The 68445-nt window shown below is 54.1% G+C and overlaps 4 protein-coding genes and 1 non-coding gene across 6 annotated transcripts in view; 3 read left to right on the top strand and 2 right to left on the bottom strand.

The window, feature by feature from the left end:
- The window catches only part of SLC27A1 (solute carrier family 27 member 1), a 23717-nt gene extending 6199 nt beyond the window's left edge, over positions 1 to 17518 (bottom strand). Inside the window, exons 1-7 of one of the 2 annotated variants that reach the window (XM_075548821.1) lie at positions 17416 to 17518; positions 16552 to 16719; positions 2240 to 2634; positions 1986 to 2150; positions 1414 to 1483; positions 774 to 865; positions 587 to 696 (exon numbers count right to left, since the gene is read on the bottom strand). In XM_075548821.1, the coding sequence (XP_075404936.1) occupies positions 587 to 696; positions 774 to 865; positions 1414 to 1483; positions 1986 to 2150; positions 2240 to 2634; positions 16552 to 16718 (999 nt within the window). In that variant the 5' untranslated portion in view covers position 16719; positions 17416 to 17518. The remainder of the gene's footprint in view (positions 1 to 586; positions 697 to 773; positions 866 to 1413; positions 1484 to 1985; positions 2151 to 2239; positions 2635 to 16551; positions 16720 to 17415) is intronic. The other variant, XM_075548824.1, reaches the window with a different exon arrangement.
- Positions 17519 to 28980: 11462 nt separating this feature from the next.
- NXNL1 (nucleoredoxin like 1) lies at positions 28981 to 37101 on the top strand. Its single transcript, XM_075556222.1, has 2 exons — positions 28981 to 29306; positions 36807 to 37101. Exons 1-2 carry the CDS (start codon positions 28981 to 28983, stop codon positions 37099 to 37101), a joined length of 621 nt encoding a protein of 206 aa, XP_075412337.1.
- A 784-nt stretch (positions 37102 to 37885) lies between these two features.
- On the top strand, positions 37886 to 37992 carry LOC142438142 (U6 spliceosomal RNA). Its single transcript, XR_012782572.1, has one exon. It is a non-coding gene; the product is annotated as a U6 spliceosomal RNA (small nuclear RNA).
- Positions 37993 to 44949: 6957 nt separating this feature from the next.
- TMEM221 (transmembrane protein 221) lies at positions 44950 to 55201 on the top strand. The gene is made up of 3 exons (XM_075548816.1): positions 44950 to 45392; positions 47081 to 47166; positions 54732 to 55201. Exons 1-3 carry the CDS (start codon positions 45073 to 45075, stop codon positions 55199 to 55201), a joined length of 876 nt encoding a protein of 291 aa, XP_075404931.1. The 5' UTR covers positions 44950 to 45072.
- Positions 55202 to 62266: 7065 nt separating this feature from the next.
- Positions 62267 to 67414, bottom strand: MVB12A (multivesicular body subunit 12A). The gene is made up of 9 exons (XM_075548809.1): positions 67214 to 67414; positions 67005 to 67103; positions 66795 to 66891; positions 64575 to 64701; positions 63616 to 63735; positions 63430 to 63536; positions 63179 to 63240; positions 62802 to 62858; positions 62267 to 62641 (listed from the first exon to the last, which is right to left on the bottom strand). The coding sequence occupies exons 1-9, from the start codon at positions 67301 to 67303 to the stop codon at positions 62579 to 62581; spliced, it is 822 nt and encodes a 273-aa protein (XP_075404924.1). The 5' UTR covers positions 67304 to 67414; the 3' UTR covers positions 62267 to 62578.
- Between the last annotated feature and the right edge of the window lie 1031 nt (positions 67415 to 68445).

Raw genomic sequence — 68445 nt, 5'->3', positions numbered from 1 at the left:
ATCCACTGGGCTCACAACAGGGTCAGGCGGATCCTCAGCCGAATCCCCGGGTTATGAAAGGACCAAGACAGAGGCAGAGACCTCCACCTTGTGCCAGCGGATGCAGGGATGCCCACGGCTTTCATAAAATCAGAACCCACATGGCCGTGCACCCACGCCGGCCTTCCTGCCTCCAGGACTCACGGACATGCTCGTACGGGTAGCACTCATGTGACCACGGCGCCAGGGAACGGCCCAGAGGGTGTAGTGACTCCAACCCACCCAGAGGCACCTCAGAAGAAAGGCCTGGAAGTCTGCGTCCCAACTGCCACAGCCTTGAGACTCCCACGGGGTCCCCAGGGGGCTGTGAGTTAGAGTCCACTCAGCGACACCTAACAACAACGAGGCAGCTAACAGGACAACTGAGGCACCAAGCCTTGGATTCCCCCCCTGCATCATGGGTCTGAGGTCTTTTCCCACACCCAAGCGATCAGGAGGAGCCAGCTGAGGGGTTAGCCTGGATTATATTCGTGACTGGCTGCTGTCCCCATCCCACAAATCCTGGAGCCCCAGGCGAGGGGGAGTGAGGAGCAGGAGCTGGGCTGACCGTGCACTTGTACTTGACGCAGTCGTCCCAGAAGCGGCTGGCCGAGAACTTCTTGCGGATGACAACAGTGAGCCCGTAGATGAGACACTGCCCCATGCCCATGATGTTCCCTGTAGGGGGTGGGTGGTGGTGAAGGTCCACCCCCCGCTGCTCCTGGCCCCAACCCAGCCCCTCAGCTCCGGACTACCTGCGGAGTGGTACAGTGGCAGGCAGTCATACAACACGTCCAGGGCTTCCATGCGGTAAGCATGGTGACCAAAGGCCGCGATGCGGTAGTACCTGCAAGGGACAAAGGTGGGTGGGGGCTGAGGGGACAGGGGGCATGCTGGATGCTGGGGCACAAGATATGGGGATGATTGCTAATCGGGGGCGCGGGAGCCAGCTGGGGCAAGCCCAGGGAAGGCACCCAGAAGTGACTGGCCACTAGCTAGTGACAGGCAGAGTGAGGAGCGAGTGGGTAACAGGAGAGGAGGCCTAAGGCATGGCATGCTGGGGCCAGAGGGCGATGTGAGTTCAGGAGGCAGCAGCGTGGATTTGACCTTGAGGTCTAGGACAGAGGAGGGATGAGGTCTGAACTAGAAACTGACATCCCTGGGGGCTACTGGGGGTATCAGGGGGCATGGGGACCCATGTGGGGTGGAAGGGCCTGGGTGGGGAGGAAAGGGGACAGTTCAGGACACCTTTAGAGACCTGGACAGGCCCTGCAGATGGGAGGAAGGGGGCTCAAGGCCTGGGGAGCAGATTCTGAGGGCTGGGGACTGAGGGCTTGGCCTGGCTGAGGCAGGGGCTGGCACCACAAGCCTAGGGGTGGCCAGCTGGGGGCTTACCTGCTGTGCACAACAATGGCAGCTTTGGGCAGCCCCGTGGTCCCCGACGTGTAGATATAGAACAGCCGGTCTGCAGGACGGGGTGGGGATGGGAGATACTGGGATGGCGAAGAGAGCGGCAGGCAGAGTTGAGGGCAGGTTGGGGGCTGGGGGTAGATGGATGGGCTGGGAGTCGAGGGTGGGACAATCAGGAGAGGAGAGCCAGTGAGCACAGGGAGAGGGGCAGAGCAGGCACGAGGCAGATGTCAAGGACTGAGTTGAGGTTGGGGATGGACAGATGGTGAAGGCAAGAAAGCCACAGTGTCTGGGTGGGCATCGGGAACTAGATGGTGCTGCGGACACAGTGACATTCTGGGGCATCCTTGCTGCAGGCACTGGGGACATGGGGACAGGCAGTGGAGATCAAGGGCCTGGGCTGGGCGTCAGGGTAGGGCAGCGTCAGGGATGGAGATGGGGACTTAGGCTGGGCAATGATGGTGAGGGGCTATGGTGTATACTGGGGACAAGGTCTTGGGCAGGTGCTGGGGATAGAGTAGGGGCGGGAGTGGTGGGGGACAGAGCTCCCAACTCACCATCCATGCCTTTGCCAGGGGGCTGCTCAAGGGGGGTGGTAGAGGCCTCTTGCAGCAGTGGGTCAAGAAGGTGGGTGTCGGCAGGCAGGACACACTCGGGCCCCAGGTCACCGGTGCAGAACTTGAGCAGACTCTTCCCCAACTGCCCGCTCACCTCTATCACAGCTGCGGCCGGACATAGGGGTACTGGTCAGCCCCAGATCCAGCGCCACCTTGCCCCTACCCTGTGTGCCCCAGCCCACACCCAGCCTCACCGGCTGTCAGCTCCCCTCCAAAGACCAGGGCCTTGGCACCCGACGTGCCCAGACAGAAGGCCAGGGGCTCACACCGCAGGTTGGTGTTGAGCAGCGCGGCCTCCACGCCGGCCTTGGCCAGGCCCAGCCACAGCCCCACGAACTCGGGCCGGCCCTCCAGGAAGAGCGCCACCACGTCCCCCTGTGCAAAGCCCAGCTGCAGGAACAGGTGCGCCACGGCGTTGGAGTAGGCGTCCAGCTGCCCGAAGGTCCAGCACACGCCACTGCCCGCATCCACCAGGGCCAGGCGCTCGGGCTGCCTCCGCGCTACCTCCTGGAATATGCTCGGGATGGTGTGGCCGGCACGTTGGTGGTGGTGCAGTTCACGTTGCACGCGGATCAGCACAGAGAGGCCGCTGCCAAGGAAGGGGCCAGTGTCACTGACAAGGAAAGGTGTGGCCGGTGGCCCTGCCTGACTGCTCAGGGGCTTATAGCTTTGGTCTAGCTGCCTGCGGGCTCGGGGTGCCTCCTGGAGCCTAGTACCCTCATCTAGAGCAGACCTCTTTCTTTGTCATGCATTGAGCTGTGTCCTCTGGCAAAATGTGTGTCAATGTGGATAGGTGGGAATTCTGAGTGGGTTAGCACTTAAGAAAGGTGGTCAATTTGTGTGGTGGGCACCACGGGAACGGGAAGAGAGTGTATGCAGATTAATTCTTTATTCTCATATTTTAAGAAGCCTGCCAGTTCAGGATTCTGGGGTGGAGGGAGGCCCTCACCCTGGTGGGGTGGAGATGAGTCCCCATCACATTCTCATATCCCCACAATAGCCTCCCATAATAGTGCTGCCTTACAGTGGCCTCTTACAAGCTCATGGCTGATGGCTTTATCTGTAGGAGCAGACATGCCCTCTCTGCTCAGGGGACAGTCACTTCCCCTTACCTGCCCCCAGCACTGGTGTTAGGTTACTTGTTCCTCCAGTGAACTCAGGACCTTTAGGGTTAAAGGCAAAGCCTATATTGCTCTGTATGTGGTTACCTGTAATTAGGGGGGCTGGCATGCCGAGAAGATATAAATTGATGTTGGGAATATATTATTTCTGTGTCGACCTAGCTCCTGAAGCCATGGCGGAAGTGAGCACCCCTAAACCTGTCTGTTTCTTAGTTTCTTCCCTTCAAATACACAACTGCCCTGCTCCTTAGTACCTATCCGGATGCGAGGCTGGATCTCACATACTGTAAATGCTAAAGTGTGGGATTGGGGTGGGGCGCATGTTGAGTCTCCAGATACCAAGAAGCACGTGAATCGGCATGGCTGAGACTCTGACTGCCAGCCTCCGGCGCTGTATTCCCTGTTCTCCCAGTTTGTCCACCTCTGGCATTTGTTACCGTGGCATGTGTAACCTCTTCTCCGGGCCAACCCTGTCCTCCTGGAGTCCACTTTGTTCCTTCTTGGGACATCCTGAGTGCCTGATTCTGACACCCCCCACCCCCACACACATACCTCCTGCCTGGCTCCCAGATGCCTCCCACTCTAGCCCAGGCCTGACCTGAGTCCCCTGATGACACTGGCTGTGTAGCAGGGACCCAGCTGGAACATCTAGCAGCATGTGGACCTCCCAGCCAGGGAGGGCTGACCCTACAGCCAGGGGAGGCCAGGAGCCGCGTGGTCAGGTAGCGTGAAGGGACTCAGGGTGTCTATCTGCCGAGCCCCGGTGTGGGTTTGCCTCTGCTCCTCCTTCCAAATACTGATCACCTACTGTGTGCAGGCTCCACTGGGTGTGAGCTCGGTGGCAGGCCCACTGGGGAACCCAGGCATGGGAGGAGGTGAGTCCAGGTTAAATAAATGTACAAGTCTAACAGTGATGGTGGGGAAGAGAGAGGGCACACTGAGAATGCACTACCTTGAACCCCACACTACGGGGCCTCTGTTCCCATCCCCAGTCTCCTCCCATCTTCTGCTACCTCTCCCTCCTCTTCCCCCTCCCCTTCTCCTCCCTCATCTCCCTCCTCTCTCCCTGCTTGTCCACTTCCCTCCTGCTACACTCTACCTCCTCTTTCTCCCCTTCCCCTGCCCTCCAGGTCTATTCCCCCACTTCCCACCTCCCATCTGCAGTCATACACTGTTACCTAAACCCACATGGACCCACCTCAGGGCCTTTGCACAGGCTGTGCCTTCTGCCTAGAACACTCTTCCTCCACATTCCCATAACCCTTCCAACATGTTCTGGCTCAGGTGTCCTCTCTTGGGGACATCCCATTCCCCACATGTCCCTCCTCATCTCCTTAGCACTGGTCACCTTTAAGCACCATCAGAGGGCACGAGGGGTCTGCCCTCAGCTGCTCTCCTCAAGGTTGGCAGCTCAAACCACCCCCAGGGGTGCCCTGGAAGAAAGGCCTAGCGATATGCTTCCATACACGGCCAAGAAGACCCTGCAGGCAGCGCCGCTCTATAGCGGATGCGGTCCTGTAAGTCAGAAACAACTTGTTGGCAATGGATTTTTGTTTGCTGGCCATTTATTTCAGGGTTGTGCTTGGCTGGCTAGCTCTCCCTGCCCCACGGAGAACTGTGTCTGGCTTATTCTGGGTGCTGGGGACACAACAGTGGAGACAAAGCAAGACCCTGCCCTCCTGGGGCAGCAGGGTACCTGCCCCAAAGATGCCCCCATGGGGCAGTCTTGGGGGAAGAAGGCTTCTGGAGTCCCAGGGCCAGGTCTGAGAAGCTTGGTCTTGGGGTGAGGTCACTCTACAGGTGGGCCTGGCATAGAGGGCAGGGTGGTGGAGTCCTGGGCCAGTGGGCCACCACCAGGTCCCTCTGGTGCCTGTCCTTTTGCTCTGAGGTGGCTGACAAGCTGATTAGCAAAGGCCCCTCCTTAGCAGCTGTATGAAGAGGAGTCAACTTTCTATGACGTAAACTAGGCCACACCATGATCACAGCTAACCCCTGATGAAACCTCTGTTAGGTGGGCATAAAGCAGATGGCCAGCCACACCCTTGGTAACACGTGGGACCACCCTGAGTCGGAATGGAGTCCCTGGGCACAGGTCAAGGATGGTATCTGAAGACGCCAAAGGCAAACAGTCCACAAACCCAGAGACTAAGGATCGCCTCCTTGGGCCTGAAAGAAAGAAAGGAAGGAGGCCGGGAGTTCTGGCCTCGCCCTTCCCTCCTTCGAGTGACCCCAGAGGATGGTTCGGTGCAGGCCAAGCGGTGCTTGCTGAATAGCAGCCAGGTGAAGGGGTGTGCACAGAACGAGAGGATTCTGTTTACTGAGATCGTGTTCTTTTAAACAATGTTTCACTGTTTAAGGCAGGGCTCCTCAAACTTTTTAAACGGGGCCAGTTCACTGTCCCTCAGACCCGTTGGAGGGCCGGACTATAGTTTATAACAAACTAGGAACAAATTCCTATGCACACTGTACATCTTATTTTGAAGTAAAAAATCAAACGGCAAAAACACCCGGTGGGCTGGATAAATGTCCTCGGCGGGCCGTATGTGGCCCGTGGGCCGTAGTTTGAGGACGCCTGGTTTAAGGGCCGCTCATGCTTTTTTTTTTCAACCACACACTATCCCTGTGGCCCATGAGGCCCTGTATCATTCTGCCAGCTCACCACCCTCCGCCCCTCGGCTCCCTCTGCTCCCCCTTCTTGCATTGCCATTTCCCTTGACTCCTGCTTCAGAGCCTTTGCACCTACAGTTCCCATGGCCTGTGGGGTGTGGGGGTGCTGCCTCACCCTGCACGTCCCAGCTCAGAGCTCCCCACCCCAGATGCAGCCTCTCTCGTTGTTAGAGTTGTCCTTGCGTTGCTTCCAACTCAGGGCGGCCCTGTGGACGACAGACCAGCGTGTGGTCCTGCCCTGCGCCAGCATCGTCCTATCTGAGTCCGCTCCATCTCATTAAGGGGTGCCCCCTTTCACCTCCCTGAGTCCCCAGAGCAGGATTTTGTTTGTTTGTTTAAGCGTGACCTACTCACTGCCACCGGGTCAATTCTGACTCACAGCAGCCCTACAGGGCGGGATAGGGCCGCTCCCTGTGAGTTTCTGAGACTGTAACTGTTTACGGGAGTACAAAGCCCCATCTGTCTCTCTCGGATTGGCTAGTGGTTACGAACTGCTGACCTTGGGATTAGCAGTCACCGATAGGGACCCACTGCACCACTGGGGCTCCTAGAACGTGACCTTCAGGGCCAGTGGAAATGACAGGAGAGACAAAACCACCCATTGTGGGGCACTGGCGAGCAGCCAGGAGAGAGGCCAGAGGCATCGGAGGTGGGAGAAAGCAGAGTCACACTGAACGACCAACCTGAAAAGGTTGCTGGTTCAAACCCACCCAGAGGCCGTGCAGAAGAAAGGCCTGGCGACCTGCTTCTGGGATGAGCATCACCAAGACAGCCCTAGGCAGTAACCTACTCTATAACACGTGGGGTCACTGGGATTCTAATGGACTCTGAGGCAGTGCAAGGAGCCCTGGGGGCCGAGTGGCTTATGAGGTGGGCAGCCAAGGTCAGCAGTTTGAAAACTCCAGTCACTCCCAGGGAGAAAGAGGAAGCTCTCTACTCCTGTAGAGCTTTGACCTCGAACAGTAATGAACTTCCCAATGCAGGAAGAAGCAAGCGAAGCTGAGTGCTTTTGTGCAGGAGGCTGCCTTGTGGAGTGGGCTGCCTCTGGGCACTTAATTGGGGAAGTTGGACTTCAGGTTGAGGCTGACAGCAGAGTGGCATGCCCCTTGGGCATTTATTAGCAGACCTGAAACTTTGTAACATGTTCTGGTGAACAACTACCCTAAGTACTTCTCACTGGCATTACAGCTTGCTAACTTCCCCAATAACCCCTTTAATCAAAACAAAGAGAGTTACAGCCCCAGAAACCCACAACGGCAGTTCTACTCTATCCTACAGGGTCCCTAGAAGTGGACATTGGCTCAAGAGCAGTGAATTTTTTGTTTTGTTTCCATAGCAACTGTTTTGGGTTTCCAGTATGGGGCTGCAGAGGGGAAAGGAGCTCCCTCACCACCAGCCAAAGGCTGGCGTTCCGTGCTCGGGAGGATGTTGGGTCGGGCACCTCCTTGCGGAGAGGAAGTGCAGTGGTCAGATGATTTTATGTCAAACTGACCCTCCTGGCTAGGGGTAGAGTCAACCCTGTCAGTCAAGTGGCAGCTTGATGACACCGCCTTGGGGGTGTAGGAGGGTGACTGACTCAGGACTCCCTCTCTGGGACGTCAGAGACTCCGTGTCTGTCTCCAGGGGATGGTGGCTCCTGCCATGTTTCCTCCGACTTCAGATCCACACAACTCTGCACCCACCTGCCTGTGATCTGTCTGGTTCCTGGTTCACCATCTGCATCCCTGGCATGCAGCTACGTGAGTCTGAAGAGGCACCTATGGGCTAGCATCAGATGGAGGGACTTGAATTTGGCTGGGCTGCCTTCTTGATATAATTACTTCTTGATATAAAGCCCTTACACCTAGGAGTGCCACTCAGTCTGTTTGTTTCTCTAGACAACCCACAGGCTGAACAGGATGTTAAGTAATGTTTACTCCCGCAGTGTCAGCCCCAGTCCTCCTTCCCCAGGGACTCCCGGAGAGCGAGCTGTTGGTCTGCCCCCTCTAGGTGGGAGCTGGAAGCTCACCAGTCCACGAGGAAAGATGTACAGGCGTGGTCAGGGGAGGTTTCCAGAAAAGGTCCTGGTCAGGTGATCCTAGCATGGAGCTCACTATTCACAAGGCCTTCCCACCACACACACATAGGTGCTGACAGCTCTAATTGGCTTCACACCAGGAAAAGCCCTGGGGATTTCCTCCAGAGGGATCATGGAGATGAAAACAAAACAAAGGAAGATGGGAAATCTTTGAGGAAACAGTGGATGTGCAAGGAGCAAAAACATAACCATAAAGGCGTTAATAGCCTGGGAGGGGGACGAGGCCCATTCCATCAGTGAAACAAGAACAGAAAGCTATCAAACAGGAGCTGTTCGGGGATGCCATCATCTTGCGTCTGTCCACTCTGGTCATTTGCCTGATGCCATGACGCCGGCAGCTATGTCACCGGCATTCTCAGATACAGCAGGATCGCTCACTGGGATGGTTAGGGAAGTCTGTCCACTGGACACGCCTGGGTAAGGGTAGGAGCAGGGCTCAACCTATCAACTATTAGCCACAGCCTGATGATGACACCTCCTTGTCATGAGCTTCGGGGATAAGAGACACGAGCAGACTCGAATCCCCTTTGGCCCTTCAGAGCTGGATCTGGTCTGGTTCCTCCCTCTCCCGTTGGGTTGTTTGCAGATCTAAGAGTCGTCAGATGGATTCAGACTTCAGACCTCTGCATTCACCAGCCTTGTGCCCCCTGCAGTCTCTGATTCGTCCATCATTGTGGTAGTTGAGTGATTTTATGTCAACTGGTCACTCCTGGCTAGGGGTGGGGCCACACCTGTCCATCAAGTGGTAGCCTGAGGGCACCTTTGGGGGGGGGTGTGGCCTTGTGTATGAGAAGGAGGGACTCTGGAGGCTGCGTCCCTCTCTGCACCTTCACCTTCCTCCTGGCTGGGACCTCACTGGGGCTCTGTCTGTCTCCAGGGGTGGGCCCATGTGCCCCCCAGCCTGAACCCTGAGTTGTCCGTGCCCTGCTGTTTCCACCAACCTTGGATCCACAGGACTCTGCACCCACCGGCCTGTGGGCTTCCTGCATGCTCCATCACTGCACGTGGCCAAGTGAGTCTGAAGAGGGACCCACAGACTAGCGATGAACTTACGGACGCGAGTTGGACTGATTCCATGAGATAATCATACATATCAAGAAGGCATAGCTCATGGTTGCTTGATGTAAACTTTCTTCTTCATTTAAAGGTCTCTCTTGCACACAGGTGAGTGTCACTGGATTTGTCTCTCTGGACAACCTGCCCTGACATGGGGACAGGACTGCACTTGTTTCAGCACCGGTGCCAGCCATTGCTTGAGGTCAATCTCTTTCTATGGACAACACACCCACGTCTCACTGGTTGCGTTTCTCAACGGAACTCCACCTAACACCCCCCCCCAGGGGGAGGTTGCAGTGGAGTTTTGAGGAAAGGCCTGGTGACCTACTTCTGAAAATTAGCCAACACAAACATTTTGATGGACAACAGAACACCGCTTAACGAGCTGGCTTGGGCCACGCCATCGGGAGGGATCCACCGGCAGAGGAGGGCATGCTTGGTGCGGAAGGAGGCCCTTGCTTGGAGAGGCTGCACCACCGGCCACATTTATTCTGTTGTGGTGGGGTCGCCATGAGCTGAGCTGGGCAGCCAGGACTGGAGAGAGGTTTCTGGCAAGTTAGAACGCCAGGCTCCGGTGTAAGGTGTGTCATGTCCAAGTCAACATGGCTGTCCACCACCTTCTCCACGTCCTTCTATGTTTCCATGCTGACGTTAAACATGGCTAAGGAGCTTCTCCTGTGACTGACAGGCTTCCCTGACTCACAGTTCCGGTTAGAGAGCCTCACAAAGGCACCTGGCCACTGCTAAGTTTATCTTAGGAAGCTGAGCTAGACGTACTCTGAAAGCGTCCCCAGGACTGTGGTGGACCTGGAGATCAGCATTCTCAGAACCTCGGCTCACCGCCATCCAGTCAGCTCTGACTCGGAGTGAACCCACGAGACAGGGCAGTGCTGTCCCTACGGGCTTCCGAGACCTGAACTCTTCATGGGAACAGAAAGCCTCATCTTTCTCCCGGGGGGGGGGGGGGCGGTGATTTCCAAGTGCTGCCTTTGAGAGCAGCAGGCCTGCATCCCCAGGCTCACTGAGATCACCAGAGGGATCACCAGAGGGACAGGGAGCACGCAGGAAGCCCTGAGTGGTGGGGTTAGAACCGAACAACTATCCCGGAAAGCAGAACACAAAGACATGAAAAAGCTGGGAGACTACAAGATCCGGCAAGGAGCGAGCTGGCCCAGGGGGTCTAACAGCCAAACTCACTCCACAAAGGAAGCCAGACACTTAATAGAAAGAGTTCCAAACAGAACAAAGGTGCAGTTGGGTTGGTGCCAACAAACCGCCACAGAAGGAACCGCTGTCATCGTCCTCCCTGTCAGTGCTGCGCCGGAGCTCACTGCGGCCGCCGCTGTGTGCACCCACCACTTGGCCGAGCACGGTGCCCTTCTGCAGGCACTGGGGCAGATAAGCAGGAAGCCCAGATAAGGGCAGACAGATGCCACTTGAAAATTGCCTGGAGCCAACCCTCCTCCAGAGCCCCCAGGGAGGGCCACTAGAGCTGGTGCCCCGAGCCAGACTTGCAGCCTCCTGAGCAGCGACAGGAGCCATTCTGGTGGCACTGGATCACCAAGCAAGGATGCTGGCGGTGCGCCCGTGGAGCATGTGACTACTGACAGTTTGAACCCAGCCAGTGACGCCGCGGGAAAATGACCTCGTGACTGCCCTAAAGGTGTCATCCTAGCAACCCCAAGAGGGCAGTTCCACTCTGTCATTGGGGGAGGGGGGGGACGAGGGAGTCGCTGTGAGTTAAAATCAGTGCGACACTATGGATCAACACTCCGTGTCCACAGGTGACCGGGCCTCGAAACTGGAAGTGAGCACCCAGCTGACCACGCACAGAGTGGATACAGGCGCCCGCCCGGGACCTCGCCACTTGTCCTGTCCTGCTCCTGGGCCCTCTCGAAGCTTCCAGCAGGAGTTCGCCCACCCAGCGGGGTTCGAGTGCCGGATGCCAGCCACATGCCGGGGCAGCCTGCCTGCCAGCGCTGCCAGCCACCCCCACCCTAGAGACAAAGAGACTACTGTCTGGTTCCAGGCCCTTCCGGGGGGGCCTCCTTCATGCCGCCGCTCCTCCAGCCCACTCTTGTCTCCCTCCAGCCCCTGGGCTCTGGGACAGGGAGGTGTTGCTGGGACAGACAGGACTGGATTCGTCAATGCTACAGGCATGCCATCTGGGAGAAGCCATGTGGGCTGCGAAAATATTTTCTGAGTTCAGGGTCTAAAGACAGCCTCCAGGATGCCCCTCCCAACATGACAGGGCAGCCAAGGGCGCTGATCCCAGAGTTCTGCTCCCCCTGGCTGTGTACCTCGCTTGGGGTCAAAGGCCTCAACCCTCTGAGCCTCAGTTCACCCACCTGAATTAGCAAGTGGGGTCCCACCCAGGAGGAGGCCTGGTGGTGCTGTTGGGTAAGCATGGACTGCTAGCCACAAGGCCTGCAGTTCAAACCCACCAGATGCTCCGTGAGAGGAAGATGAGACTGTCAGCTGGCAGAACGACGTATCCCCTCAGAAACCCTATCCACAACTCGGAACTGCTCTGAGTCAGAGGGGCGTGAAGGCAGTGGCTTTGGTGTTTGGGCTTTGGTCCCATCTGGAGTGGTGCAAATGGTTAACATCCTCCGCTGCGACCCAAAAGGTGGATATTTGAGTCTACCCTGAAGCCTCTCGGAAGAAAGGCCGGGTGACCTACACCCAAACAGCAGTGATGAAGCTGTGGGGCACAATTCTACTGTGACACACAGGGGTCGCAGAAGTTTGAGGTGACTAGATCACAGCTGGCTTGGTTTGAGCGTGGGAAGGTTTTCACGGGGCCTGGCTAGTTAGCTTACGTCGTGTGACAAATAACCAGCTGAAAACAACACGGGATTATAATGTCAAAGGTTTTGTGGGTTCGGGACCTGAGCGTTCAGCTGGGGGCTCTGGCCCTGAATCTAGCATGAGGCTGCAGACGAGGTGTGTCAGCCAGAACTGCCGGTATCTCCAGGTTTCACTGGGTGGATCCATCCTGCCCTCACTCTCATGAGCCCCTGCCTGGGGCTTCCTGCAGGTGTTAGCTCTCCAGTGCTACTAAGACTGCCCCTGCGTGGTGGGAAGCAAAAAAGCTCTTCTCTTGTTTAGGGGGTGAGAGGTGTAAAGTCAGGGTGCCAGCTCCAAGGGAAGGGTGAGGGGACTTGTCTCAACATCTGTAGGCCTACAATCCTTTGGAGAGCTCCATGTGTCTTGGCATCAATCTTCCCCTGGGTCTAGGAGATTCTTAGCGCAGGGACCCCAGGCCTGAAGTTCAAGGCTCCTTGCCCCAGAGGCTCTTCTTTCTTCAGGGAAAAGCCCCTTCCTTCGGATTAGGCCTTTGAGTGGAGTAGAGATGATCCATCCCAGCCTCGACCTCAACCTGCTTGCCTGATCCCATCAGATCAATGCATGGGGAAGGACTACATAACTGCCAAATGACATCACTATGTAACTGCCAAACAACATAATCATGGCCCAGCCAAGTTGACACACACTGGGGGAATGGAGAACCCAGAATGCACGTCAGTCTTTTTAAGGCCTGGTCCTAGAATTTCCCTGCCTTGACCTTTGCTGTGTGGTATTAGAAACAACTCCCCAGGCTCCTGCACACCCCACCCCCACATACATACACACAGACAGGGAGGGGGCTATGCAAGAATGTGGATTATAGTGGGTGGGATCATTGGAGGTCATCGCTAAGGCTGCCTTCTGCAGAAGAATCCTTTGCTAATGATGCATTCTTTGTTCCATCCCTGGGTGGTACACACTACAAACACACAAAGCTGCTGGCCAAAAGGCTGGAAGTTCAAGTCCACCCAGAGGCAACTTGGAATGACGTCCTGGTGATCTGCTTCCAAAAAATCAACCACGGAAAACCCTAGAATATGCAGTCCTCCTGGGACAACATGGGGTCACTGAGAGCTGGAACTGCATGAAGAACTGATAATGGTCACTGCGTGCAGCTCTATGTCGGGGACTCAGCATGAACCCAGTTTCTGGCCCAGGTCCCATGGGAGACAGCCTGGGCCCAGATTTACGGAGGCATAGAGAGCCCTGGGGCACAGTGGTTACAAGTTGTGCTGCTAACTGCAGGGTCAGTCATTTGGAACCACCAGCTACTCAGCAGGAGAAAGACCAGGCTTTCTATTCCTGTCAAGTGTTACCGTCTGAACTATGAGTTGGCGTGACTCGATGGCAGTGAGTTGAGTTACAGCGGTGGCACTGAGCAGAAGGGGTGACGGGGGCAGGCAGCCCAAGGAGGCAGTAAGACATCTCCATGTAATAAACACATCCTATGCTCCTGTTACAAGCAGCCCTGGTGGTGCGGTGGGTTACGTGCTGTGTTCCTCATCTCGGCAGTTCAAACCTCCGAGCTGCCTCCTCAGAAGAAAGACGAGGCTTTCTGCTTCCATAAAGAGTTACAGTCTTGAACACCCACAGGGCAGGTCTACCCTGGATCGACGCGATGGCAGTGAGTTGCTCCTGCTGGGTGCCTGCCTGGCGCTGGGCTACAGCGATGCCAAGACTAACACAGTCTCTGTCTGCACATGCAAAACCCAGAGGGGGAACCGGCCCCAAAACTGGACAAAAAAGAGACACAAAATGATCCCTCAAGTGATAAGTGTTACTAGTAGCTACAGGTCTAGCTTTAGGGCCATGCCGACTTGGTTCCACTCCTCCACCTGGGGCACCTTACACAAATGATAGAACCTGTGCTCACCTATGAACTGGAGACAAGTACCCACCTACCTGCCAGGAAACCTGCGCCTAGAAGGGGCCCTTTTGCATAGGTTCCTTGAGGAAATGGTTTCAGAGATTAGTCCCTTAAGCTATGAGGATCTACCTTTGGCCTAGTTTTCCCCACACAAAGGGTTTGTTGCTTTTTGTCCAGCTTGATTGACATTTGATACTTTTGCCTGGTCCTGGGCTACAGCCTGCTCCCTGATTGGGATCTGCCTTGCAAAGTATACTAAGGGATCTGCCTTGGTCAGCATACTAAGCAAATGAAGAAATGAAGTGACTTTACAGACATGCAAATATCACGACTCTCATCAGCCAGGAGGATTGGTCAGGTTGTGGCCCTGCTGGGAGGACCTGGTCTTGAAATCTACCAGGAGCTTATAGAGGCAGCCAGCGCTCTGCGGTTTCTGAAAGGCAGGACAAAAGAGAAGCAGCAGACAGAGGGGAGGGGAGGGGAAGGGAGGAACCGCGTAAAAGAGCTGTAACACAGGTCAAGAGCTAGAGCACTGGAACAGCGAGAGGACGGAAAGAGAGACTCTGCCACACAGCCAGCAGTGACAGCCTGGAAGGAGTCCTGTGGCAGAGTCGGTGGCGACAGTAAAAGCCTGCGGCTAGGAACAAAGCTGAGAGAGCTGAACAACTCTAAGCCGCCTATGAGCTGGGCCGGTGGGCAGTGGAGAGGCCTGCAGCCCAGAAAGGGTGTGCAGAAAGAAGGGAGAAAAATGCTCTCCACTCTGGGGGAGCCGTCCAGGCTTTGCCGCCGTGCCTCTGCTTCCCTAGTGAACCACTTCAAGTATGCGACTGCAATGAACGATCAGACCCAGCAGAGAAGTTGAGAGAGAGAGAGAGGGGGGGGGGGGGAGGATGGCCAGAGGCAGAAGTGGTAAAGAAGTTGGAGAGTAGGATAGGTCAGAGCTCCACCTCACAGGACCCAGTTTGACCCTGACCTTGGTTCTTATCCCTAAGGGATCTATGCAAAATTCTGGCACACCCTGGGGTTGGGTGGACTCAATTAGGTCCCTGACATGAAAACACTTAGAGGACACTTGACATGGAGGGAAGCTCTTGGCAGGTCATCCATTTAGTCAGGGAGTGGCAGGGGGAGGGTCTATAGAGGAGCCAGAGGATGGCTCTCTGGAGGTGCAGGTGGTAAAGCGATCCAGGTGGAGGCAAGAGTAGATGCAAAGGTCCTGAGGCAGGAACAGAGCTTATGTGTTTCAGGAACAATGAGGAAACTGGACGAGTGTGGAAGGGGAAGGGAGGGAGGCAAGTCTGAGGATGTAGTCAGAAGCCTCTTGAGTCATTGTAGGGACAGAGTGCAAAGGGAATGGAAAGGAATGTGGCAGAAGGGACCCAAGTGGGCATCACCAGGCAGAAAGAGGATCCGTGTGCCGGGCCAAGGAAACAGCCTGTGTTGACTTGGGGGTTGGATGGAAGTAGACTGGCAGGGGGTGAGATGAGGATGGCACATGGGCCAGCAGCACCCAGAGAACCAAGCTGAGCCCTCCTGCAGGAGATGGGGATCTATGGAGGGAGGAAAGCAGAAGGCAGGGTCAGATGCCAATGCAAAAAGACCCCAGGGGAGGGAGAGGAGAGGCTGGGGCTGTGGACATGGGGAAGCATGGGTTCCAGAAGGTTCAGCAGGGTCAACCTGCAGTAGGACTCTTCCTAATTCCACCTCCCTGAGACTCAGTTTCCCCAACCTTAAAGTACACTCAGCGCCTCCACTTTCCACTAGAGGAGGGTGCCCTGGAGGAAGCTGGGGGAGTGCTCATATTTGGAGGCCCCCTGTGATAAGGCTCCCAAGCAATACCTACTCCCCTCAAAGCTCTGCCCTCTGCAGGAAGACCCCAACAGCTCCTTTGAGAAAAGCCCTCAGACACCCCTAGAGACCTCCAAGGAAAGCAGCAGAGTGCCCCAGAGAGCCCCAAATAGGTCCTGGAATACTCCCAAAATGCCACACAGACTCTCCCCCTACCCCAAGCTCTCCAAGAGAGCAGGAGACATGCAAACTTGGGCAGGAAATACCAAAGCCAGTGCTGTCACGTGGGCTGGCAGCCCCGGGTACCACACAGAATTGTTCCAAGGAGTTCTCTGTGAGCTTCACTGAGGCACCGCCAGGTCTTTCTTCCATGTGCTGCTGGATGAGTTCAAACCACCGGCCTTACTGCCAACTCTGTGCGCGCCCAGGGACCAGCCCAAACCCAAGCCAAACCTGCTGTCATCGAGGTGACTGGGACTCGGCTGCCCCTCTAGGGCAGAGCAGAATTGCCCCGTGGGTTTCTCAGGCTGTCACTCTACAGCAGCAGGTGAAAGCAGGTCATCTTTCTGCGGAGCTGTGGGTGCGTTTGAACTGCTAACCTTTGCCGTTAACCCACTATGCCACCAGGGCTCTGGAGGGGGCAGCAGGCACCTATAAGTGTTCTGGAGGACACACACCCTTCCGAAACCCTAAAAGTCCTCAGACTTCCCGGGCAGCTCCTTTCTAGGAAGCCCTATATAAAGAATTCTTAGCTCTGAGACTAACTAGAGTCCCTTAAGTTCATGTCTCCAGTGGGTTCCCGAGGCCCCCATGATTTCCAAGTCCCACTCCCCGAATCCCCACCACCTGACCAAAGACCTCCAAACCCCCAAGCTGCCCTGTAGAGCTTGCTCCCCAAGCCCCCAAAGGTCTCCCAAAAAACCTCAACACCCAGGAATCCTAACCTCCCTCTAGAAACCCTCCCCCAAAGCCGCAAAGCTCCTCCCAGAGTCCCTAAGAACCCTACAAGTCCCGGTGCAGCCCCCCTCGGCCCGCCCCTAGCGCGCAGGGCCCCCCTCCGCCGGCCCGGGGCGCACTCACAAGAGGTCCCGCCTCGCGGTCTTGCAGACGATGCGCAGGTAACGCCAGCCGCCGCCGCCCACGTACACGCCGAGCGCCGCCGCCGCGCTCCAGGTCCACGGGAGCCCCAGCAGCCACAGCACCGCCAGCGAGGCCACGGAGGCCGTGCCCGCACCCGGAGCCCGCATCCTGCGGAGCAGACGAGCACTCAGGCCGCGGTCAAGTGGAACCCGGGGAACCCCCCGGCCCCGCCCCTAGCTAGGCTCCGCCCCTACAAGGCCCTACCTCCAGGCCTGACATTGGTCATGTCTTTGGGCGAGGCTCCACCCCCGGGGTCCAGCTCCTGACCCCGCCGAGCCGTTGGCTTGAACCAGTCCCCGCCCCCAGGCCTAGGACTGGCCACGTCCCCAGATGAGGACCCGCCCCCGGACCCAGATTCCCTCCCTTGTTTGGCTCTAGGCATCCGAGCTCCTGGCCAGGGCCACGCTCTACTGTCAATCACTGGGGCAGCCCCGCCCCACGCCTTACTCCCCGGCAGTGCCAGGACCCAAACCACAGCCTCTCGCCTTAGCTCCGCCTCCAGGAAACCAAGTTAGGCCAGTCCTTCCTATTTCAAGCCTGTCACCGGCCCTTCCCTTCCTCCACGCTTGGACTTCCTCGCCCCTTATTTCATACCACCTCTAGGTTCGGCTTCTGGCTCCGCCCACAAAGAAAGTCCCACCCTCTTCCCAGGCTCCGCCCCGAGATCGGACCCCGCCCAGCTGTCTTAAGCCCCGCCCCCACACCAGGCCCAGGCGGGGTCCCAGGCCCAGGTTCCACCCCATCCATGGCCCCGCCTTCCTGCTTCGGTCCGGTCACCACCCTCTGGGCCTCGAGCTGGCCCACCTGGCGGTTAGGCCCCGCCTGGCCTGCCTTAAGGCTCTCCTCCAACCTGTCTGGCTCTGGACTCCTCGGTCGCAGGTCGCATCGTTGGGGCCCACCCGCCTCTTTCCGGAGCCCGGACCATAGAGATTCCCCGGGGCCAGAGAGACGCCGGCCAACGAGACCGCGGGGGCTAGAACGGCTGACCTATAGAGGGAGGGGGGACCACCGCTCTCTCCGTGGCAACCAAGGTTCCCCGGCTCCAAAATCTAGCTATGTGTCCAGCACCTGGCGCGCCACGCCCTGCCCGGGTGCCGGATGTCACTGAAAAAAACCCTGCCCCGGGGATGAGGAATTTCGAGCTCTGACCCAGGACCCGCCTGAGCTGAATTATTGGCCCAGCCTGTCCCAATCCAAACCCCAAGCACGTCCCGTCTAAAAACACATTCCAGGTGCCCTGGGGCAGTGGCGTCCATACAGTTGGTTTTACCCCATGCCATAACTAATTAGTGTCTCTCCCAGGAATCTGCTCTCCAATCAGATCATACAGATATCTTAGGAATGAGTGCTACGAATTCTAATCATGGAGAACTAGGTAATCAAGCTGTAAATTGCTTAAATGTAATGTTTCTTAGGTTATCTACATACAACAAGTGTTGTGGTGTAGTGGCTACTCGTTGGCTGCTCACCATAAAGTCAGCAGTTCGAAACGACCAGTGCTTCGCAGAAGAAAGGGCTTTTTACTCTCATAAAGAATTACAGTCTCAGAATCCTTCAGAGACAATTCTACCCTGTCTTATAGTGTCGCTATAAATCGGCATAGAGTCGATGGCAGTGACTTTTTAAAAAAAAATAAACACTACAAAAGTGTTTAGAACAATCTATTCACTAATTCATAATAAGCTTTTTTTTAAATCTCTAGGTATATTAGTATTAACTGAACAGAAACTTAACAAAGTTTGTTTCCTTTCAATCTCAAAATAGTTCACTGATTTAGGTTCACAAATATTACTTACCATAATATCAAAACAACCAAACCCACCCCACAGATCCAGCCAACTCATCTCACTCAACTGCCATTGAGTGGATTCCCACTCAGAGTGACCCCACAGCACAGACTAGAGCAGAACTGCCTCTGTGGGGGTATGAGGCTGTAAATCTTTACACAGGAAGCCTCGTCAGTGGCCCAGCTCATAATTCTTATATAGAGGTTTCTGAGACTGTCAGTCTTCACGAGAGCAGACAGCCTCAGCTTTCTCCCACAGAGCTGCTGGTGGGTTTGAACCACTGGCCTTATTTACTATAACAGTGCAGCTATAACAGTGGAACTTTTGACGAAATTCAGTGACTATAAGAACACTGGCTTGTGCAAGCATCACTGTAACGGAGCAGTAGTGACAACTGATGGAACGCATGAAAAGGTGACAAAAGTAAGTGAACATATGCCAGCATATCGATACATGAAAGCTGGATAGATTCCAAAGATATGTCTGCTGTTATGAATAACTATAGGGATTTTATAATTTAAAACAATGAATCTCTGCTGTGCAAACATTTTAGTGTCACGCCCACTGATGTTGTCACTTGGTGCTGCTCATTCATGCCTCCCCATACCCCACCAGCCATGCCAAACCCAAACTCACTGCCATCAAGTCAATCCTGATTCACAGCGACCGCCTAGAGGACAGTAGAACTGCCCCAGTGGGCTTCCCAGACTGTAACTTTACGGGAGTGGAACCCAGGTGGTGTAGTGGTTACTTGTTGGGCTGCAATCCTCATGGTTGAGGGTACAAAACCACCAGCAGCTGCTCAGGAGAAAGACTAGGCTTTCTACTCCTGTTACAGTCTCGAAACCCAGAGCGGATCACTATGAGTCAGCACTGACTCCATGGCAGTGAGTTCTTCTAACTTTACAGGAGTAGAAAGCCTCGTCGTTCTCCCATGGAGCAGCTGGTGGTTTTGAACTGCTGACCTTGTGGTTAGCAGCCCAGCATGTAACCATTACACATGCTACGGGGGCTCCCACCAATGCCCCAAAGGTCCGAAGTTCCAACCCCAAAGCTTCCTCAGACCTGTCTTCTAGGAGGGTGGGCTATCTGCCACTTTCTATATTCAGGGGCCACTGCTAATCCTAAATCCATACCCCCAAATCTTGTCATTTAAATGTAAATGATAGATATACCCTGAGAGCCCAGAATCCACACACCATGTCCTGACTCTTAAATAAATGCCCAATTATTAGTTTCTTTGTATCCCATTGCCTTCAACTCTCACCCAGAGACTCTCAAAGCCCTAATCCAGACCCTGGGTTCAGCTCCCCAAGTCCCTGTTCCCTGGCTGACCTGAAACCGGGCACAGACCCTCTCGGGCTCCCAGAGGCTCAGGCAGGTGGCAGGCAAGGACTGCTTGGTCTGTCTGGGCCTCAGCAGCCAAGATCACAGCCCTCGGATCCAGCGGAGCAGTCAGGCTGCAGGCTGGCCGCCTTCAGAGGTGCCCTCTCCTCAGACTCCAGGGTCCTGCTCCCAGCAGTACCCACAAGCAACTCCTTCCCTCCTTGCAGCTCCCCTCCTCTGCCCCCTGCCCACCCCACCCCCACTTGTTTTTTGCCCTGCTTGGCTGACCATCCCAGCTCTCGCCTTGGGAGGCGGCCAGGGCCAGCTTCCAGCGGCCCTTGGAGCAAAAACCCCAGCCGGCACGAAGCCTTCACTGTGCCATTTGGCCTGTGGGCAGCCCAGGGAGGTGTCATGGGGGCCAGGCTTTCTGGACCAGGGGTTAGCCAAGTCAGCAGTGACCCCTAAGGACAGCTTCTGTCTCCTCCTGCCAGGTCCCCCAAGCAAGACCCCGGTTTACAGATAAAGACACCAAGGACCAGCTTGTGCTGCCTCCCCAGGGCACGGGGTGCTTTCCTTCACAAATGTCAGCTGATTGTCCCCCCTCCCTTCATTCCCCTCCTCCTCTTGCCCTCCTTTCCCTCCTGCTGTTCCTCCCCTCCAGTGGCCCTGCCTCCCCTCTGCCTTTGCCCTCCCCTTCCCCTCCATTTCTTAGCTTTCTTATCTCCTGTCTCTCATCCTTCCCTCCCTGTTTCCCACCCCTTTCTCCACCACCTCTTCTTTCTCATTTCCCTTTTCCCCTCTCTTTCCCCTTTTTCTACCCCTCTTCCTCCCTTTGTTACCCTCCCCTTCCTCCCCTCCTGACCCCCTTGGGCCTCACCACTGCTTCCTGACATTGGTGATTCCATCTTGCCAAAGGAGCTGCGGGAGAGAGGCTTGGCAATCGGTTTCGATGGAGACTGCAGCCAAGAAGGAGATGGCAGCTGTACTCTCTGGAGTCCAGTTCTGCTCTGTAACACACGGTCACCAACAGTAAGACTCCATGGGGCCCGCCAGCAGCAACAGCATCCCCCCTCCCCACTTTGCTACCCTCTCCCTCCCAGCCCCTCTAGCCCTACTCTCCACCCCCACCCCACTTCTCCCAATCCAAGAGTCCCTGACCAAGATTACCTCCTGACAGTCTCTTCCCCACCTCCACACAGTCCAGGGAAGTCCCACATCGGCAACTCCCAAATCCCAACGCTTCAGGAAACATGGCTTTTCCTAAATTGATTCTAGACCTCAAACAGAGGTCCCCGCACCCACTTGGCCAAGCTGTTCTCTGTTGTCACTTGTCCCTTTGATGACAGGGCCCCCCAGTGCCTTCCGTGGGAACAGGGCCTCCCCTATTCAGCAGCACTCACCTTTGACCACCTTCCTAAGAGATTCCTGGGTCTGCGCGCCATTCAAACCTGCCCAGCCAGATCACCCAGAGAGAAATCGACTCAACAGCAATGGGTTCTTGGTTTGGCCTTCCTAAGCCCTGAAAGAGTACAGATTTCCAAAGGTGACCCAGCCACCTTCCCACGAAGAATGGATGAGGTCTGAGGAGCTTTCCTGCCCCCACTGCACAGCACCAGACACTGAGGCCCAGGCAGGCAGATAAAACTCAGGTTTGATGGTTAGACCAAGCTCTGCTACTTCTTCTGCACCTTGGTTGGTGGCAAGACAGAGTGGTGGGCATGAGAAGTGTTTTGATTGCCCAACATGTACCAGAGCTGGGGCACAGAGAACCAGAGAGACCAGGCTGTCCCACTTGGAGTTCTCATTCCAAGAATGGACCTTGTGCCCGGAATGGGCTCAGAATGACCCAAGTGACTACAAGGGCTGCCAAGAGGACCTCCCCTCAGCAAAGGGAGCTCATGGAACTTTCCAGAAGAGAAGCTGAAGTGAAGCACACGTTGAAATAAAATGCTGGGAAAGTGTCGCAGGAGGAGTTCACCATAAGAAAAATAGGAGCATGTGACATGATCTTCAAAACAAACAAACAACCCCCCCACCCCACCCTGACTCACCGCCATCAAGCTGATTCTGAGCCAGAGAACACCAACCTGGGGTTTTTGAGGCTGTAAATCTTGACTCACAGAAGAAAGATGCAACATCAGTATCAGAAGAAGCCTATTAACCACCTGCCATATGCAGAGGACACAACCTTGAGTGCTGAAAGCGAGGAGGACTTGAAGCACTTGCTGATGAAGATCAAGGGTTGCAGCCTTCCATATGGATTGCAACTCAATGTCAAGAGGACCCAAATCCTCACCGCTGGGCCAGTCGGCAACATCATGATCAATGGAGACAAGACTGAAGTCAAGGATCCACAATCAGTGGTCGTGGAAGCAGCAGTCAAGCGATCAGACGACTAACTGCATTTGGGAAATCTGCTGCACAAGACCTCTCTCCAGTGTTGAAGAGGAAGGATGCTACTTTGAGGGCTAAGATGCGTCTGACCCATGCCATGCTGTTTCCAACCGCCTCGTATGCAGGTGAAAGATGGAATATCAATAAGGAAGATCAAAGAAGAATCAATGCTTTTGCATTAAGGTGTTGGCGGAGAATCTTGAAAGGACTACGGACAGCCAAAAGAACAAACAAATCTTTCTTGGAAGAAAAAGAGCCAGAATACTCCTTAGAGGCAAGACCTTCTCACTTACTTTGGATATGTTGTCAGGAGGTACCAGTCGCTGGACAGGACCTCAGGTTTGGTGAAGTAGAGGGGCAGCCAAAAAGAGTAGTCTCCAAGGAGATGGATTGCCACAGTGGCTGCAACACTGGGCTCACGCTTAAGCATAATTCTGAGGATGGCTCAGGAGCGGGCATTGTTTCATTCTGTTGTAAATCCAGTCGCTGTGAGTCTGACCCGGCTCAATAGCACCTAACCTCAGTAGGTGCCCAGAGGCATGCCACTCCCCTTAAGCCCAAAGGGGCTCAGCTCTCTCACTTCCTGGGGCAGAGTACTCATCTCCTAGTCTTCAAGTTCGGCCCCTGCTGCTACTTTTCCCTGTCATCAGTGTAAGAGCTCTGTCTCCTGAGTCTAGGAGGTTCTCAGCAGCAGAGACCCCGAGTCCATTTCCCTATCTTCTTGGTGGTGGCCAGGGCCCTCTCTCTAGGTGTGCTTCTTCCACTCTTTCTTGGATGACCCAAACACGGTGGGGACTTGAGTGTGACAACTAGAGATGGCTCCACCCCACCCTGAGGCTGCCTCATTAACATAAGGTGTAGCTTAATTCCCATGAACATAACACACTCCTGCCTCATTAACACAGAGGTCAGGATTTGCAAGACACACAATGGAGGATAACTATATTAAAAAAAATTTTTTTAATGGTGGATAACCACAGCACTAGGAATCACAGTCTAGCCAAGTTGACAGGCTCTGCATGAGCACAAGGAAGTGTTCTGGAATTCCCATCTCTCTCAAGGTTACCCATCGTTTGTAGGAGTCACCCAAAGCCTTTGCAGAGTCAGTAAAGCACAAATGGACATATTCCTGGTGTTCTTTCTTTTCAGCCTAGATCCCTCTGACATCAGCAACAGTATCCCTTGTTCCACATCCCCTTCTGAGTCTGACCTGGCCCTCTGGCAGCTCCCTGTCAATGTGTTCCTGCAACCATGGTTGGATGACCAGCAGTGAAATTTTAGTGGGGTGTGATATCAGTGATATTCTTCTATAATTGGGGCATTCTCTTGGGTCACCTTCCTTTGAAATGGGTACAACTCTGGATCTCTTGCAGTCAGTTGTCCAGGTAGCAGTCCTCCCAGTTTTCAAGCACAGATGGCTTAGTGTGGTTCCAGGGCCTCATCAGCTCGCCAGACCATCTCAGTGAGCATTCCATCAGCCCCTGGAGCCTCGTTGATGGCAAAGGCTTCAGCGCAGCTTGAACTTTTTCCTTCAGCACCATTGGTTCCTGCTTGTCTGCTGTCTCCTGAAGTGCACAGTGACGGTGGACTCGTTCCATCTTCTCTTGATGTTTCCTGCTTCATTCCGTATTTTGCACATAAATTCTTTCAACATTGCAACTCTGGCACACTGACAACACTCGGCTTCCATTCATTAGGCCTGAGTATCTGACGATATTTCAAGGCTACCCATGAGGTTTTCAGCGGCTAATTCCCCCAAAGGAGACAGTCTATTCGTTCTTCCTCGTCTTTTCTTAGTCTGGAAATTCTGCTGAAACCTGCTCACCCTGGGTGTCTCTGCTGGTACTTGAAATACCAGTGACATAGATTCTAGCAACACACAAGCCGTTCACAGACAAGTGTTGGTGGCACTTATTAGCAGAGTTAAATAGCTTCACAACTTGTCCCCAAGAAGGGCAGAGGTCAAGCGGTCTGAGGAGTTGAGGGTCCAAGAGCGGCCTCGCTGAGAAGAGAAGAGGCTAATCTTGATTGAACAACTGTATCCTAAATCATTTCTGGTCCTGAATTGTAACCTGTGACTTCCCTAACAGACACCGCCCCCTCCCCAGACCGTGAGTGTGGTCCGAGAGCTCTCTGCACCAGTGCAGTGAATTCTCTAACCCAACAGCAGTGGCGCAAACCGTGGGAGGGATGATTTGGGTCAGAATTGGTGAAAAGATTGAAGACCTCTGGCCCATAGGAATCGGCCTTGGCGGGTAACTCCGGTCTCTCTCGCTCTCTCATGATGCCAGAGGAGGCCAGACCCTTCCCCCATGCCATTTTACGTAGTGTCCTTGTGTCTCCGCACCTTCTGCTTCTGATAAGGACGCTGTCACTGGATTTATTAGATAATCCAGGATGATCTTCTCCTTTCAAGGTCCTTCAAATAATCACATCGACAAAGGCCTTGCTCACACGCACCGGTTCCAGGGATTGGGACGCGGACATGCTACTCTGAGGGGTCACCATTCATTCGTGGTGGTGCAGTGGTTAGACGCTTGCCCCTCAACTGAGGAGTCAGTGGTTTGAGCGCAGCAACTTGAACCCCCATGGAAGGAGGATATGACAGTCTGCTTCTGTCATGATGTATGGCCTGGGAAACCTGTGGTCGTTATATAATTTCACGTTAACTTGAAGGTCTAAACAAGTGTAGGGGTGGTAGTCAATCTGTCAATCAGGTCACAGCCTGATGGTGCCTCCTTGTGGGCGTGGACTTCTCATGAGGGTTCTGGGAACCTCCAGTCCCACCCTTCTCTCTGCCTTCACCTTCCTGCTGGCTGACCCTGGTTTCTGCCAGAGCCCTGCCAGGTTACCACCGCCATCAGACTCTGTACCCACTGGCCTGTGATCTTTACAAGAGAACCTCTTCTTTGTCCCGCAGAGCAGCTGATGGTTTCAAACTGCTGACCTTGTGGTTAGCAACCCTACTTGTCACCCACTACACCACCCCGGCTCCTTGGAAACATGACAGGGCAGTTCTATTCTCCTTACAGGGTTGCTGAGAGTGAGCCTTAACTCCACTGTGATGAGTTTCATTGGTATTGAATTCACTACAGGAGGAGAAAGAGTTAGGATACAGGTTCTAACAGGGCGATTCTGCCCCCCTCAAGGGACACTGGACAATGTCTAGGCTGTCTCAACCCAGACCAAGCCCATGATATCAAGTCAGTTCTGATTCATAATGACCTCGTGGAAGGCTTCAGAGACTGAATCTTTTGTTTTAATCGTTTTATTGGGGGCTCCTACAACTCTGATCACAATCCATACATCCATCCATTGTGTCACATTTGTAAATTTGTTGCCATCATCATTCTCAAGCCATTTGCTTTCTACTTGAGACCTTGGTAGCAGATCCTCATTTCCCCCGCCCTCCCTCGCAAACCCTTGATAATTTTACAAATTATTATTATGTTTTCATGTCTGACTCTTTAAAAAAGCAGACAGCCTCATCTTTCTCCCAGGCCCACCACGGTGGGTTTGAACCACAGATCTTGCAGTTAATAGCCTAACATTCAGCCCACTGCACCACCAGAGATAAATGGAGTATTGTAACTGGGAGGTGTTACTGGCATTGAACAGCTGGAATCAAGAGATGCCACTCAACACCCTGCAGTGCACAGGGTGGCCTCCTTCCAGAGAATGACCCAGCTCCCAGTGTTACCCGTGCCTCCTTGGGTAGTCCTCACATTAATTATTTGGGAATATATTGAGTTCAGTCCTTACCTCACAACATACACCAGAAAAAATTCTTACTGGCTTAGATGGTAGAGCAGGTGGTCTTCCAGCTCCTGTGACCTCCCTTTCTTTTCCACTCAGTGCGTGCACTTAAATATGTGTAATATCCTATGTAAACGATCCTAGGACTTCGGGTCAAACGACGGCATGGGGTCTCTTCTAGTGTTGGTCAGTGGGATCCCTTACCTCAGGGGTTTCCATGAGGCAATTTTGCCCCCCAGGAGCAATTGGTAATGTCTGGAGACATTTTTTGGGTGGGGAAGGACCACCCAGATTTGAACCGGGGTCTGGAGACATTGTTGATGGCCAGTGAGGGGAGTGAGGGAGGAGGTATTCTACTGAGTACAGGCCAGGGATGCAGCTCAGCAGCCCCTGCCATGCACAGGACAGCCCTGCAACAGAGCACGTTCTAGAACCAGATGCCAGTAGTGGTTCCAAGATAGGCAGAAACTCTGGTCAGGTTCAACTCAACTCTGCACCCCCAACAGACAGATGGCTTCTGTGGGGTGATCCGTCCACATGGATCTCTCTGAGGCAGGACTTCCCTATAGACTGGGTGGAGATTTCAGGCGTGGGAAGCTGCTGGGAGGATAGGAACCCGGGGCCTCACCAGCACTGACTCGGACTCTCACCATTGAGATCACTTTGCTCCGATTAGCTCCATGAATTCATAACAGGCTGGGGCGTGGCCAGGTTCTGATTTAGGAGCAGAATCCGCCCAGGATGCTGGTTGGGAACAAAACTGGGAGGGGGAGGGGAGGAGGCATGTCAGGAAAGTGTCCCTTTACCAGGTCTTACTGACGTAAGTGGAACGCCAGCGAGACTTAGCAGTTTGCCCTTCGTGGTTTTAAACCAGCACTCATAGCAGTACACACGTGGGTTGTGGCTGCTGACCACAAGGTCAGGGGTTCAAACCCACCAGCTGCTCCTTGGGAGAAAGATTGAGGCTGTCTGCTCTGGGCAGGATTGATAGCCTTGAAACGCCTATGTAGGATGGCTGAGTAGGAGTCGGCTTGAAGGCAGCGGGTTTGGCTGGGTGATCTCAATCGTGGCAAGGGTCATGCAAGACCTTGGATGTGTGGAACTAGTGGGTATATTCCTGATTGTGTTGTTCTGCTAAAGACTCCCGGTCAGGTGGTGTAACAGTCTTGACTTTTGGGCAAGTTTTACTTTCCCTTTTTTATTACTCCGCGACCAAAACAATGTTGTTTAATTCAAAACGGATACATCGTTTCTGATTTGTAACAGGATGCCTTGCTTCACCCTTTGCCCTAAGGCGGTTTAAGGGGGATCTGCCACAGGTGAAAATCCCTGACCTTTTTGGTTTTCATTCTACTGATCAGGCCTTGATAAGAGCTGATCTTTCTGTGTCTTCAGGGGTTAGAAGCCACACACATAGACATCTGCTAGGGAACATGTGAGAATGGTGACATCAGTCAGCCAGGGCTTGTATGTGCTACATGACAAAGCAAAACAGATGGCCTCAAGGCAGCCTCCTCCCTTCCTGGCCACTCCTTGAATACATCATAAAGTGGGCTGGCAGTGAGGGGGTTGCGGGGTGGAGGTGGAGGAGTTAGGGGGTGGGGGGTGGAGGTGGAGGAGTTAGGGGATGGGGTGGTGGGGGTGGGGGTGGAGGTGGAGGAGTTGGGGGTGGGGGGGAGGGGGTGGAGGGGGTGTGGTGGGGGTGGGGGATTGGAGGTGGGGGGTGGGGTGGGAGGGTGGATGGGGTGGGGGTGGTAGAGGGGGTGTGGTGGGGGTGGGGGTGGAGGTGGGGGATTGGGGGTGGGGTGGTGGGGGTGGAGGTGGTGGAGGGGGTGTGGTGGGGGTGTGGTGGGAGGGTGGAGGGGGTGGGGGTGGGGTGAAGGTGGGGTGGGGTGGTAGAGGGGGTGTGGTGGGGGTGGGGGTGGGGTGGGGGTGGGGGTGAAGGTGGGGTGGGGTGGTAGAGGGGGTGTGGTGGGGGTGGGGGTGGGGGTGGGGGTGGGGGTGAAGGTGGGGTGGGGGTGGGAGGGTGGAGGGGGTGGGGTGGGAGGGTGGAGGGGGTGGGGGTGGGGTGGGAGGGTGGAGGGGGTGGGGGTGGGGTGGGAGGGTGGAGGGGGTGGGGGTGGGGTGGGAGGGTGGAGGGGGTGGGGGTGGGGTGGGAGGGTGGAGGGGGTGGGGGTGGGGTGAAGGTGGGGTGGGGGTGGGGTGGGAAGGTGGATGGGGTGGGGGTGGTAGAGGGGGGGTGGGATGGGGGTGGGGGTGGGGGTGAAGGGGGGGTGGGGGTGGGGTGGGGTGTCGGTGGTGGAGGAAGTGGGGAGGTGGGGTGGTGGGTGGAGGTGGGGTGGCGAGTGTAATTAGCAGACTGCTAATCAGGATGGCTGACTGCAAGTGGAGAAGCACATCTATTTCCACATCAAAATGACAAAGATTGGGTGACTCCCCAAACTCTCCTGGGGAGTCTGTGGTGGCACTGCGCATCATACCCCGCAGTTGCTCCTGTGAAGACCGACAGCCTCGGACACCGGACCAGGCCCGCTATGATGTGTCCGAACGGATTTGAGGGCAGTGGGATTCGTGGGACTCTAGTGGCGCAGACAGTTCAGCGCTCAGTCCTTGATTTAAAAAGATCGCTGTTCAACAGAGGCCACCCGGTTCTGAAAGGTCCCCGGCCTGAAAGCCCTGTGGAGCAGACAGAACCATGGCTGTTCACCCGCTGCAAGGTGCCTGGTGGCGCAGTGGTTACGTGTTGGGCTGCTAACCGCAAGGTCAGCAGTTCAAAACCGCCAGCTGATGCATGGGAGAAAGAGGGGGCTTTCTACCGCTATAAGAGTTACGGTCTCAGAAACTCCCGGCCCGTTGTACCCTGGCAGACCTCACCGAACCCCTGTGGCTGTTTGTCTTAGGGCTGCTTGATTCCAGTTGGCAGCACACCTTTGAGAAGGGGAGGGGCTGCAGGGCCAGCCTGGGATGGGAGCTGCTGCCTCTTGTCCTTGGTGGCCCCGCAGGTCAGCATCTAAGCAGATTAGTGAGGTCCGAAGCCAGCCTTCGTCCCCTGAGAGGAGCCAACTGACCCGGGGCTGGAACAAGTCCTCCGGCTCCGCGCCCAGTCATGGCCTCCCTGTTCTCTGGCCGAGTCCTGATCCGCAACAACAGCGACCAGGACGAGCTGGACACCGAAGAGGAGCTCAGCCGGCGGCTGGACAACCGGCTGGTGCTGCTGTTCTTCGGCGCGGGGGGCTGCCCGCGCTGCCAGGCCTTTGCGCCGCTGCTCAGGGACTTCTTCGTGAAGCTGACTGATGAGTTCTACGTGCTGCGAGCCGCGCAGCTGGCGCTGGTGTACGTGTCCCAGGACCCCACGCAAGAGCAGCAGGACCAATTCCTCAGGGACATGCCCAAGAAGTGGCTCTTCCTACCCTTCCAGGATGACCTGAGGATGTGAGGCCATGGGGAGAAGGGTGGGGGGGCTGGGGAGCTTCCTGGGGGAGAGGGCAGGCCCAGAGAGTGGCCCTTCCTGGCTTTCTGGGATTGCTGGGTATCTTTTCTTTTAATACTTTTATTGGGGACTCCTACATCTCATCACACTCCATACCTCCCTCCAATGTGTCAAACACATTTGCACACGTGCCACCTTCATTTTCAAAGCATTCTTTTCCCACCTGAGCCCCTGATATCAGCTCCCCATTTCTTCCCCGTCCTTCCCCTACCCACCCTCCCTCATGAACCCTTGATAAGTTATAGATTATTATTTTCATATCTTATATTGTCCTCCATCGCCCCTCAACCACTTTTCCGTTATTCGTCCCCCTGGGAGGAGGTTCTAGGTTGATCCTTGTGATCAATTCCCCCTTTCTTCCTCCACCCTCCCCTAAACCTCCTGATCCCTCTACTCTCCTTGTTGGCCCTGAGGACTTTATCTCTCCTAGATTCCCTGTGTTTCAGACTCTTATCGGTAGCAGTGTGCATGCTCTGGTCTAAATCAATTTGTATGGTAGAATTGAGGTCATGATAGTGGGGTGAAGAAAGCACCAAAGAGCTGGAGGAAAGTTGTGTTTTTCATCGGTGCTATACTGCACCCTGACTGGCTCATCTCTTCCCTGTTACTCCTCTGTGAGGGGATGTCCAATTGTCTACAGATGGGCAGTGGTCTCCACTCCATGTCCCTGCCCTCCCCCATTCACCTTGGGTATTCACCTCATGATCACATTGGCTGGTGTGCTTTTTTTTCTTTTTCTTTCTGGTGTGCTTCTTCCATGTGGGCTTTGTTGCTTCTGAGCTAGATGGCCACTTGTTTATCTTCAAGCCTTTAAGACCCCAGATGCTATTTCTTTTGATAGCTGGGCACCATCAGCTTTCTTTACCACATTTGCTTATGCACACATTTTGTCTTCAGTGATTGTGTTGGGAAGGTGAGCATCACAGAGTGCTGGATTATTAGAACAAAGTGTTCTTGTGTTACGGGAGCACTTGAGTTGAAGCCCAATGTCCATCTGCAACCTTAATTCTTAACATATAGATATAAGTACATAGTTCTATTCCCCTCTTGTTATATATGTGTTTACATATGTATATGCCTGTATTTAGGCCTCTATAAATATCCTTTGCCTCCTGGTTCTTTCCTCTATCTCCTTTTTGCTTCCCTCTTGTCCCACCATCATGTTCAGCCTTCATTCTGGTTTAGTAATTTCTTGCTACTACATTGCCCTTGATTGAGCCCCACTAGGCATCCTAGGGCCTTCCTTCCATTGATCTTAGTTCACTTGTTGTTCCCTTGGCCAGGTATCTTAGTGCTGCTAGAACCCAAACGTGGGTGGCTTTAGCCCATCGAAATGGATTTTCTTCCTGTTCAGGGGTTTAGAAGTCCAAATTCAGCACACAGGCTGGAGGGGAGGCTGGCCCCTTCTATCCTGGGGGACAGCCCTTGTCTCAATGCCTTCAGTCAGCCATGTTCCTGTCTCCATTTCCTGCTAGCTTACTTCCAAAAACAAACAAGCAAACTACCAAAGTCACTGCCATCCGTCCACTCCGACCCACAGGGACCCTGTGGAACAGGGCAGAACTGCTCCTGCAGGTTTCTAAGACTGTAACTCTGTACGGGAGTAGAAAGCCCGTTTTTTCTCCTGCAGAGCAGCGGGTGGTTTCAAACTGCTGACCTTGCGGTTCACAGCCGAAGGCACAACTGCCGTGCCACCAGGGCTTCCTTGGGTGGCCAAATTACTCCTTTTCTGGCATCAACAAGAGCCTGGTTTGAGCCGCATCTGAAAGGGTGTGGCCTCATTCGGGGAAACAAAGAAAAGGCTGTTCCCAAACAAGATCACACCTACAGATACCCATATACCGGGCAGAAGAGCCTCCCAACACCTGCAAAATGCAGGGCGGGCACAAGTCACCTCCTTACACCTGGGTAGGTGAGGTGAGCAGGAAGTTCTGGAGGGCTTCCTGAAGGAGGAGCATCTCTGCGGAGCGTGAGATGTTATTTTGGTTTACAGTTTCTTCTGTTTTACCCCCAAGTTAACAAATATCCCGTGTGTGTGTGTGTGTGTGTGTGTGTGTGTCTACATACAGCTCGGGGAAGTGCAAATCTGCTTCTGTCGAAAACTCCCTGGGGAGCTTACACAAGGTGGTGCTAGACTCAACACCACCACCCCCAACAAACAAACAAACAAACCAAACTCACAGCCACCGAGCCTATTTTGACTCATAGCGCCCCTCTAGGACAGAGTAGACTGCCCCACTGGGTTTCCCAAACTACATCCTTACCAATAGAAAGTGTCCTCTTTCTTTTGCAGGACAGGGTAGGAGGTGGTTTTGAACTACTGACTTTGTGGTAAGGAACCCAATGCATAACCACTGTATTCCCAGGGCTCCTTAAGTTCTGTAGGTAAAGAATACCACATGGAACTATCATGGGAGACCTCAGTTGAGGTTAGGGGGTCAGGGGCCATTTCCCTGAGGACGTAGCTTTAAGCCAGCAGTTCTCAACCTGTGGGTCATGACCCCTTTGGGGCTGAACCACCCTTTCACAGGGGTCGCCCAATTCATCACAGTAGCAAAACGACAGTGATGAAGTAGCAATGAAAATCATGTTATGGTTGGGGGTCCCCACCACATGAGGAGCTGTATTAAAGGGTCGCAGCATTCGGAAGGTGGAGACCCGCTGCTTCAAGCAGAGACACCGGAAGGAGAAGGGAAGACAAAAAAGAAAGGGAAGAGGTTTCAGGCAAGGTCCTGCGTCCAGAGGAAGAACAGGCATTCTTGGTGTGAGCGTGTGGGCACCTCGCTCAGCCAGCATACACTTAAGCTGCAAGTCAATGGGGAGCTACGGAGGGTGGACATCATAGGGGTTGTGGGGGTTGGACTCCAACTTTACCCCCAAAGTGTCCAATCACCAGTATCTGTTTTAGCCTTCTAGAACTGTCACAACAAAAGGCCACTAGGTGGGTGATTTTAAAGAACGGACATTTCTTTTCTCACAGTTCAGAAACTAGACGTCCAAATGCAGGGTGCTGGCCCTAAGGGGAGTCTTTCTTGGCTCTTGGGTCTATTTCAGCTTCACAGTAGCTGCCAGAATTCCTGGGCTTTGGGGCGCATCTGTCACCATCATTTGTCTTCCTCTTTCTGTGTGTGTGTGTTTTGCTCTTTTTATAACTTAGCAAAACCAGACCCAAACTCATTACCATCAAGTGGATGCAACTCATAGTGACCCTCTAGGGCAGAGTAGAACGGCCCCTGTGGGGGTTTGAGACTGTAACTTCGTGGGAGTAGAGACCTCCCGTTTCTCCTGCAGAGCAGCTGGTGGTTTCTAACTACTGACCTTGTGGCTAGCAGCCCAACGTATTACCAGTGCACTATCAAGGTCCTCTTACAATGCAGAAGGGAATTAGATTCAAGATCCATTCTGCACTAGCAAAGTGGCTTACACATTGAGCTGCTAACCCCAAGGTCAACATTTCAAGCCCACCAACCACCCTGAAGGAGAAAGATGAGGCTTTCTGCTCCTTTACCACCGTGGAAACCCCCAAGGTACAGTTTTTCCCTGTTTCTCTGAGTTTCAATCAATTCAAGAACAGTGAGTGAGCAAGTGATAAACTCCCTAGTAGCACAGTTTGCGGTCTACTATTAACCTAAAGGTTGGTTGTTTGAAGCAACCTGTGGACACCACAGAAGACAGGCCTGGCAATCTGCAGCCTGAAATATTGTAACGAAGCAAAGCCCCAGGCGCAGTTACACTGGTAACACATGGACTGGCCGTGAGTTGGACGGAACTCGAGCAGCAGGTTTGGATTTCATCCACAGTAGTCTGACGGCCGAGGGAAAAAAGCCTGTTTCTCATCAGATCTTATTTATCGGTTCAGGGCTAAGTATTTCCACATGTATTCAATCCATGTCAGTCTCTCTTGGAACTTCAGACTCCTTTCTGTGTTGGCACCCCACACACAAACTACTGTAACTGACAACAAAAGACACCTCAGATGAATACTACAGTGGGGCCTTTGTGAGAGGAGGAAGCCAACCTAGAGGAAGACTGTGTGTCCACAAGAAAGGACTTCTGGCTTCAAAATAAAACAACAACAACAAAACAATGAGAAGTCCCAGTCTCCCTTTGTAGTTTGTGGGCCACAGTTTTGCGGGAGGATCGAAAAAGGAGGTCAGAGCTCCAGTGTATTGTTTCTGAGGAAATAGAGGCTGGGCCTGGGCAACCTGCAAGGTCTGTTTACAAGAGGAAGCAGGCCTGGCAGAGATGGCTCTCTCACCAAATAAGCATTTCCTTCTATGGGTCTCAGCCGTCGAGGTATAGGTCTTGGCGATGCCTAGCTGGTTCCCTGCAGCAATCTTGCCGCCCTCCCCAGGAATGCACAGCTGGCCTAGGCTGGTTGCCAAATCCTCAGGCTTCCGGGGCCTCCTAATAACCTCAAGATACAGGCCCTTCGGACCGTCCTTCGTTTCTTTTCTCCTGAAAAGTTTTGAATACAAGAAAAGCGGGACGAAGAGAAGGTGCTTAGCATCTTGCCCGATGTGTCTGACCCACAGGTGTCCTCCTTGCGGCCCCAGACTTGGCAGCCTTGGGTGGCTGTGGTTAAGCGGGTTACATAACAAGCGGGTCACCTCTTTGAATAATCCCTCCCTCCAGCTGTCCTCTGTAGCGGAGGGATCTCAAACGGAGACCCTATAGGATAGGGGGGCGGCTCTTAGGGGTTTCTGAGAGTAAATCTTCATGAGAAGAAAGTCTTCTTCTCAGGGGGGTTTGCTGGGGCTTCAAATGCTGGCTTTGCGGTGAGAAGCCAGGTTTGTAATCCACCCTACCAGCAGGGCTGTGCAGCTGAGGGAAGTCCCCCCACCCCCACCCCAAACAGGCACATTTCCCTCCCTCCCTGCGCATGTGCGCGCGCGCACACACACGCACACACGCACACACGCACACACACACACACACACACACTCCATGTAGCCTTTGCAGGCACCTGTGCAATCCAAATGCCTGCTAAACAACGAATCATTGCTTTTGTCTCTCCCCAGTACAGCATGGGATAGAGTCACATTCTACCGCCCATCTGTCAGTCTGTCCTACTGTGGTGGCTTTCTTCTTGCCGTGATGCTGCTCAGCCCGGGTGAACAGCTTTCAGCAGAGCTTCCAGAAGCTTCCAGACTTAAGAATAGAAAGACCCTGTGATCCACTTCTCAAAAGCAGCCGACAAATGCCCAGTGACTCACAACAGATTACTGCACTCTCTCGTGCTGGGAAACAAGCCCTGGGACAGAATTGACTGGGGCACCCGTGAAGCTGGGGCAGGACCTAAACTCTGCTGTAGGTGGGGTGCTGACTCGACAAGAATTCATGAATAACAGCACAAAACACCCCAAAATCCTCTGTGTGTGTGTGAGAGAGAACTGTACCCCTTAAGTTTTTGTTTTTCCGATTTTATTGAATTTTTGGTCAAAGTGTATACAACAAATTACCGTATATACTCCTGTATAAGCCGTTTTTTTTAAGCCGAGTTTTTCAGCACATTTTTAATGCATTTGTTGTGGTAAAATTAGGTGCCTCGGCTGGTATTTGAGTCGGCTTATACTCGAGTATATACGGTAGTTCGAATGTAATGATTTCTACCTATATTGTTCAGTGACGTTGGTTACTGTTTCCACATTGAATCAACATTCTTATTAAGTCAGTCCTTGGGTTTCTGTCTCCATTTTTCTTGCTTTCCTGGCTCTGAACGTCTCATCTCTGCTGTTAGGGTGACTTGACCGCCTGGTGTCACACAGATGGCTGCTTTGTTTTGGTATAAAAGGAGCACAGTCCTCAGGGTGGTATTTTGCGTGTGATGAGCCACCCTGTTATTTCGTTGAAAGGTGGCCGCTGGGAGTAGTTTCAGTTCCAAGTCTTAAGGGTCATTCAGCATGACAGTCTTAGGGGTCCCCCAGGTCTAGTAAGTCTGATCGTTGTGTTTTGTTTTTAAGATGTTGAGTTTTATGCTATGATTTAAACAAAAAAAACCATTCTATCTGAGACTATTTATTATGTTCCTGGCCTGAATAGCAGCAGCCAGGAGCTAGCTAATTCTTCCGGTCTCTGGACAAGTGGGGCTCTGGTTCGTGGAGGTAATGGGTCCCAAAGACCAGCCTGTTCCCTGAGCCTTTGATTTCCTTTCTATCTCTTTGGCTCCAAACCAAGAGTTGTATCTTAGACAACTGCTCCCAAACTTTTCAGACCTCCTGATACTACTTAACCAAGCATGAACGTGACAGACTCTGCTGTGCCAACTTGGGAAATGTCCCAGGAGGCGACGGTTCAGTAAATCAGTCCCATAAGGTGTCTGTTTAGCCCAGGGACTGTTTGCCCGGCATGGGCATGCCTTAGTTCCTTGGTACTGTTGTGCCCTCAAGTGGGCGTCCTTAGAAAGCAGAGATTTGTTTTCTCTCGGCTCCAGAGGTCAGAAGTCAGGACACAGGCTCCCGGAGCAGGTGCGTTCTGTAAGCCCTGGGTCAAGAGCCTGGTCTCCGACTTTGGTCACCTTGGCCATCTCAGTTCCTTGATTCTCTCCAGGAGGCCGCTGACTCTTCCTCCTCTGTGCTGGCTTTTCTCTCTCAAGGAACCCTTTGGGTTGCTAACCAAGGTCAGTGGTTGAAGCCCACCAGCTAGTCCTGGGGAAAAGATGCGGCTGTCTGTGCCTATAAAGATTTACAGCCCAGGGGAACCTAGGGAGCAGATACACTCTACCCTATAAGGGTCCCCATGCGCAGCGAGAGTGGACTTCTGGCAGGGAGTATCTCTCTCTGTGAAGAATCTGATCTTTCTACACCTCAGACACACCCTGCAGCAACTCCGCCTCATTCACATGAACAAAAACCCTCCTTCCAGACAGGGTCACCTTCTCAAGGACAACTGAATCATATGCCGGCTCACAGAGACCCTAGATAGGGCACGTGTGTGTGTGTGTGTGTGTGTGCGCACTTTGCAGCCTTAAGAAACTGGAAGGGACGGTTCTTCTCTATCCTAAAGGTTGGTTTGAGTCAGAACTGACTCAGTGACATTGTGGTTTTGTTGTTATTTTAAAACTCTGTGGCCCCCCTGTTCCGGGAGCAGCGACCCTCATGAACAGGGGCAGACATTTGTGTCTGGGGAGAAACAGCAAGAGGAGAAGCAAATCAAACAGGAGTCAAGGAAACGCCCGCGCAATAGGGAGGGGTTTTGATCAGAGGTTGCCCCCTGATCGAACCTTGCATTGCCTGGAGAGCGCCTTTCAGAAGTCGGAGCTCTTGCCAAGGCCCGGGGACAAACTGTGAGCCTGGGGTGTTCCGGAGCAATAGGGGGACCAGCGTGCACCGGACTCTGGCCTGTCCCCAGGGCTGGCACACGGAAGGTGCTCCAGGCGTGCTTGGAGGAGGTTGGACTTGGGCGCTGCCTGGGCCCCGCGTCCTGACCTTGCGCCCCCGCAGGGAACTGAGGCGCCGGTTCTCCGTGGACCGTCTCCCTGCGGTCGTGGTGCTCCAGCCGGGCGGGGACGTGCTCACGCGGGACGCGGCCGACGAGATTCGCTGCCTGGGCCCTGCCTGCTTCGCCAACTGGCAGGAGGCGGCGGGGTTGCTGGACCGCAACTTCCTGCCAGCTGAGGACTTGGACGACCCCGCGCCGCGCAGCCTCACCGACCCGCTCCGCCGCCGCAAGTACCGCGTGGACGCGGCGCCGAGGGGCGGGGCCGAGGGGGAGGAGGAGCCCGGGGCGCTGTTCTGAGACCCGGGCCCTAGGGTGGGCGGGGCAGGGGGACCCTAACGAGGTCCCCACGGAGCAGTTTCCAGTTCCAGGAGCGGAGAGTGATGGTGAAAACCAGCCCAGCAGGGCAGAAGGGGATGGAACCCGAAATGAGAACCTCCTGGGGTGAGGGGGGCAGCGGGGAGACTAGGTCTGTTCTAAGCCTGGGGACCGAGGGCTGGTGACTGTGATGGGGGGGTGGGGAGGGGGCGGAAGGGAGGACAGGAGAGCTCGGCTAAAGTTGATAGCTGGACCTGGGAAACGGCCGGGTGAAAGGGGACGGGTGTGTCCACTTTGAGCTCCCTGCCAGGACGGGGAGGGGGGTGGAATTCTAGGAAGGTTCTTTAAGGGGTCCCCCCCCCCCCCGGGAGATTGGGGTGGGAGGAGGTCTGTACTGAGACATTCCTGAGGTGGAGAAACTTGGAGGGTTTTTCCAGCGTCTTTGGAAATAATTAAGACTTGGGGAAGGGAGCAATTAATGGCTCCAAACCCTAAAATGAATATAAATGTGAAATGAAATCTCATTCTGCGTCAGCATCTTGTTTGTGACTTGTAGTGTCTGGTAAGTTTGCACTGGATGCCAGGGCTCAAGTCCCAGCGCCCCACGCTCTTGCTGTGTGACCAGGAAGGCCACCTCACTGCCCTGGGTCTGTTTCCCCTTCCATAAAATGGGATTACCCCAGACCTGCCACTTCTGGTTGTTCAAACACGCAATGCCCATGATAGCAAGATTGGCCACTATCACCTTAATTAAAAGTCCTTTTCTGTGCTCGCTTCGGCAGCACATATACTAAAATTGGAACAATACAGAGAAGATTAGCATGGCCCCTGCGCAAGGATGACACGCAAATTCGTGAAGCGTTCCATATTTTAAAAGAAAAAGTCATTTTCCTTTCTTTTAATTGGCCATTCCTCAGTGGTGTTACCCAGTGCAGTAACTCATGTATCACTCTGCCCCACAGGCCTCCCCCTATACCAGATCACACTGAACCCTCTCACTCCCGGCCATCCAATTGATTTGGACTTACAGTGATCCCTATAGGGCAGAGGAGAAATGCCCCTTGGTGTTTCAGAGACTTTAAACTGTGACAGGAGCCTCCTTTTTCTCCCTTGGGGAGACTGCTGGGCTTGAACGGATGACCTTGGGGTTAACTTATCACACCATCAGGACTCCTTAGTGATGATTATGGGTCAACTTCAATCGTGGAACAATAGGTGATAAAGTTGCAAATTGCTTCACTGTAATATTTCTCAGATTATATGAACACCAGCAAGGTTCTTAGCTCTGTTCACTGCCATGAGTGGATGCAGACTCATGGTGATGCTACAGGACAGGGTAGAACAGGTAGTCTCAGAACTGGGTTTCTGAGACTGTCATTCTTGAAGGGAGTAGAAAGCCTCATCTTTCTCCCAAAGAGCAGCTGGTGGATTTGAACTGCTGACTCAGTTAGCAGCACAACTCACAGCCACTATGGTGGTTGTGTAAAATCTACATTGAACGACTGTTAGTCCGGGTTCACTAGTGAAGCAAATGCACAGACACTCATGTGTAAGAGAGAGCTTTATATCGAACAGCAATTAATTGCATATCGAGAGACATCCTAGCCTGGTCCAGATCCAGTCCATAAGTCCAATATTTGCCCATATATCCGATACTAGCCCATAAATTCCTCTCAGACTCACACAGCACATGCCATGATGCTGAATGCAGGATCTCAGGCCAGTGGGTGGAAATTCTTATGGATACAGTGGTGGTGGAAGTGTTAGGTGGCCGGATAGGGGGTCAGTCCTCTCCATGCCCAGAGGGCCCCCCAGAGGAAGTTGGAAGCTGATAAAGGCTGAAGGGCATGGGCCAATGCAGGCTCCGAGCCAGGAAGGGGCGGTACACCTGGATTGGCCCAATCTAGGCCAGGTGAGCTTAATTCAGCCAATGGGGTCAACCAGCACGGTTGACCACTCCTCCCACCAGAAGGCCCTAAAGAGGCTGGAACTTAGAGACCACCACTCTCTTTTCCCAGCTGCCCCTCTGCAGTCCTAGGTATGTGGCTGGGTCTCTCTTTCATTCAGTTTTCTGTAATGCCTGAATCTTCTATCCTTTATAAAAACCCACCTGGATCACTAACCAGGCTTCAGTGTGAATTCCATCTCATGCGGAACCAAGGACTGAGGTGTTTCTCACCCGAGAAATCTAACAGAAGCTTCCTTCAGCTCCTGATTGTGTCTCCTCAGCAGAAAGGTGAAGCAGAGAGAGAGCGAGCGAGAGAGAGAGAGAGAGAGAGAGAGAGAGAGAGAGAGAGAGAGAGAGAGAGAGAATACCCAGAATCCTCAAGAGAAGGCCACGCCCACCAGGAGGCATCATCAGACTGTGACTTGATTGACGGGCTAAACACCCCTTCACTCTATCCAGTTGACATGAAACGATCTATCCACCAAAATGCCAACATCATTAGTTCCCATGTTCTTAGCAGCTGAGTGGAAGCCTTTTCGATTTTTCTCCTTCCTGCCCTTCACTACTTGGTTCTCCAAAAAAGCAACAGGCGTAGAGCTTCACAAAGTCGTGGAGCTTCACCTACCACAGTCTTGTAGCTCAAGCAGCAGGAAATTTGACCCAAGTGGTGACTGTTCAAACACTGGCAGCAATAGCAGAGGCTTCCGGTGCATGCAGATTAAACCAGACCATGTAAAGCATCGTCGTAACATTAAACCAAACTCACTGCCATCCAGTTGATGCCCACATAGTGACCCTCTGGGACAGAGTAGAACTGCCCCTGTGGGTTTCCGAGACGGAAAATCTATGGAAGTAGACAGCCCCATCTTTCTCCCTGGGAGGGGCTTGGGATTTCGAACTGCTGGTCTTGTTGGTTAGCAGCCCAACCGGTAACCCACTGCGCTCCTGACTTGAATGCATTAGAAGGTCCAAAATGTAAATTAGCATGGTTTTAGACCTTCAGATAGATTGATGCATATAAGCTGACCTTACAAAAGAAAAAAAAAACATTTTTGTTGTTATAACTACAGGGCTCTGTTCATTTAAAAAAAAACCATACTTTTCTGTTGAAACACTGCACAAACCTTTCATAGACGTTTTGATGTTATCCCCCGCCCCGAGTCACCTGGCACAATTTCCTTCTCCCCCCCTCCCAAATATCTTTCTCTAGTGACAACAAGGCCATTTGGATTTTTCTCAAGTATACGCCTTAGATGTTGGATACAGTTACTAATCATATTTAAATAAGCTGCTCATATATCTCATGTGCAAAATGGCAAAAGTCTTTTCCAAGAATACTTCTTAGACATAACAAAAATTCCTCTAGGGAAGGGGTCACTGGGCCTGGGAGATCATCCCCTGGGGCGAGGAGGATGGGAACCACACCGTCTATTGGCATAACATGGTTGACAATGACAGCGTTCAACCTCCTATTGGGTAAATAGCAGTGGAGGTTTCAATGCTCCTGAGCAGCCGTCTAAGGGGCAGCCATTAGTCTCTCTGCCTGGAGGACAGATGAGTGAAGAAAATCTAACTCAAAACCCACTGGCATCGAGTTCAGGCTGACTCACAGTGACTCTGCAGGACAGGGTCGAACTGCCCCTGCGAGTTTCCAAGACTATAACTCTGTACAGAGGTAGAAAGTTCCATCTTCCTCCCCAAGAGCAGCTGGTGGCTCTGAACTGCTGACCTTACGGTTAGCAGCCCAGTGTGTAACTGCTATGACATAGGGTGTCTAAAGACATATTCAGTTATCCAATAGACTAATGGACTACACAAACATTAGTGTCCACAGCCCTGAGACCAGAAACACTAGAGCAGCGGTTCTCAACATGTGGGTCTTGACCCCTTTGGTGGTCAAACAACCCTTTCACAGGAGTTGCCCAAGACCATCAGAAAACACATATTTCTGATGATCTTAGGAACCGAGACCCCACTCCTCTCTCTGTCTCCAGGCAGGTCTGCCCACATGCAGATACGCCCACCTACGAGGACCGGCGTGAAGACTGTGACCCATGCTACACCATGCTTCAAGACAACATTTCATTGATTTGTCATTAGAAATAAATATTTCACAATATATAATTACATGTTGTTTCCATGATTCATCGCGATGCTTTAATTATTTGTAACAATGAAAATACATCCTGCATAGCAGATATTTACATGATGATTCATGACAGTGACGAAGTAGCAACGAAAATACTTCTATGGTTAGGGGTCACCACCACATGAGGAACTGTCTGAAAGGGTCGCAGCATTAGGAAGGTTGAGAACCACTGCTCTAGAGGGTGCCCGACTACCATGACCAACGGTTCTGGGAAGAAGAAGAAAAAAAAACACGTTAAAAGGTCCTGGATAGAGTGAGAGAAAAATGTGGAGCCAAACTCAAAGTCATGAAAGAGACTAGGCTTCCTGGTTAGAGAGAGGGCAGTGGGACCCCCAAGACTAGGGCCTTTACCAACTTCAGGTCTGAAATGGAAGTGGAATAATCAGTCATTTCAGAGCCAAAGGGCGGCAGTTAGCCGAGGGCCAAGTTCAGAGGGTTAGGCGAGGAGGAGGCACTGGAGGAAGTGGGATAAGCGAGGAGACAGCGAGGGCGTTGCATGAATGAGTGGACACAAAACATCCAAATGGTCCAGTGGAAGCTTGGTGATCTGCTCTTCAAATCGTCACCAATTTCACCATTTAAAAAATAACACGAGAGGGGAAAACCCCCTTCCAAAAGTATTTTAATACTTGGGTCCCCCTTGAGTGCTGGGGCATCTGATTGTCCAGCGGGGACCTGATGGAAGTCAATCTGGTCTCCCAGGTTCCCTCCCGAGTGTACCGGTCAACCTGTCCAGGTGGGTCCCAAGTATCCCCCGAGGGAGGCAGCAACCCATAGAAGGGAAAGGCTCTGGGTTACGGTCACTCCACAGCTGTGTGACCACGGGGCTGTGTCACTCTGCAGCCTCACGTCTCTCACCTGGAAATGGGAAGCAGGCTGAGTAGCTTGCAGATTAAGCCGCATCGCTTTGCCTCCGTCGCCCCCTGGAGGTGGGACGGGGGATCGGTTCCTCGAGGAGATAGCGCAAGTGCACAGAGGTAAACCACCTGACGCGGTGTGGACTCTAACTAGGATCAGCGGGGCGCTGATCTCCATGGAAACTGTGGGCGGGACTGCAGGGGGGAGCGTTACCGAGGTTCTGAGAGGCAGGAGAGAGAAAGGTGCAGCTGTCTACTTCTGTAAAGAGTTGCAGTCTCTGAAAACCCACAGGGGCAGTTCGACCTCGCCCTCTACGTTCGCTATGAGTCGCGATGGCAGTGAGTTTGCTTTCGGGTGTGGGAGACCCGAGGCGTCTTTGGGACAGCACCAGCAGCTTCATTTCACACTTGTCCTGCCCAGCCTGTGGGTTCCACTCCCCTTTTGGGCACAGCTTTCCCTCGGGGAACCTCAGTGGGCTGGACACATTGGACCCAGAGCCAGCCTCACACTTACATTCTTGGTGCCTGACCCAAGTCACGGGGTTTTCAATCACCCCTTATGCCTGTGGTACATGGACGATGAATATAGAAGACGGAGAAGAATTGATGCGTTTGAATTTTGGTTCTGGCAAAGAACATTCAAAGGACCTGCAGAGCAAACTCGTGTTTCAGAAGTACAGCCAGAATGCTTCTTAGATGCAAGAATGGTGACGTCTCATCTCACATACTTTGGATATGTTATCAAGAGAGGCCAGTCCTGCTTTTAAAGTCACTGGGAAAGAGGAGATGGGTGGGCACAGAGGTTGCAACAATGGGCTCCAACATCACTATTCGTCAGGAGGGTACAGGGCGGGCTGTGTTTCAGTCTGCAACACCAGGTCACTGGTGGTCTTCAAAGGAAGACATTTAGAAACGGCCAAACGGCAGGACGCACTTGCTACCCACCTCTTCACTGTGTTTCCTAGACATCACCCAGAGCCGGCCTTCCTCACCTGGGCCCAGGAGCCCACCTGCCTGGCAATGATTACCATGCAGATGTGCATTCAGCCACAAGCAGTGGTGGCACTCCGCCAGTTTGCACCAGTTCAGCAGAACCCAGACCTGTTTTGTGGTTGTTGAGGTCAGTGAGCCGGTTGTTAAGGTGACTCTTGGAGTCGGAGTTCTCGCTAAGGTGGGTGGCTGGACAGCCACCCAATGTAAAAGTCAACCATTCACATTCCTTATGCTTTTACACATTCCTCTACGAAGTGGAGTATTCTCAGAGCCTGTAGTAATGTCCATTCTGTCCATGGGCATAACAATCAGACAGAACTATGCTCACAAGGCATTCATTTCATACAGCTCATCGTACTTTGGATGAAATACTACATTTTTATTCCCTTGCATTTGTTGCTTCAGTCAACGTATAACGTAGAGAGAAAGTGTCATATAACCAAAGTGCCACAAGATATTACGAGCGAGTTATATAATTCCTGAAAGTGTTTTAAAAAGGTAAAACAGTTGCTGTAAGTTCAGCAAAAGTGGAAAGGGGGTTTTCAACGATGACCATCAGATGTTCGGAGAAGAGCTGTCACCTGTCTCTAATCTATCAAACACAATGACTTGTCTACGGGGCCTGCCTCTCAAGGCATAGGCTCCTACTCCTACAGGGAAGCGATGGTTACAGATCACTCACACGGCCGACGATGCACAGATAAAAGTGAAGAGTATCACAAGCGAGGACACCAATCGAGAAGCAATATAGATAAATAACAAGGTTTCTTGGAAGGTGTTTTGGTCAGGTGTTAATATATTTTCATTCGTATTTTAAAACTTTTATAACATGATCTAGCCTTGTGCCCCTCTTTTATTGCTCCTCTTTCAGTATTAGCTGCACGAAATTGACTACCTTTCAGTAGATCTTTTTGACTCTTAAACAAACCTGTTGTTAAATTCTTCAAATCCCACCACTGGCCATCCAGAGAACCAACGCCCTGACTCCCGCTAGAAGGATGAACCTGGAAGACCTTGTGCGGAGGGAAAGAAGCAGGCACAAAAAGGCAAACACTGCCGGGTCCACTAGCAGGGGCTAATCCCTAGGGACACACATCCATCAATAAAGGATGCCCCTCTCCCCAGCCACTGCTTGTGGACTTATCTGGGAAAGGGGGTGGAGCTAGAATGTTCTGGAATGAAATAGAGGTGATGGTTGCACAGCATTGTCAATACCCTCAATGTCACTTAAAATGGTCACAATTGTGTTAGACGGACTTGACCTCAACTGAAAGGGAAAGGGAGGAATGGGGGGGGGGGGAGGATGGAGAGATGGAGGGAGAGGGAGAAAGAAAAAAGAATGAAGGAGGGAGGGAAGGAGAGAGAGAGAGAGAGAGAGAGAGAGAGAGAGAGAGAGAGAGAGAGAGAGAGAGAGAGAGAGAGAGAGAGAGAGAGAGAGAGAGAGAGAGAGAGAGAGAGAGAGAGAGAGCTGGAAGACCAGAGCTCAGCAGGGACTGGTGGGGGGGCAGGTGAGGATGGGTCCGGGAGGAACCGTTTACGCACAGGCTTGGAGGAGGGGCTCGCTGCGCCCCGGGGACATCAGCCCGGTGTGGGGCGGCAGGGCTGAGGTCAAATGCCAAAATGAATTACTTAAAAACTTGTTCGGGTTCAAAACAAAGGCAGCTCCAGCAACGCTAGAGCCACGGCGGGGGCTCCCCAGGGCGCCGCGGGGCGGGGCTGCGTCCTGCGTCCCGCCGGGTCCCCAGGCCTGGAGAGGGCGCCCGCCGCGGCCTCGGGGCCCCAACGGAGAAGACACTTTGTTCCAAGTTTTCTCCGAGTTGTCGCGTGCCCGCGCCACGCTCCCGGGATCCCTGCCCGGCGCCTCCCTCGGCCGCCCCCTCTGGGCCCCGAACCTTCCCCGCCCGGCGCCCCCTTAGGAGCCTTCTCAGGAACCTCGGTTCCCTCCTTAACGCTCCTGCGCCTTCTGTGTCCCCGACCGCTCCCCCGAGCGCCCGGACTTCCCCGCCATGGCCCGGTCGTACGGCGGCCGGGTGCTGGCTGCAATGACCCTGCTGGGCATCCCGGCGGCCGTGCTGGCGGCTCTGGGGGCGCAACTGCTGTTCCAGCTGCAGGCAGGCCGCGCCGAGCTGCGCGGACCCCGCGCCGAACTCCTGGCCCCGGAGCTGGGCGCCGGCCCCGGGCTGCCGGAGGACGCGGCTGGGGCGCTGCTGCCCCTGGCCGCCGCGCTGGCTGCGCTCGCCCTGGTGCTGGCCCTCACCTGCCTGCTGTTGGCCGCGCTCTGCGGCCACCTGGGCGCTGAGATGGCCCGAGGACCTGGCCCCGGCAGGTAGGCGCGCTGCCCAGTGCCCGAGGGAAGGCCAGCTGGATGGCTGGAGGTAGAGCTGCCCCTCTGGGTCCTGGAAATGGGGGAGACTTTCCTTCCTTCCCCACTCTTTACTTCCACCCCTTCCTTTTTACCTCTCTTCTTGTAACCTTATGTCCATCCGCCCCCCCCCCCAATCCCTTCTCTTCTTCCCGACCTAACCACTCATCTACCCACCAGCCTTACTTCCCTCCCACCCTCTCCACTCACACACGCATCTGTCCATCCACCCACAGCCCACCCTTCATTCCCTTCTCTCCACTCACCCATTCATCACTCATGAAGCTGCCAGCCACCCCTTCTTCCTCCTCTGCCTCGCTCCATCCACCTCCATGCCTTTTCTTGCTCCTCTTCCTCCCCCATTCATCCATCTCCTCCTCTTCCCTCCGCCTGTCCTTCACCGGTCCCTCCCGCTCTTCATTTCTTTCTGCCCCCTCTCCTTCTCCCTCCATCTATCCCTCCCTCCTTCCCTCCTGTATGTGCTCAAAACGTTCAGCAGGTGCCTCCCCTGTTGCGGCCTCATGTGTGGTCTCAGGTGAGGGCGGGGGTGGGGGGGTAGGGGGGTTTGAGCAGTGTCTGGCCCAGAGTAACTCTTCTGCAAGGTCTGGAGGGTTGAGTGCCCGCAGGCAGGGGGGCCAGGATGGACCGGGAGCTGGATGAGTGGAGGGGGGTGTTTGTATGTAGAATGAATGGGGATCAGGTGCAAGGCGAGGATGGACGGATGTTTCCTTAGTCTTTGGGCGCTGCCAGGAGGCTTTAACCAACAGACTGCTTTTCTTGGAGCTCTGGAGGCAAATCCTTCCTTGCCGGTACCGGCCCAGGCGCTCCTTGGTTCTTTGGCTTGTAAGCAATCCTCACGTCCAGTGCGTCATCGTGTGTGTGTGTGTGTGTGTGTGCACGCGCGTGTGAGAGATCTGTTCCTTTCATAACTTAGAAGCAATTAGGTTTAGAACCCACTCTACTCAGATGTGATCTAATAACATAACAACAAAATCCCCTACTGGTAGAGAGGAGCATACTCACACGTACAAGACTGGGATGCCCACACATATTTTGGAGAGGCGGGACATGGTTTAATCTAGAACACGTGGTTTAAGTGGAGGGATGGATGGATGCATGGCATATGGTTAAATGAATGGAAGGTAGGTAATGGTTGACCTGTTTGATGGAGGAGTGAGGGAGCGTGTGAATGGATGCTGTTTACATGAGTGGATGGATGGATGGTTGAATTATTAACATACATTTTTTGGAGGATGGATGGATGGATGGATGGATGGACAGATAGATGGGTGAGTAGAAGGGTGGCTGGAGAGATGGACAGAGGGTAGGAGGATGATAGATGGACCATTATCAACTAGGTGCATGGTAGATGGATGAACAGTGACTGGATAGGCTGGTGTATCCATGGTGGCAAGATGGTGGGTGATTAAATGATTGGGTAGATAGATGGATGGACAAAAGTAGATAAGTGGCTGGATGTCAAATGGGTGGGTGGCAATGGGTCCTCCTGCAAATCCTGGCTCCCACAAGCTAGCTATCCTCTTCATCAGGCCATTCTCTTACCCTCTCCCCACCCACCTCCCGCTCACCGCCTCCCCACCAGTTGTACCTCCTGAGACCATGTCTTCCTTCTCCACACCCACCCCTTCCAGGTCCGACTGGTTTCTCTACGACTGCCGCCTTCTCAGACACGTGGCCCTTGGCCTCTTCTGCTGCGGGGTCTCCGTCTACTTAGCAGGTGTGTGCTGGGGGCTGGAGGCAGGGCTTTGGGTTGGAGTGGCCATGAATCCTGGCCCCAGGATGGGGGTCAAGTCTGAAGCCACCCTACCCAGGTTCAAGTCTTGGACTAGGACTTTCGGCAAATTCTCTCTGTTTGCCCCTTTGTACGCTGGAGGATGATCTCAGAACATGTTGAAGGAATTCCCAGTTAACCCATAAAAGCCTGTGGGTGGCACCTGGACCATCTGCTGTCAGAGCATTTTATCTTTCTTTGATTTGATACATTTAGCTGAACAGAAGTTTCCAAGTCATGGGAAGTCCCTAGACATAATGTTTCACAGGTGTTAACTAAAGTTCTTGGTCAAAGTGCCTCCGTTCTCCCTCCCTCCTTAACCCCCACCCCCTGTGCCCTGTCACCATGGCTAATCTTTGGTCTCTGTTTGTCTGCTTGTTTCATATAAGTGGAATCTGATCCCATGGCTTTTGAGTTGATTGGGACCCATCGGAATCCTATAGGACAGAGTAGAACTTCTCCAAAAAGTTTCTGAGACTGTCAAACTTTTTTTTTAAACCCTTTCCTGATTTTCTTTATTTGTTAATTATTTTATTGGGGGCTCGTCCAGCTCTTATCACAATCCACACATCCCTCCATTGTGTCAAGCCCATTTGTACATTTGTTGCCAGCATTCTCAAAACATTTTCTTTCTTTCTTCTTTTTTAGGAGTAATTTTTTATTTTCTAATTTTGAGTGGTTTCCAAAGTATTTTTCACTTGTTTGCCAGTATGAGAAGAGAAGAATGTAGTAGTATATCCAATAACCCAAATGAGAGAATGAAAATAAAAGTACTGTATCCAGAGTACCTTGCAAGAAAGTATTTCCCAGTGAAATCTCTGCCCTGACAAGCAATTTTATTTTTTAATTATTTTTTAATCTTTTTATTGGGGCTCATAATGCTCTTATCACACTCTGTACATAAATCAATTGAGCAAAGCACCCTTATACATTCGTTGCACTCGTCATTCTCATAATTCACCTTCCACTTGGGTTCCTGGAATCAGCTCAGTTTCCCTTTTTTCCCCCTCCCCCTCCCTCCCCGCTCTCCCCCCTGGTCCCTTGATAGTTTATAAATAATTATTATGTCTTATCTTACACTCCCCGGCGTCTCCCCTCACCCGCCTCCCCATTGCCCATCTCCCAGAGAGGAGGTTACACATAGATCTCCAAGATCGGTTCTCCCTTTCTACACCCCCTTTCCTCCTGGTGTTGCCATTCCCACTGCTAGTGTTGAGGGGTTCGTCCGTCCTAGATTCCCAAAACATTTTTTTCTACTTGAGCCCTTGGTATCAGCTCATTTTTCCCCCTCTCTCCCCCAAGACTGTCACTCTTTACAGGACCAGACAGCTTCCTTTCTCTCCTGTGGCGTGGCTGGTGGGTTTGAACCACTGACCTTGTAGCTAGCCACCCAGTGCTTTAGCTACCACATCACCAGGGCTCCGTGTAAGTCGGGTATGCAGAGATTATCCTTCGGTGACTGATGTCTTTCGCTCAGCATGACTTCAAGGTTCCTCCGGGTACAGGCCTTCCTTCACCAGGGCCTCGCTGCTCCTTAAGGCTGGCGAGCCATTGGTGAGCCATCCATCTGTGGCTGGGCCAGCAGGGAACTGTTAAGTTCGCACCACCACATGCTTCCCAAATAAGAAGCAGAGGCAGGCACGATATCCCTGGCCTTAAAAAGAACACACACCTCCTACCTTTCCTTTCTCAACGTGAAGTGACCCACATGCTGTCCCTCAGATGTGCTGGCCAAAGAATCGAATCATCACGATTCTTTAAAAAGACCCAACAGCTGTAGATCTGTGGTTGGCTCTTGGAAAACGGCGTGCCTGGTGCTATGGATGGGGCTGCCCTTTAAACTTTGTCCACTCCGTGGTTCTCTTTCCCCTTTGGCAACGAGCACATGGGGTGCGCTCAGAACCCAGCGTGCGCTGGAGTCTGCGGGGCGACACGGGCATGCGCAGCCAGAAACGCCTCGACCTCACTCCGCGTTCGATTTCGAACCAATTCGTGGTGGTGGTGTGCTCAGCCCCGTAGAGAACTGCCCAAGGTTTTGCGACCTCGCATCCAGTGCCCTGACTCATGGTTTCAGAAAGTCTGCAAACTCCTACTGCATCGGAGCGCTCACTGCCAGCCTGCCGGCAACCTGTCTTACCGGAAGAAAAGAAATGACTCAGTTGAGTGGAAAAACAAAGAGTGTGCTATTCCTGACCGCCTCCCCGCCCCCTGCCCCCCGCCCCATCGCTTAGCCTCACCAAAGAGAAGGGAGTAGTTCAGAAAGATATGCCTGGCTTGGGTGACTGATTTTAGTTGACTTCAGGTGCGCTGGAGCCAGGCGTTCAAACGAGGTCATGTGAAATGCCTCTCATTTCACGTCTTCTGAAAAGGATGCCTGTACCCGTGACTATTGGGGGGCACGGTGCCTGGAAATGCAAACTCTCACGTGGGCCGGGCCAAGGAAAATGTTGGCAACCCACAGAAGAAAATGTCCTAGTTCTGAACCACAGGGGAAATTGCAAAGAGCTCCCCCCCCCCAAAAAAAAAGGGGGGGAGGGGTTTAACATTATGTCAGTCACATTAAGCGTTAAATTTGGTATTCATTCACCTCCTTTTCACCTCGGAGTTTGCTTCTTTGTGAGATGAAGTGACCTCACTCTGCAAGAATTCTCCAGCCAGGCCTTTGTTCAACATGAGCCAGAGCCAAAAGAATAATTATAGAAGCCCTTTCCAGGATGCTTAGATCCAAACTAAGGCTTTGACCTGGTTCTACTGTGACTGACACGTTCCAGTGCAGCGTCGGCAAAAGTGAGAGCCAGGGAGTGGACCAAAACAGCCCCCACACCAAAACAAGCCCCTCCATCAGCTCGGTGCCCCTAGCAGCCGTGGCTGTAGAAGCCATGGATTGCTAGAAAAAGGATTCCCCAGCCCGGTAGACCAAGCAAAAGTCTCAGGGTTGGCTCTGATTGGTTGAGTTTGGGTCATGTGACACCCCTGCACCAATCACAAGGACCTGATTAGCCAAGCAAGGTTCCAGGGATATCACTGCATCTAAAGAGGTGGGCCAATACTTTCTAGACCCAGTGTCTGGGGACTAGATCAATGGATCCTCAAGAGGGACCAACTCTGCCCCCTCCCAAGCGGCACTTGGGACTGGTTGGTGACATTTTTGATGGTCATGACTTGGGTGGGGGCTTCTATTGCCATTGAGTGGGTGAAGTTCAGGGATGCTGCTGCATGTATTACAATACACAGGACAGTCACCCACCACCAAGAATTGTGCCAACTGGACAGGATGACAGGGACAGACAGGTCCTCAAGGTCACCTCCCTGACCATCATGTGGTTCAGATCAGCAAAAGGCCAGAGAAGGATGTGATCCGAGGATGGGACTCAAGATTCCTCTGAGGCATCACATAAAAAACAAGCCCAAAGGCTCACTCCTGATGCCCAGTCACCCTACAGGGCAGAGTACAACTACCCCGGTGGGTTTCCGAGACTCTGGCTGGTGGTTTCGAACTGTTGCCTTTCTGGTTAGCAGCCCAATGAGTAATCACTACGGCACCAGGCCTCCAAACCATCACGTGTGTGTCTGTGTGTGTGTGTAGGGTTAAGGAAATGTTTGACCAGTATGGCCTGAGAATGATGTTATAAAAAATTCAAATGGCCCTTGGCAGAAATAAAGATTCCCCATGCCTGCCCCGACCGTAACTCAAGGAGGCCAGAGCCAGGGGCTCCGGAGCTGGAAGCCATGTTTAGGGAGTGTGGGAAAATACATAAACAAAACTTGCATCTTTTTTTTAAAAACATTTTATTAGGGGCTCATACAACTCTTATCACAATCCACACATATATATACATCAATTGTATAAAGCACATCTGTACATCTTTGCCCTAATCATTTTCTTTTTTTCCCTCTTTTCTTTTTTTACATTTTATTAGGGGCTCATACAACTCTTATCACAATCCATACATATATATACATCAATTGTATAAAGCACATCCGCACATTCCCTGCCCCAATCATTCTCAAAGCATTTGCTCTCCACTTAAGCCCACTGCATCAGGTCCTCTTTTTCCCCCCCCCTCCCCGCTCCCCCCTCCCTCATGTGCCCTTGGTAATTTATACATTGTTATTTTGTCATATCTTGCCCTATCTGGAGTCTCTCTTTCCCCCCTTCTCTGCCGTCCATCTCCCAGGGAGGAGGTCACATGTGGATCCTTGTAATCAGTTCCCCCTTTCCAACCCACTCACTCTTCACTCTCCCAGCATTGCCCCTCATACCCTTGGTCCTGAAGGTATCATTCCCTGTGCCTCCAGCCCCCATATGCACCAGTGTACAACCTCTGCCCTATCCAGCCCTGCAAGGTGGAATTCGGATCATGGTAGTTGGGGGGAGGAAGCATCCAGGATCTGGGGGAAAGCTGTGTTCTTCATCGGTACTACATCGCACCCTGACTGACCCATCTCCTCTCCTAACCCCCTCTATGAGGGGATCTCCAATGGCCGACACTTGGGCCTTGGGTCTCCACTCTGCACTTCCCCCTTCATTCAATATGATATATACACACATATATATATATACATATATCTATTTTTTTTTTGCATGATGCCTTATACCTGGTCCCTTTGGCACCTCGTGATCACACTGGCCGGTGTGCTTCTTCCATGTGGGCTCTTTTGCTTCTGAGCTAGATGGCCGCGTGTTTACCTTCAAGCCTTTAAGACCCCAGACACTATCTCTTTTGATAGCCGGGCACCATCAGCTTTCTTCACCACATTTACTTGTTCACCCACTTTGGCTTCCGCAGTTGTGTCGGGAGAGTGAGCATCATAGAGTTCCAATTTAATAAAAGAAAGTATTCATGCATTGAGGGAGTATTTGAGTAGAGGCCCAAGGTCCTTCAGCCACCTTAATACTTAACCTATAAATATAGACACATAGATCTATTTCCCATCCTCATATATATATTTGCATGTACATGTCTTTGTCTAGACCTCCATAAATTCCCTTTGACTCCTAGCTCTTTCCTCCATCTCCCTTGACTTTCCTCCTGCCCTACTACCATGCTCCATTCCCACCTGGGCTACAGCTATACCTCTTCTCTACTCAACCTTACCCTTGATCAAAACTTGCATCTTAACCTGTTTCAAGAGCACAGCTGGGGGGCACTAATTCAGGGCTTTCCTACTTATACAAGCACCGCCTCTGTCTGGCTCCAGAAGGGTTACACCCACCTCAGAGGAGGCCTTTCCCTCAACAACAGCTGAACCCAAAGAGGGTTCTCTTTGGCCCCTCACACACCCCCAAAGCTCCTCCAGCCCCCACCCCAAGGACCACCTGTCTGTCTTTCTCTATAGATTTGCCTGCTGGGGACATTTTGTATCGATGGAATCAGATACTGTGTGTCCTTGTTTAGGGGTGGGGTGGGGCGGTGGTGGTGTTCTTTCATTCAGTGTAAGGTTTTCCTAGTTTATCCACATTTGTGGCATATACCGGTGCTTCCTTCCTGTGGAATGACTGCACACTCTTCCCTGGTGTCTGTAGATGGACCACCTTGTGTTTATCCATCATTTGCTGATAGCCACTCACGCTGTTGACCACCTTTCGGCTGTGAACAGCCGTGAGCATCGGCGCACGGGTGTCTGCTTGAGCCCTGCCTGGTTCCCAGTTCTCTTGGGTGGTCCCTAGGCATGGAATCACTGGGTCCTGTTGCTCCCTAGAAGCAAGGGTGGTGAGACTTCGTCTCGTGTACTTTGGACACGTTGTCAGGAGAGACCAGTCCCTGGATTCCTGCACAAGACCTCGTTCAAGTGTTGAAAAGCAAAAGGGGGTTACTTTGTGGACAGAGGCGTGAGCTGGCCCAAGCCATGGCATTTCCAGTCATCTCACATGTATGTGACCATGGGACAGTGAAGAAGAATCTATGCATTCAAACTATGGTGTTGGGGGAGGAATACTGAAAGTACCCTGGGCTGCCAAAGAGCAAATCAGTCTGTCTTGGAAGAAGGATGCCCAGAATGCTCCTTTGAGGCAAGAATGGTGAGATTCTGTCTCCTTATTCTGGACAACCAGTCCCTGGAGAAGGACATCGGCTTGGTAGCGTAAAAGGCAGTGCAAGAGAAGGCCCCCCCTCAAGATGGATTGTCACAGCGGCTGAAACAATGGGCTCAACATAGAAACGATTGTGAGGATGTTGCCAGCCCGGGCGTATCTCCTTGTGTGGTACACAGGGGTCGCGGGGGGGGGGGGGATTGGCTCGAGGGCAGCTCCCAGCGACAACCAACTCTTAGTATTGCCCAATTGTTTGGTTCCAGCACTTCCGGAGCAAACTCGCCCAGCAGCACCATGGAAGAAAGGCCTGGCAGTCTGCTTCTGGAAAGATCACAGTCAAGAGAATCCTACAGAGCAGCTCTGCTGCGTGACACCCGGGCTCACCTGGAGTCCCAAGCTGACTGGCAGGCTTTGGGTTTTAGTGAGCGAGAAGTGGTTTCTTACTGTGTTGATTTGTATGTCCTGGCTTGGCCTGGGATTCAAACCAGCTATCTGCTCTGCGGGAGAAACTGAGGCTGTCTCCTCCATTAAGACTCCCAAGCTCACTGACATTGAGTTGATGTTGACTCAGCTACCCCTTGGGTCAGCGGTTCTCAACCTGTGGGTCGCGACCCATTTTGGGGGGCGGTCAAAGGAACTTTTCATAGGGGTTGCCCAATCCATAACAGTAGCAAAATGACAATGATGAAGTAGCAGGGAAAATAATGTGATGCTTGGGGGGGGGGGTCACCACATGAGGAGCTGTATGAAAGTCTGGCATTCGGAAAGTTGAGAGCTACCCCTTTGAAATTCTGAGACCGTGACTCTTTATGGGAGTAGAAAGCCCTGGACAGTCCTGGAAACTCTACTTTGTCCTTAAAACTCACTGCCATCCAGTTGGTTCTGACTCATAGTGACCTTAAAGGACAGGGTAGAACTGCCCTGTGGGTTTCTGGAAATTTAACTTTTAGTGGGAGTAGAAAGCCTCGTCTTTCTCCCAGAGAGTGGCTGGTGGTTTCAAACTGCTGACCTTACAGTTAGCAGCCCAACACATAACCACTAAGCCACCAGGGCTTCAACTCATCCTAGAGGGTTGCTATACCTTCATTCGTAGCCAGAATCAACTTGATGGCTGTGGTGGGTTTTATTTGTTTTTAAAAAGGTTTTCAAAGCGGCTCTGAACCCACTGATTTGATGAACTTGGGCCAGGGACTCCCCCTCCCAGCCTCAGTTTCTTTGTCTATGAACTGGGGTCACCTCTGCCATTTCCTAGCTGTGCAGTTCTGGGGGAGCCCCTAACCTCTCTGGGCCTCGGTTTCCTTACTCATGACGTGAAGATGATGAGCGTCTATCGCAGGGCGCAGGAGGATCAGAGAGGCCCGTGTCTGTGCCTCCTGTGTGGTGGGGCTCCCTAGGAAGAGCCCCTGTTTGGGGCGCCCCTGAGGGCTGGCGGCTGATGTTTGTGGAGTGAATAAACGAGCCCTGTTTCCCTCCCCAGCTCTGTCCATCTACGCGCTGCTGCTCTTTGAGATTGAGACGGGCGCGGTGGCCGCCTCCATCTTCGGCTTGGGAGCCCTGGCCCTGGTGGCCGTGCTGACCCACACGCTCCTCCGTGCCGCCCGGGCCACCCGCCGTGGCCTCCACGAGCTGTCCCCGCCACCCTTTGAGGAGGATCCTGTCCGTCCCACCAGGGTCTCCAAGGCTGGCCCCGGGGCTCAGCCCCAGCAGGGTACCTACCGACGACCCCCCTACTCAACCTGTCCCGAGCCTGAGTTCCCTCTTGGGACCATGGCCTCCTCCACAGCGCCGATGGCCCTGGGGGGCGGCCAGGAGGGCAGCCTGCCTGCACCTTGCGTACACAGGACAGTGCTGGCAGGCGCAGGGCCCTGGGATGGGGTCGCCCGCGAGATGCGCAGCATGCTGGGCCACAGGCCGGGGGCCACGGGGAAAGACTCCACGCTGGTGTGAGGTTAGCGTTCAGGGAGGGGGCCTGGGGCCAGGCATCGGGGCAGGACTCTGTAGGGGTAGGTCCGGCCTCGACAAGGGAGCTTTAGCACACGGTGTACCCCTCTATTTGAGGCTTCTCCGGATCTCGGAGTTTGTTCTCAGGGATGCCTCGTGGTGCAGTAGGGCTGCCAGGGCGCCAGCCTTCACCTCCGGGCTGGGAGAGGAAGGCAGAGGACCTTTAAGAAGCCTTCCTGGGAGCGCAGGGGGCCCTTCCGTTTATACCTCATTGGTCAGAATGGAGTCTCCAGGCCACACCCCAGAGCTGGGGAAGGATAGGGTGGAGGTGGGGGGAAGCTGGGGGAGGGGATAGCAAGGAAATATAGCGGCCCAGAATACAGAATACGTGAGGCTCTGCAGTAGGCACGAAGGGGGTGGTGTGGCTCAGGGGCCAGTTCTCTGAATGCATCTGTCCATTTTACAGATGAGGAAACCGAGGTTCCGAGCGAGGCGGTGACTCACCAGGGGGCCCACGGCCAGTACTGAGCATCAGAGCCTGGATGCATGCACAGCTCACAGGCTCCTGAAGCCCCCATGCTGCAGAACACCCACGTGTCCATCTGCGGGTCCCACTGCCAGATGGGGAGCAGGGCCAAGCGTGCCAGTGAGGGATTCTCACTCGGTGCCTCGGTTTCCTAGTCTGTAAAATAGGGACCTGTGGGTCACAAGTGTGGCCGACTCTGTGTGAGCCCCTCAGCGCTCTGAACACAGGAGGGCCTCAGTCCTGCCGCGTCAAGGGGGCAAGGAGAACACACTGTAGCTGGTTGCTGGCTTCAGGGACAGTGGGGGCTGATGGGCAGTTTCTGGGGTTCACGGAACTGATTGGACTCGAGAGAGATACCCCTGCCCCCTGTCATGCACAATGCACAAATAAACTCAGTCTGCCTGCAGTCCGTGTCATTTGAGGGGTGGGGTACAGGAGTTGGGGGTAGACAGTGACCCTTGCAGACTCCAGTCTAGAACCCCAATTCCACCCACATTCATACATAGGAACTTCTTTCTAAGGTGGGGATGGCCTGGCCTCTCACTCCCCCCTCCAACCCAAATGGACACACATCCCCAGAAGTCTCCTAGCTGGTCCCTTCTAAGTCAGGGGGCTCTAGGGTGCAAGGAGGGACAAAGGGCCTTTGGGACCTGTGCTTGGGGTTGGGTGGGAGTGACCCTGTCCAGCAGGGGCTGGTCCCTGAGTGGATCCAAGCTGATGAGATACACACAGACCTGACACGCTGCCAGCCTTAACCACTGACTCCTGGATGCCAGGAAGCTGGGCGGACCTGGGCCTGGGACCGGGTCATGAAATGAAAAACGTGAGCTTTCAGCTTGGTGCGTAGCACACTGCGGGGCGCAGCTGGGCACCAGCGTCTGCCGCAGATGAACTAAGAACAGTGTGTCCTCACTCAGGCCTGCTGAGCAGAGCGCTGCACCGGCCTCCGCTAAGCTCTGGGTAACCCCCCTTGCGCACGGGGGGATTCTGAGGTCCAAGAAAGGAGGTCACCTGTCTGAGAACATGAGGTGACAGCAGCTGGAGCCCCACCACATGGGCCTCCTGGGGCAGAGCCGATGACTGGGGCACCATGGGGTCTGCAGTGTGTAGAACTCCCTGGAAATGGGGCAGAGTGTTGGGGTCTTGGGGTGGGTGGTGCTGGGGGGGGGGTAGAGAAAGGGGTGGAGAACACCTGGCTGCCTGCCTGCCTTGAGGCTCCCCTCGTCTTCTTGACAAATTGAGAGAACTGAAAGCAAGACCCTGGGATTGCCAAAGAGTACCGCCTGCAGCTCAGCCCTGAAGGCAAGGTCCTGGCTCTCAGGGCCGGGAACAAGTGGCGACCCCAAAGGTCTTGGGGGTGCAGTCTTTGAACAGGATACTTTCAGCAGCATCGTTCACAGTAGCAAATGGTGGAGACAATCCAAGTGTCCACGCCACATAATGTGGTCCATCACACACTGGGTTATTATTCAGCCACGGAGAGAAGGGAGGCCCTGGTACAGACCACACTGCCCCATGGATGGACCTCACAACCTTGGGTCTCAGTCAGAGCTGCCTGACACCGAAGGCCAATTCCGCTCACAGGTGATGCCCAGAACAGGCCAATTCAGAGACAGGAGTGGGAGAAAGATGTAGCAATTGGCTTCCACAAAGATCGCACAGACAGACATCAGCTCACTGACCTCGAGGAGATCCCAACACACCGTGACCCTGTGGGTTTCTGAGAGTCTAACTCTTTACTAGAGCAGTAAGCCTCCTTTTGCTCCTGAGGAGCAGCTGGTTGGGTTAGAACTGCTGACCTTGATTTCAGCAGCCTAGGTCAGTCCACTCCTGCACTGTATCATATGTATGCATATGAGCCGAGACCCCTGGCAAGATGTTTCCAGAAGGCATTGGCCGTCTCCTAGGAATTTTCATCAGCCAGGCTTCTCCCCAGTCCTCCCTCAGAGCAGGCTTCCTCCTCTCAGCTGTAGCACCTCATTCTTTACATCCACTGTAAGGAACAGTAGCCAAGACAGCCATTAGTCAGAGTATGGCCTGATTCACACCCTCTACGAAGATCCGAACGCAGCCTCACCCATTTCTGTTAGCGGATAAAACCCAAACCTCACTGCCATTGAGCAATGTTGACTCGCAGTGTCGCCCTGTGGGTTGCCGAGACTGTAACTGTTTATGGGACTAGAAGGCCCAGTCTTTTCCCCAAGGAGCTGCTGGTGGTTTTGAACCGCTACCCGTGTGGACAGCAGCCCAACACATAACCACTACACCATCAGGGCTCCTGACAGGTGGTACCCTCCAAAGTGGGTCCACAGCCACAGACGTATGAAATGCAGACTTATGTATGGCTGGAAGGGTCATGGTGATTGTTCATAACTCACTTGTGACCTACTACACACCCTCCTCTCCCGCCCCCCCCACCCCCCCGGTCAAGGTTACAGCCTGGAAAATGTCAGGAGGCAGTTCTACTCTGTGATGCATACAGGGTCACTGAGTGAAGCCTACGAGAGCGTCTGTGTGTGTGTGTGTGTGTGTGTGTTTATGTGGTGACTGCTTTGGGATCATTAGAATGTTACAGGACTGGCTAGCGGAGGTGGTTGCATAATATTATCAATAGATTAAATGCACTGAATTTTGCGTGGTAAGAAGGTGGACTGTACATTGTGTTGAATGCCTTCCACTTTGAAAGGCTAAGGAGATGCCCACTCTTGGGTTGGTGCTGGTGCCTCGCTTAAATCCAGCCCCTTCTTACCCTGAGGCTGGGTGGGGCCAAGGGCGCTCAGAAAGGCTTGGGACGGCTTCTGGGAGTGCTGCCCACAGCCAGCGAAACCTGGCCAGCCCTGGAGTGGGACCTGAGCAGAATCAGATGGGGAGATGAGCCGGGTCTGAGGCTGGATCCAAGCCCTCAGGAGCTGGTCTCAGAGGAGACAGCTGATCAGGGCTTGACATCTTCCAGGGCGGTCCTGGCTCAGCCACTGCCACGGGGCCTCATCTCCTTTACAAAACCCGAACACCAACCCCCATGGGCCCCAGGGGAGTCAGGAGGACCAAAGAGAGTGGTCCCTGCATGGGGCAAACCAGCGGGCAGTGCGGCAGAAGAAAGGCCAGGTGATCTGCTTCCAGAAAGGTAACAGCCAAGAAACCTCATGGCTCTGTTCCACAATCCACGCATGGTGGCTGTGAGTCCGCATTGACTCATGGGTAACTGGTTTGCTTTTGACTGGGTGGCCGGCTCCGAGTTCCACAGGCAGCCTTCGGGATGCCCGCACCTTTGGGGCTGCGGTCAGTGTTTGTCAAAGGCTTGGGGTCCCCAGAACCAGACCTTGAGAGTTTGAGTGTGTGGCTTACTGGAAGGTGACCCTAGGGCCTAGGCAATCCACCCAGGAGTGGGGGGGGCGGGGGTGAGCGCGGAGGAAAGGAGGCCTGCAGGGGGTGACAGAGAGCCTGTGGCACGGTAGGCAAGCCTGGTGGTTTGACCTGAGACCTCGGCGGGCAGTGCAGAGAGCACCCAGCTCCCAACCCAGCCTGGGGGATCCCTGAGCATGGGCCCCAAGGGGAGGATTTCAAGGCACCTAAGGTATCTGGGAATTGACCCCAGGAACTTGGCCTCTGCCTTGTCACCTTCCCCCATCCCCTGGGCTGAGGACTTGAGACAGGGGAGGAAGGATCCTGTGAAGGGACACCAAAGGGCCAATGAGATCCTGGGTCAAGTGGGGTTCTAGCCCCCTGGGATCCTCAGAGAGTGTAGGCCATTACACCTCTGAGTGGCCCTACCTTGGGGCAAGGGAGCTGGGCGTGGGGTGTTTATCTTCTGCCTCCGGTCAGGCTGGGTGAGAGCCACTTCTGAAGTGGGGAGGTTAACTCCTGGAGCTGTCTGCTTTCCCTGAGCGGGGGGTGGGCATGCTTCTGCTGCCAGAAGCGTCCTTCGGCAGAGCTACAGGGCCTGTCCTGGGGGTCTTCCTCAAGCAGAGGAAGGCAGGGCAGGGGGAAGACATCCAGAGGCATGCCATAGCCGCTGCGTTTCTGCAGCAGCAGGTGGAGGGGAGGCATTGGCCATGCGCACCACACACAGAGGGACTTGGGGGCCTGTTGGTTTGGGGATGCCTGCCGTGGGGTAACCACCACCCTTGACCCCCACGTCCCTCAAAAGTTACAGACTGGGAAACCTACAGAGGTCGTTTGGGGTGCTATAGATTGGAATACCTTGAGAGCAGCGAGTGTGGATGAAGCCCAAAGGAAACAGACTGGAATTGGAAAGCTCAGAGCAGGCACAAGTCCCAGCTCTCTGATTTGGGGGCCACGGCTGGGCTCGATAATATTTGCACACAGGAAGCGTGTGCCATCCACCCCTCAGAACTCCGGCTGCAGACACCTCCCAACTTCAAAGCCTTTCAGAGCCACAGAATGTTTTTGCAGTGCTCAGGAGGGGCTGCCCCACAGGGTGAGGACCGTGGCGATTTCTAAAGATGAGAAAGGCGGCCCAGAGTGGCTAAGCCGTTTGCCCAGCCTCCAGAGATGATGGAGAGGCTGTATCTTCAGAAAGACCCACTTGGTACCCAGCGCCCAGGAGCCAGCCAACAACAGGAAAGATAATGCCCTCTTTGGATGCCAGGTGACACAGCCAGGGTCTATTCATCCTGTGCCAGTTCAGCCCTGTGCACAGTAGCCCAAACCGCCCAGGGCTGTGGGGTCTAGGATGAAAGTGGCCCATCGGGGCTCCCTGGAAGGGGTACTGCCCTCAGAGGGTGGAGAGAATGCAGCAATGAGTGACTGCCAGGACAGTCCTCTGGGGGCCCAGTCACAAGTGGTCACCCTGGAACGTGATCCGGGCTGTTTTTTGGGGCAGCCAGGAGAACAATCGGCCTTTACTCCCAGCCGATCAGATCAGGTTGTGCAGTGGCGCCAGCCAGGCAGGGAAGGGTGCATGGGTGACTGCAGATGGGGACTTCTGGAGTTTGGCGAAAGGCACAATTTGCATATCCCCTGCCCCCTCCCTCCCAACCATCCGAAACAGTGTGCAGTCCTCCCTGCCCAGACTGGGCCTCCTCAGTCTCCTTCACGTCCCCCAATTCGGGCCTTATCTCCCCAATCGGGCATATCCCGGCAGACCCCCAGATCGGGGCCATCTCCCCTCATAGACACTCATTAAACTCAAAGGCATGGTCTTATATATGCCCTAAGATCATCAGGGTGGGCCAATTTCCCTGCTCAGACCCCCAGGACAGGCTGTCTCCCTCCTCTGGCTCCCAGGGGAGACCCTGGCTCCTCCCTCTGCCCTATCTCCCCTCTCAGATCTCCAGGACAGGATGTGCCTCCACCCTCAGTCTCCCTAGGCTGCTGAACCTCTTCCTGCCCCTAGACTTCCATGCCAGGCTATTCCGCCCTCCCCCCCCCACCCCCCCGCCGCCACCACTTCGTTACCCAGGGCAGACCTTGCCATCCGCTGTCCCCTCCCTGTCCCGCTGGTTTCCACTCCTGGATGGCTCATAAGGCCCTTCCTGGCCACATGACCCCTCTGGCCAATAAGCTATAAGTAGGCCTTGGCCCTTTTCCAAGTCAGGGCGTCCCTGTCTTTCTGAGTCTGCCCCGCCAGCCCCCTCCCTGGAGGTAAGGTGAGAGTCCCCAAGTCAGACTGAGCAGCAGAGTGTGGTTCCCTCCCTCGGCGGCTGCCAGATGAAACAAGCCTCTAAGATCCAGGTGTGCCTGCAGCAGAACCTGGGTCCCCCTGCTCTTGTGGGGTTCCATCCAACCAATTGCGATTGGGATCCAGCCCTGGAGATCCTGGGGGTGCAAATGGCTCAGCTGCTAACCCAAAGGTGGAGGTTTAAGATCACCCAGAGGTACAGTTCTGCTGACGTCTATGACACCCACACCACCACCCTGGCAAAGGATACTCCAGCCCTCACCCTGGCAGCTTCAAACGTGACCTTGTTTGGAAACTGGGCCTTTGAACTTGTGGCTCGGCTCACAGAGTTTCCCAGAGTGGGAAACGTAGCTCTCTCAGGGGTGGGAGGCAGGGGACTCCAAAAGCAAATAGCTATACTTGATCCTGGTATAAGTTTTTCATTGGGGGGCACTTTTCTCCCCCCTCCCCCCCAGAAGGGAGCAGTAAGCCAAATCCTTTTGGAGCCTGTGGCACAGGAGTAGGGTGGGCCCTTGTGCAAGGGGAGGACACAGATGCAGGAGTAGCGGCCACGTGCCCAGGAGGCAGGGGCGGGGTGGGGGTATAGCTGTAAACCCAAGAAATGCTGGAAGGGGACAGCAGGTTCCTCCTCCACCCTCCCCTAGAGCCTGCGAGCCAGTGTGCGCACTATGGACGCCCTGAATTGGGTCTGCAGGACTCAGAGACTTGATCTGTCAGCGGATGGCCGTTAGTTACCCCGCTCCATCCCTCCTTGTCACTGCTCTTGTTCCTCTGCCACCCAGAACCGCTGCTCTGGAGAGCCTCAGTTTCCCTGTGTATACCACTTTCTCTGGTGTCAAAGGGGCTCTGTACCCCCAGGGCCGGGGTCCTGCAGTGTGGGGGTGGCCGGAGCAGGACTCTGGCAAACAGGGCAGAGCAGTTTATTACAGAGGCACTCCTCCCTGGCACCCTGGCAGCGAGTTTGACAAATGACTCAGAAGGCACTGTTTCTGTCCCCAAACCCCTCTCCACCCTATGGGCTCAGGGCCAGCAGAGGCCCCCTTCCCCGGGGCTGAGGCCCACCCCCCAACCTCCACCAGGGATGAGGCAACAACAGGGGTCTCCTGAGAGCCGAGATGAGACACAAAGTCCCCATGACACCGAGGAGATGGGTCCGTGGCCTGGGCTTGGGGAGCCGGCTGTCACATCAGGCAGGGGTTCCTGGGATGGCGAGGGGCTATGAGACGCTGGGGGGCAAGCGAGCCGCTGCTGTCTTCTCCACCACAAAACCGTAGTTATACTGGAGGCGGGGAGATGGGGTAAGGGAGGTGTTGGAGCTGAGTGATTTGATCACCATGGGGGGCTGACTGAGGAATGATGGGTAAACTAAGGGCAGTTCCGGTGCAATGGAGGGCAAGGAAAAGAGAGTGGGGGCTCCAGCACCCTCCCCCAGCACTCACCTCTTCCTCAATGTCTGCTAGGGACTTGATGGTCAAGCCAGCAAAGGCAGAGAAGGCCTGGGGGGGCCAGGGGCGGGGCAGAAGCTAGTCAATCTGACACCTAGAATCCACCTGCCATTCCCCCTCCCCTACTTCCTGCCCAGGTCCAGGCTGCCCCTCCCAAGCCAGAAATTCTATTTCCTTCAGAGCTATGGCCCTGACCTCCACCCCCACTCCACCCCACCTCAGACCCTTCCCCACCTAGAGGTGGTCCAGAGGTTAACTATCTCATGTGCCCAGGTGGGGTGGGAGCGGGGTGGGGGGGCGCCTGAGCGCAGGTGTGGCTCTAGCTGGATCCCCAAGCACAGGGCAGGAGTTGGGAGGGGGTTTGGACTCACCAGGGGGCCGCAGCTCTTGCCCTCGAATCTGGGGTGCAGCGTGAAGGGAACCCCGTCCATGGCTGAGGAGAGTGTGGCAGAAGGTAAGGTACTGAGACGTGAAGGACGTGAGGCACTTGCCGCCCACACCCCCCTGGGCACCCACCCGGCCGACAGACCTCTTCCCAGCTGTGGGGCACACAGGCTCGGTGTGACCTCTGGGACCATCCTGTGCGGCTGCGCACCTTGGCCCAGTTCCCCACTGTGCTGACCTGAGATGCCGTAGAGGCTGGAGGCCTCGTAGATGGAGTCGCTTCTGCGCAGGGTGGAAGTCCTGGAGCCCAGCCGAGACAGCGTCCGCTCCGGGAGGCCACTCTTGCTGTGGGGACCAGGCGGGGCCCCATCAGGCTAGGTCTACCCACTTCCGGTCAGCTCCCACCTCCTGTGCCGGGGCTCACCTGGGCTGGCCTGGCGGGTCCAGGGAGAGGCCCCGCATGTCACGGCTGAGGCTGCGGGGCTTAGGCACTGGCTTCGGAGTCTTGGCCTTCTTGCACCAGATGGCAAAGCCACCCATGTCCCTGGAAGGGTGGGGCATCAGGGACAGAGAATGTGGCCAGGCCAGGTGCAAAGGCCCGGCAGAGCTGGAGCAGGACTGGGGGCTGGACATCCCGATATGCAGTCGGTGGGCTCACCAGGCAGGAGTGACTGGGTTCTCAACCTGTGGGTTGCGACCCCTTTGGGGGTTAAACGACCATTTCACAGGGGTTGCCCGATTCATTGCAGTAGCAAAATGACAGTTATGAAGTAGCAACGAAAATAATGTTATGGTTGGGGGTCACCACCACATGAGGAACTGTATGAAAGGGCTGCGGCCTTAGGAAGGTTGAGAACCACTGAACTAGGGCCTCAGGTCTTCCATTATTGGGGGGACCTTGGTCTTGGCACTTCCACCGGCACCCTTGGCACAGGCAGTTGTTACTTCTACTGAGTCTCCGGCTCCCGGGCACCACGGGCAGCGCTGTGCTCCAGGGGCTTTCCTGGCCATGATCGTCACAGTGCCCGTTATAACCCCAGGTTTCTCCTCCATGGTACCGCCAGCTGGGTTCAAACCAACACTCTTGTTCATGGGGCTGCTGCTGCCGTGTCGGCTCCGACTTCCCAAGGGTGCACAGCACCCCACAGAGTTTGGGAAGTGGGCCCCCAGGTGGTCTTGTCTCCCGAGGGGAAGCTGGTGGGTGAGTGCTGAGCCACCCAACACTCCTGTTGGCCCTGCGACTTTGGGGCAAGGGTTTTGTTTCTAAGATGCAGAAATTGAGAGGTGAGAGGAGGGGCAGGATCTCAGGGGAGGCCCTGGGGGGTCAGAGAGATGCATGCAGAAGTTGGAGGGAAGGAGGTCAGCAGCTGGGGACAGCCCTACCCTACTCGCAGGTATCCAGGCACCGTCTTGGTCTTCCCGCTTAGCCGGACGTCAAACACAGCCGTGTCCGAAGCCCCCAGGGGCACCAGCTTCACACACATCCGTTTCTTCTTGGACATGGAGGCCTCTGGGGGTGAGGGCAGGGAAGTGAAGGGGCAGCAGGGGTCCCCAGAGTGGGCTTCAGCTGGAGGTTGTACCTGCTCTGCCCTTAGAGGAGACAGGTTCAATGGGAGGGGGTCACTATGCAGCCATTCGGGGTCACAGCCAGTTACCATTGAATTGTCGTAATGCCTGATGACCCCGGGTGTGAGAGGCCAACCAAACCAAACCAAACCCACTGCCATCGAATCACTGCTGACTCACAGCAAGCCCCCAGTGGGCTCCAGAGAGTGTAGAAAGCTGAGTCTTTTCCTCAAGGAGCTGCTGCGGGTGGCTTCTAACTGCCAACTACGCAGATCATAGCCTGGCTCGGAACCACCACACCAGGGCTCCTGGGTGCAATGAGACCTGTGCTTCAAGGGTTTCCAAGAGGCAGACAGTCAGGCCTTCCTTTTGCAGCACCCCTGAGAGAACTCCAGGAGCCTTGGTGTTGCTGTGGTTACCAGTCAGGCTGCGATCCCAAGATCGACAGTTCAAGACCACCAGCCACTCTCGGGAGAAACACCAGGTTTTTTACTGCCGTTAGGGGTGACCGTCTCAGAAACACACAGGGACAGTTCTACGCTGTTCTCCAGGGTCGGGTCGCTATGAGTCGGCCTCGGCTTGCTGACAAGTGAGTTTGGGTTTTTGAGTACACTCAAACCTCCCACCACTCAGTGAGTGAGCAGGTGAGCCCAACTGTTTCGATGACCCAGGGGCTCCTGAGGGCTGGCTGATTGTTGGGGGGAGGCAGGTCGTCACAGAGCAGCTGTGGACATGAAGGCAGGGGTGGCCAGTCAGGAAATTGGCCAACCCTTGTCCATTCTGGCCCAAACCCTGTTTGTTTGCCTCCCAGGAGCTCAGAGGGGTTTGTCAACAGATTTTCGTTGTTGCTACAGCTGCCGTTGAGTTGACCAACAAAGCCGGGTGACCCCACATGTAGCAGCACAGAGTGCTGACTGGTCGGGCGACACCTGAGGATCAGCTGTGGATCCTTAGGGCTGTTGAAATCCTTAGGGTTTGCACTGACTGATTTTCACAGGATCTTCAGGCCTTTCTTCTTCGACTATCTTAGGCTGGAAGCTCTGCTGAAACCTGTTCAACATCAGAGCAACACACCAGCCTCTGCTGACAGGTGGTGGCTGCACGTGACACACACTAGCTAGAAGTGGAACCCACGTTTCCTACCTGGAACTGATACTCCCCCTGCGGCGCCCTTTCACATGGTTGAAGGCTTGTCAAAGAAACATGGCATGCTGACCCCAGATGTGCTGACTACAACGGCTGCCAACAGCTGCCAAGGTTAAGGGAGGTTCCAGAAGCAGCCACAGCAGCCAGCCCTGCCTTCTGAGACACCTCTGGGTGGGTTTGGCACCACCCAGCAGCCTGGTCACAGCCTTGAAAACCGGCTGGAGCCCAGTAGTTACATTCTGTAACACAGTTTTACTATGTAATGCATTGCAGGAGGTGTACTCAACCTCCTGGCAACTGACAACCACAACAGAAAGAGAAGGAATGTGCAGGGAATTTGCAGATCTCTAACTCTGCAAAACCTAGGTTATGATTTGGTCCTTAAGAAAAAGAAAAGTGGGTCAACTCCAGTATCCATAATTACGTTCCGAAGATTCAAACAAAAATGACCAAAGACTAAGCTTGGGCAGCTGAGGTGGTTTGGAAAGCGGAGTGGTCAGGGCTGGGGGGAAGGGGTGTGTCTCGAAGAGTTAGGTGGTGAACAGGAAGACAGAAGTGGGGGGGAAATTAAAGACCTTTGCGGGGTTCCACTTGCCGGGACAATGAGACCAGAACTGGAGGTGGCACTGATGAAAAAGTTTCACTAATTGAACCCTTGCCCTGGGCGAAAGCGTGTCAATTTGCACATTTGAAAAACAGGCTAGGTAACAAGGCTCCACCACAGAACCCAGGCAGCCAACCCTACGGAGGAGCATCGAAGGGATCCGAGCGCGGAGGGAGTGACTGACGTCCCTCTCCTCCCCCACCCTGCTTCTACCAAGAGGGACTCTGATGCCACCCCTAGTGCCGTCCCCCGAAACCCTCCCCCGCGACCCCCTCCGCGGGCCTTACTGGAGTCCTGGGGATCGCTGACAGGAGAGAAGCCGGGCGGGAGTGGGCTCTTGTCCGCCAGGACCTGGATCTCAGCCACGACATTTTCCTGGGGGTTCTGGGGACACGACGAGGGTCACGGGCGGCAGGGACGGCGCTCCCGCCACCAAGGCCACGCAGGGACAGGCGCTGTGCGCGGACCCGGTAACCGACGAGCGTGGGCGCCCCTACCTCCAGACTGCCCAGCGGGCAGAGGCACAGGAAGTAGCCGGATTTCTGCGCGAAGCTCTTGCCAAAGCTGGCGGGCGCCCCCTCGACGGTGCAGGAGACCTGTGGGGTGCGAGTCTATCAGTGTCCGGTTCCCACCGGACGCCACCGAACCGCATCCCTGGGGGCGACCGCCTCGGCCCCCAGCCAACCCGGCCCCCGACGCCGCTCACAGCGGTGAATCCTCGCGGCGGGGGCGCCGAGGCCGAGGACCAGGCCAGGCCGGTCAGCGGCAACGAGTCGTGCCCGGGTCCGGGGTCCATCCTCCGAGTCCCGCGCCGAAGGCGGACGACCGCCTAGGACTCGGAGCCGCCGCCCGACGGCCTAAGTCCAGCGGGAGTCCGAACTACAACTTCCACACGCCCCCGCGAAGGCGTGGGTCCCAGAAGCCGCTGGTGCACAGGCGGACCAATCGCGTGGGCCCACGGAGCCACGCCTCCTACGTAACCAGCGTGCGCCCGTAAGCGACGTTTACGGAAAAAGATCGCTCTTATTCGCCGGTCGCAAGTTTGGCAGGAAATAGCGCCGCTCAGCGCCAGGGGGCGCGCGCCCGGGCTTCCGTTAGCCAGAATTCTTTGAGGCAAAGTTGATTTTCCTTGGTAAATTGGGAATGAAGGGAGCTGTGTGGCAATTTTAGTTCTAGGGGGCATTCCCAAAGGCAGTGGTCTTTGACAGCTCTAGCTTATGCGACAAAAATGTCCGCCACAGTGAGCCGCGGATCTTGAGTAGAGTTTGAGGACTTGGTCACGTGGGCTTTATAACTAAGTTGTCCTCGAATGAGCCCAACTCATGGCGGACCCCATGCGCCATAAGGTTTTCTTTTCCAGGTTTATTTCATTAAAAAAATTTTTTTTCTAAATAAATCATTCTATTAGGCGCTAATCCAGACATCCCATTACATAGTTGAATCACATCAAGCAAGAGTGGAGAATTGCTACCACGATCGGTTTTCAAAATATGTTCTTCTTTCTTGAACTCCTTGATATCAGCTCCCCATTACCCGTTGGCCCCACCACCCCTTTCTATAGGGTTTTCCGTGGGTTGTTTTCCCCAAACATTGCCAGGGCCTTCTTTTGACGCACTTCAGTGGACTGGAACGGCCAATCTTTTAGTTAACTGCAGCAAGCTTGTTCACTATTTGCCCCACACAGACACTCAGAGCTGTTTTGTCATAAGTCTACATTCTAAAGCACTTGGTTTGTGGAAGACAGTGGATTACCGTGGCAGCCCTAACTCCATTCGGCACCAAGGCCTAAGTAATAACTCCACTTGAATCCTGTGTCTGGCCATTACCCGGCGATCTGGCAGCTTTGCCTTCAAGCTGAGGACATTTGAAAGTTGATGACAACACCCGAGTCCAGTCTAGGGAGAATCGGCCATTTCCAGGTTGGTCAGGCTATGTGCT

The sequence above is a fragment of the Tenrec ecaudatus genome, chromosome 1 (genome assembly GCF_050624435.1).
Source record: "Tenrec ecaudatus isolate mTenEca1 chromosome 1, mTenEca1.hap1, whole genome shotgun sequence".
Lineage (NCBI taxonomy): Eukaryota > Metazoa > Chordata > Mammalia > Afrosoricida > Tenrecidae > Tenrec > Tenrec ecaudatus.
This window is presented reverse-complemented; position numbering and strand designations above follow the sequence as displayed.

What these genes read in the sequence shown, in the direction of transcription:
- TMEM221 (XM_075548816.1), top strand. Translation starts at nt 45,073, where the DNA reads ATGGCCCGGTCGTACGGCGGCCGGGTGCTGGCTGCAATGACCCTGCTG. An exon ending in CGAGGACCTGGCCCCGGCAG is followed by an intron (nt 45,393 to 47,080) that starts GTAGGCGCGCTG and finishes CACCCCTTCCAG; the next exon opens with GTCCGACTGGTTTCTCTACG. An exon ending in GGTCTCCGTCTACTTAGCAG is followed by an intron (nt 47,167 to 54,731) that starts GTGTGTGCTGGG and finishes TTCCCTCCCCAG; the next exon opens with CTCTGTCCATCTACGCGCTG.
- NXNL1 (XM_075556222.1), top strand. Translation starts at nt 28,981, where the DNA reads ATGGCCTCCCTGTTCTCTGGCCGAGTCCTGATCCGCAACAACAGCGAC. An exon ending in TTCCAGGATGACCTGAGGAT is followed by an intron (nt 29,307 to 36,806) that starts GTGAGGCCATGG and finishes GCGCCCCCGCAG; the next exon opens with GGAACTGAGGCGCCGGTTCT.
- MVB12A (XM_075548809.1), bottom strand. Translation starts at nt 67,303, where the DNA reads ATGGACCCCGGACCCGGGCACGACTCGTTGCCGCTGACCGGCCTGGCC. An exon ending in CAGCGATCCCCAGGACTCCA is followed by an intron (nt 64,702 to 66,794) that starts GTAAGGCCCGCG and finishes CCTCACCCCCAG; the next exon opens with AGGCCTCCATGTCCAAGAAG. An exon ending in TAGCAGACATTGAGGAAGAG is followed by an intron (nt 62,642 to 62,801) that starts GTGAGTGCTGGG and finishes CCCCGCCTCCAG; the next exon opens with TATAACTACGGTTTTGTGGT.